Source organism: Columba livia, chromosome 1 (genome assembly GCF_036013475.1).
Source record: "Columba livia isolate bColLiv1 breed racing homer chromosome 1, bColLiv1.pat.W.v2, whole genome shotgun sequence".
Classification (NCBI taxonomy): Eukaryota; Metazoa; Chordata; class Aves; order Columbiformes; family Columbidae; genus Columba; species Columba livia.
This window is the reverse complement of record NC_088602.1, coordinates 3,713,893-3,784,764: the sequence shown is the minus strand read 5'-3', so window position 1 is coordinate 3,784,764 and position 70,872 is coordinate 3,713,893. Positions and strand designations below refer to the sequence as shown.

At 45.8% G+C, this 70,872-nt stretch overlaps 1 protein-coding gene and 1 long non-coding RNA gene across 4 annotated transcripts; one reads left to right on the top strand and one right to left on the bottom strand.

Annotated features, from left to right (window-relative positions):
* Positions 1 to 5,995: 5,995 nt before the first annotated feature.
* Positions 5,996 to 11,600, bottom strand: LOC135578325 (uncharacterized). Its single transcript, XR_010469826.1, has 2 exons — positions 11,489 to 11,600; positions 5,996 to 6,098 (listed from the first exon to the last, which is right to left on the bottom strand). It is a non-coding gene; the product is annotated as an uncharacterized LOC135578325 (long non-coding RNA).
* Positions 11,601 to 16,362: 4,762 nt separating this feature from the next.
* Positions 16,363 to 49,369, top strand: WNT11 (Wnt family member 11). 3 transcript variants are annotated; one of them, XM_065072143.1, is made up of 7 exons: positions 16,363 to 16,617; positions 19,943 to 20,160; positions 29,414 to 29,649; positions 30,919 to 31,032; positions 31,117 to 31,196; positions 32,644 to 32,936; positions 44,784 to 49,369. In XM_065072143.1, the coding sequence occupies exons 1-7, from the start codon at positions 16,378 to 16,380 to the stop codon at positions 44,956 to 44,958; spliced, it is 1,356 nt and encodes a 451-aa protein (XP_064928215.1). In that variant the 5' UTR covers positions 16,363 to 16,377; the 3' UTR covers positions 44,959 to 49,369. The 3 variants fall into 3 exon arrangements, with proteins under 3 accessions (XP_064928215.1, XP_021140770.2, XP_064928280.1); XM_021285095.2 differs by having other exon boundaries at positions 30,919 to 31,196; XM_065072208.1 differs by having other exon boundaries at positions 16,557 to 16,699; positions 30,919 to 31,196.
* Positions 49,370 to 70,872: the final 21,503 nt, after the last annotated feature.

Here is a 70,872-nt window from a genome sequence, read left to right as displayed (position 1 = left end):
AGTAGACCTGCCTGTAGGCTACCATTCATTTTTAATATTAGTCCTAAAAACATTCCAGGTAGAGTTCTAGATGCTGGAGGGATTTCAGAAATGCTTTTGTGCTGCAAGCCAAAATGCTAAAAGCAGAGCTAGGTTGTGTCATCAGTTTTCAATCAAGCCTCTCTGTGCCTCTTTTTTGTGAGTTGCTAAAAAAGTTGCATATAAAATGGTGAGCAAAGACTTTCCATAGGACCTAAAAAACGAGGTTCCTCATCACAACTGCTGTAGGTGGTTTGGGGTGTTCTGCTGAAGGACCTGGTGCTGTTTGGGTTCATATGGCCATAGCAAGGGAATATTTTTGCTTGGCTTAGTTTGCACATTTGCTTTGTTTTGCACTAAATTTGTTAATCTTTTTTTTTTTTTTTTTTTACAATTCCACCTCAAGCAGGAAATCTAGACTATGGATCAGTGGCTGCCCTAATTTTTATTGGCAAGTCATGATCTTTATTGGTGGAATTATGAGCTAGCTGGACTTTACAGTCTTTGTGTAATGAAGCCAATATATTACTACCAGCCTGATGTTTTAAATTTAATGTAGCAAAGAACAAAGGTAGCTTTATTCTTGCTTTCCTTCTCCCTTTCTCTTTCCTTCCTTCTCTCTCTTTCCTTCTTTTCTTTTTTCCTTCTCTCTTGTTCTTTTCCCTTCTTTCCTTCTTGCCTTCTTGGTTGGAAAAGACCCTTAATATCATCAAGTCCAACCATCAACCAAACACTGCCAAGTCCACCACTAAACCTTGTCCCTTCTGTATTGACAGTAGGTCAGTCACTCCAATGTGGGCACAGTTATTTTAAAAGCTGTTAGACGAAGAGAAGAGCCAGTACTAGTAAGATGAAGTGTTTTTTGCTGGTGTAGCTGTGGTGAGAACTGCATCTCTACTCGGTCCCACTGATGTGTGAGGTTGAGCCCTAAATCCAGAGATCACAGATACAAAAGTCACTCTGGACTTTTCCGTTCTGTTTTTTGCCAAACCAGAGATCCAAAGTCCCAAAAGCATCCTGCAGCACTGGTGATCATGCTGGTCCAAGATGGGACAGGCTTATTCAAACCCCTGGCAGAGCAGTTTTTGGTAGGAATGGCACCATCCATCACCTTTGGAGGAAGCAGAGCCAGCTGGATTAGACACCCAGCTTCAGTGAAGCTGCAGAAGAGCAAGACAAATCATAACTTCTGTGGGTATGGTTTTGTGGTCGTGGTTGGATGGTACCAATCATCACATGGAATAAAGCAGCTCCCAAACCAGCTCTGACCTCAGCTCCAAATTGCCCTTTGGAGAATCCCCTCTCCCTCCACTGAATATGGAAGATCCAAAGGATCTCAGACAATCACTCTAAATGCTTAAAATTATCTGCCATTAGCAACTCCTGTTGCTTTACCTTCTCCCAGTCTCTGCCCTGAAGAGCTGAAATCAGGATGGGAAGGTCAAGGGGAGGAATAGGGACATGGGGCGAAATCATGGGCTTTGCAACACCTCCAGGTCATTGCTAGAGCGGGGAACGCAGCCCCAGCATCTCCATTTATAAACCAGTAACAAACCCACCAAATTGCTCGGCAGTGATAAACTAGAAGGATTCTGTGTTTAACTTCCAAAAAGTTAAAAAAAAAACCCAAACAAACAACAAAACAACCAACCAAAACCAACACCAAACCAAACCATCCCTTTTCATTTTTGATGGGGGGGTGGAGGTGAGAAGGACGTGAAGGATCTGGTCCCCAGTGCTGCCAGATGTGATGCTGGAGCCAGAGGAGCACATCTGGTTTCTCAGGTCCTGGGATGGGTTGGCAGCACGAGCAGCAAGGAAGAGCCACGCTTTATTTGTAAACCGTGCGAAGTTACAATGGTGTCACCACCACAATAAGCATCGAGTCCCATGATGCCAGTTTTACAGGCTCCATCCAGATCCAACCCTTGCTTTAATATTGCGTGCACGTAATCTTCAGTCTGTAACATTTACTTAATTCCTTTTTGTTAAAAACCCCAGAGGAAGAATAGGCTAGTCCTAACCTCTTCTGGACCGCAGTTCTGAACTATTAATCTGTCATGTCAGCATATTTTATTAATACTGTTTTCCTGCAGACGATAGGTGGAATACATCATAAGTCACTTACCATCTGCTGTGTAAGTGTGTTGTAAAGTATCTTTCTTCCATAGATTATTGCTTTGATAGATTAAGGGTTTGTACAACCATGATACCTCATCCCATCACTTTTAAGCTCCCACGAGAGCCTTCATGGCTGAAGTATCTGATCAATGTGAAAGTGTTTAACGGCATCTTGCTGTGCCCCCCTGGCTAGGAAAGTGCTATTACACCCACTTGCCAGGTGAGGACACGGTGTCCTGATTTCATAGAATCATAAAATCATAGAATAGTTTGGGTTGGAAGGGACCTCCAAAGCTCATCCAGTGCCACCCCTGCCATGAGCAGGGACATCTTCACCAGCTCAGGTTGCTCAGAGCCCCGTCCAGCCTGGCCTGGGATGTCTCCAGGGATGGTTCATCCACCACCTCTCTGGCCAACGTGGGCCAGGCTCTCGCCACCCTCAGGGCAACAATTTCTTCCTCATGTCTGGCCTGAATCTCCCTCCCTTAGTTTAAAACCATCACCCCTTGTCCTATAGCAACAGGCCCTGTTTTGTGCTTCATTGCTTTGATAAAAAGCTTTTTCTCCTTCTCCATCCCTAGCCAATGGGAAGAGATAAGCATATCTAGAGAGGAACAACATTTTCTCCAGACTGAACTGGGGATGAATCAGGGGCTGGAAGCTTTCCTAGAGGTGCCTAATAGAATCTCAGCCACTGAACCATCTATTCTGCTCTTTGGAGCTCCAGCACATCTACACCACCAGTTTTTATGACCAGAGCTGCATCAGTGCAATGGGTGACCTACAGACCATCTCAGAGCAGCAGCATCCATGGGAGCAAAGCTCACCCACTTCTGCCAGAATCCACCTCACACTCGTTTAGCTGTATTTAAAAGCCGGGTGCTTAAGGATAAAGAATTATGTAGAGATAAAAAAGGAGAAAGAAGGAGGCACCACAGCATAAAAGTGTTTGGTTTTTTTTTGGTTTTGTTTTGCTTTGTTTTGTTCCAGCCTAGAGAAGGTATCTAAAGAAGGTAGACTGAACCAGAGGTGTGCTTGCTCCATCCCACCGTAACTGCAAGATGGTGTCACTCCCTTTCATTGCACTTTTTTTCCCCATATTTACAGAGATGGGGAATCCGTGGGCAGCTGATACATCAGCAGTTCCCTTTCTGCCTTCCCTGATGCAATGTATCCTGCTACTGGCTATTTTTGCCCCCAGAATATCCGTGTCTGTGCTGTGCTTTACTCTCTTGAGTCCTCACCTTGGTTTCTCCTTGAGAAGATGACTGAAGAGCTCTCCGAGCTGGTGGTACATCTGAGCCATTGAACGGGTGGGTTTGGTCCCAAGAGCCAGTGGTTTCTGGTGGGCTGGAGCTGCTTCCAAACCTGAAACTCACCTGAACTTAAGTGGGGAAAATTCAGCCTTTCTGGAGGAGGGCTTGGAAGACAAGGGTTGGTCAAAGGTCTGACTGAGCAAGATGTAGAGCAAGGGGGACAAGGTGCTTTTGAGTGACATATGTCGGGTAAAACTTCACAAGTGTGGGGTTTTGTGTAAAGCTATGCATTAAATGGATTACGAAATTCAGTGTGGAGAGCTTAGGAATAGGTCAAACATGAGACACCCGTGAGGATGGGAAATAAAGGTGTCGGTCAAAGGAATAAGGCATATCAACTACAATCTGAAGAGATGCAGAGGAGACAAGGCCAGATGGGATGTGGTATTGACCAGCTGGATTTTCCCTGTACCTCAGTCCCAAAATACCCCAAATTAAAGTGGACCACCCCTCCTTGCTACCCTTAAGGACTTGTGTCCCACATCTTGGCATGCTCAGCACCACAAAGCCCTCATCTACCTGAAAGCAGTTCAGCATCCTCAGGGTTAAATCAGATTTGATATCCAACCAAGACCTGGCAGCTGAATTTCAGCCCAGCATGAGTTTTTACGATCAAATTATAGATCCCAGAAAAAGAAAAAAAAATAAATAAATTTTTAAAATCCAGTCTGAGGTTTATAATGGAAATCATGACAGAGCCATGATTGTAGTAGCAGGGACAGCATCACTGTTATACAGTCGTAAACTGGTACCGTCCTGCCGGGTATTATAAAAGGAAAAAAAGGCATCTAAACAGCACTTGGTACCCCCAAAACAGTCTGAGGAGGTGGGTGCTGCAACTGGATGGGAATAGGGCATCTTGCCAAGATGAACTTTAAAAGGATTAAATCTCCTCCCCAGTGCAAAATGGCATCCACTGTGTCTCTGTGGCCTCGTGTTGAGGGAGGTGAAATGTTGAACCAGCCCCTCTGTGGGGTTCCTGCCAGTTCTTTGCACCCCTGAGAAGGGGAAAATTAAATATATCAATTTCCAGGATGGATAGCTGTGGGTAAACTCAAATTATATTGTGTAAAGCAATGCTGGATTGCAGTGATTTTTCACGATGTGGGTCTAAGAAGGTGGAGGCGCAGCCTTTTCCAACATTTAAGTAGGAAAAAAAAGAGTAATAAAGCTTCTGGATCTCGTCTTTGTCATTATTTGGCCATAAAGGGATGCAAAGTATTTGTGAGCTGCTTGCAAATCCCAGCCTCTGAATTCCTCCTCTAGGTCCTGGGTTTGCAATGAGTTTGGTCCATCTTCTCCAGGACCTCTTAAAAAGATGGAGCAGAAATGACGCTTGGCTCCAGCAGAAACTGAAAGCCGAGAATGATACAATAAAGAAACAATGGTCACGTTTTATTGCCTTACTCACCCATGGTTTCTTGAGTATGACTTATGGAAGCTTTGATTTACACTGGTGCGAGCTTTATCTGCTGCTGTCTTGGCCAGCTCATTCTTAATACTGAGACCTATGGGCCTCTGCTGACTTTCTCGGTTAAATAAATTAAAGCAAATATAAACGTTAATGGAAGCCACTTTATTTATGGCTAGAGTGGAGCAGTGTCTCTTACACCGTGGGTCCAATCCAAAACCCATTAATTCGAAGCCTACTGACATCCCTGCATCGGGCCCTATCATTGGGCTTTTCCTTCTCACTATGAGAGGGGCAGCTAAAGAGATAATTTTAAATGGGATTACATTATCCTGTGAAAGCCATTCTGCACGAAACTTCCAACCCTTGGCACCTCTGGGGATGCAGAGCATTCAGGATATTTTAGTGGCTGTTGTTTGAAGGCTAAAGATATTCTTCCCGCAGCGATGCCTCTCCCCATTTTCCTCTCCATGCCAACCATCCCACCCTCTAAATATCTCCTTGTGAAGCATTTTGCAATGCATCACGTGCTGTTTGTGGCCAAACACATTTTTGGCTCTTCTGTATGATACGGAACCTACTTCCAGCTCTTCAGACACTTTCTCAGATTGTGCCTTGCCAAACCTTTATTTTTTTGGCCTGGTTGGATGGAGAGAGCTTTCTGCTGCTTTTGTTATTATTATTATTGTTATTTTAGTATTATTGTTTATTCAGAGATGCTTTCTGTTGCACATACTTGAATAACTGCTGGCTTGCTATTCCAATGTCTGCCATAACATATTCTGCTATGCTCCTTCCCCTTGCCCCTATATTCCACCTTTTCCAGTTCAAAAACCCCACAAGCCACAACAAAAGCAAGAAAACAACACCCCAACGACTGAAGAACAGTTGCGTGCTCTTTTTGAGCTAAAGAGAAGAAGATCAGAAGAAAGGGACAGCAGAAAATTGTAAGAAAAGTAGAAAAATAGAGTTGTCCCGCAGAGTATTAGGATGAGTCAGGAATTGAAGCTGTTGTGTTTTCACATGGAAGCAACAAGTTTTGGGTTATTCTCATGGCATAAAGTCTTACTGTTATCACAGCTGTGGAAAGCTAAAAGGAGCAGTGAGGAGGAGGATCAGCTCCGCAGTGAATATGAATTATTATAGTTTATTGAGGCTGTAGCCTTTCACATCTGATTGTGTCCTGTTAATAGAGCTTTTCCACCAAGTCGAGTGAGCACTGGATTCAGGAGCTGAAAGGCAAGAAGAAAGTGTTTGGTCAGACCTCCAGCATGGAGAGAGATGGGGAATCTCCCCAAAATGGTTATGGCATCAAGTCCCCAACCTCTGTGAGCACAAGCGCATCCTTTGGGATGGCATCCAGATGTGTTGGGTTTATAGACACCTTGGTCCTTCACAACCTTCAGGCCAGACATGAGGAAGAAATTGTTGGCCCTGAGGGTGGTGAGAGCCTGTCCCAGGTTGGCCAGAGAGGTGGTGGATGAACCATCCCTGGAGACATCCCAGGCCAGGCTGGACGGGGCTCTGAGCAACCTGAGCTGGTGAAGATGTCCCTTTCAACCCAAACTATTCTATAGTTCTATGAACTGTGACTGTTAAAACACATGCAAACCCAGACGTGGTATTTGTGGCTCTGCAGGGTTAGGAAACTGCCAATCTGACAAATAGGGATAACTCATGATGCCTCATGCCTTTGTATCCATGTTTAAAAATAAAGAATACTATTTATACTGCAGCAGCGGTGTTTGGGAGCCCTGACTTGCTTTGTGCAGGGCGACTTGTATGCATGTAGTAGGAGGGATTTTGTCCCCATGACAGCCCACTGTCCCCAGGAGAAGGATGGGAGAGGAAGCAAAAGCAATGAAACTGTGCCCTTGTGGCCAGGAAGGCCAATGGTACCTGGGGTGGGTTAGAAGGGGGTGGTCAGTAGGTCAGAGAGGTTCTCCTTCCCCTCTACTCTGCCCTGGGGAGACCACACCTGGAATATTGTGTCCAGTTGTGGCCCCTCAGTTCCAGCAGGACAGGGAACTGCTGGAGAGAGTCCAGTGCAGCCACCAAGATGCTGAAGGGAGTGGAGCATCTCCCGTGCGAGGAAAGGCTGAGGGAGCTGGGGCTCTGGAGCTTGGAGAAGAGGAGACTGAGGGGTGACCTCATTAATGTTTACAGATATATAAAGGGTGAGTGTCAGAAGGATGGAGCCAGGCTCTTCTCGGTGACAACCAGTGATAGGACAAGGGGTAATGGGTTCAAACTGGAACACAAGAGGTTCCACTTAAATTTGAGAAGAAACTTCTTTGCAGTGAGGGTGACAGACACTGGAACAGGCTGCCCAGGGAGGTTGTGGAGTCTCCTGCTCTGGAGGCATTCAAGACCTGCCTGGATGCCTCCCTGTGTAACCTCATCTGGGTGTTCCTGCTCTGGCAGGGGTTTTGGACTGGATGAGCTTTCAAGGTCCCTTCCAGTCCCTGACATTGTGTGATTCTGTGCGATTCTGCTCACAAATGAGTCGGGAATTACGGAAGACCTAAATTACCCCACCCGTTTCTCTCTGACATCTGCCATCCCAAACATTTTGGAGACAACATGCCAATACTGACCCTCAGCACCTCCACATGCCTCCAGCAGCTGAAATGGCAGCAGCTTGGCGAACCTCATGGGTTATGGAAGAGAGTTCTGCCAAGCTGGTGTGCCACGGTCCTATAGCTGCTGGGGTGTGCCCAGGTAAGCCTGGCTTAAACAAGACCCCATTTCTCTTCCGCATTACCTCACCTTGATGAAGTCCCTGTAATCACCCTGCCAACCCCTCGACTCTTTGAGCAAGGTGACAAAATGGCTTTCAAACCTGCCTTGCATTTTGCTGGGGAGAGAATGGAGCTTTGTGAATATTTACCCTGCAGATTTCCTCAATTAAAATAGCTTTGTGAATATTTGTTCTGCAGATTCCATGCAATTAAGTGAATAAGCGATACGTAACAGCCTGTGTTTTCCAAGAGCAGGATGGTGTCCAAGCGATAGTGCAGCAATGCTTTGAGGAGGCAAAAGGAACAAATGCCTGCCTGTGTTTTTATGCCATCCTGTAATTAACCCCTGGAACACTCTGGAATAAAATTAAAGTAACTCCGTGCTAAGTCAGGCCATGAATTCATACTACAACCTCAAAAATGCTGTACTTTGCTCAGTGCCTAATTCACAAAGTTTTACAATGGACAAACTCTATCATGGAGTAGGAACCAAAGCCCATAATCAGGTGTTTTTAGGTAAACAGAAAGTCTAACTGAACCATCAAGGTGGAATCAGAAAGAAATCGCATCAGGGTCAGAAATAAACCACTCAGGAAAAAAAAAAAATCACTGCTGTCAACAAAAAGGATTAATCTCCAATGTTTTCCTGGCAGTTTTAGATAAGAACAAAACAATCAAGCCTGAGTGTTTCTGGGAAAGGATGAAGGGTTTTCATAGCAAGCCCTTGAAGATTGTTCTTTAATAAAACCAACAGCAAAAAGTCCACCTTCTTTTCTGCAAGTCAGTCTTGCCTAAAAGCCTCTCCAAAAGCCCTTTGGATAGCCTGGCCCTAACGCTGCCTTCGCATGAGATGGTCCCAAGACCCGTTGAGTCAGAGCAAAACCTGGCACAGCTCTGTCCTGGTCCCTGCTTCCCTGGGTGTTGGGATCAGGGTCGAGGTTAAAAACGGGCAGAAACAGGGATGTCTAACAAATATCTTGCTCACAGATGAGGTGTTTTTACTCTCAGCCAGCATTTGCAAAGCTGGGGCCATAATGGCAGATGCATCCCCTGAACATTTTACGTTATTCCTCCTATTCCAAGAAGGCTCTTCAGGCATTTTTGTCCTTTCCAGTTGGTCTCCATCTCTCCACTTTTGTAAATCACTATTATTAATTATGGGCCCATTGCTAATCCCCCCTGCAAGGAGGGCTCCAGCACCACGGCAAAGAGAGGGTTACTGGGCCTCTTCATAGGGAAAATAAAGTTCTACCCCACCCTGAAGGGATTGTTCAGCTTTGGAGAGAGGAGCTGACAGCTGGTTTTTATTAGGATGGAGGCCTTTAAAAGGCAGTGTTGGGGCAGGGGTGGGACCTTTGGTCTGGAGGAGAAGCGTGTTCTGCTCAGTCCCTGGGCTGGAAGGTCAGGCTTGGATGGTCTCCGGCCAAATGGCACAAGAGTTGAGAGGCTCTGGTTTGATGTTTTTCCTTTGGCTGGTGGTGATGGAAGCTGGGCTGGTCCAGTAAGACAGGAGTTGGCCTCTGCTATGCCTTGGACTGGGCACGGACTGGGCGATCCTACAGCATAAGTGATGAGTGATGGTATTAAAGAAAAGGTGAGGGAGACAAACGCCACGGAAATTTAGGGAAAATGAGCTGTGGCTACAGCTCTGAATCCTGCCCCTTTTCAGGCAGGTAAGCGGGATGTCAGTGCACAAAAATCTCTGTTATTTGAGGGCAGGGTGAGGAGAGGGAAGAAGCAGAATTAGGCAGAGCTGTGAGGCTCCTGGCTTGTATTTTCCCCAGGAAAATGCTCTAATCTTTCTGCAAGATGTCTGGTGGGGGAGAAGTCTCAGTTTGCTGCAATCTCGCTGTTTTGCAGGGATGACAGAGGAGGGACAAACAGTGGCCTCATCCCCTTTTAAACCTGTCCATGCCATAGGTACGAAGGAGTTTGCATACATCCTCTGTATGATCTGGCTGCTGCTGCCAGGGTTTGGACACTACAAGGAGAAACCACTGAGCTTTTGCTTCCCTCTGGCTGCACTTTCCCGGGACAAAAATGTCTTTTCTGTTATTTGCCTTATAGCTGCCACTCACCACTGAGGCATTACCAGAGCTGGCACAGCCTAGAGAAAACACTCCTGTAGTATATGCCCCATTCTTGATTTAATTTGGAGGAATCTGATTTACTGGGTCCTTACTTTTTAATATATCCCTGTTCTTCAGCATTTTGCAGGAGTTTTTAGCATCAAATGGTCCTTGTTTGTTCCCTCATCGGAAGAAAAAGTATGTGGGTGAATATTCAAAACTCATAAGATAATAATCTGGCTTTTTTTTTTAAAAATAAAAAAAAAAAAAGTAGGTGAAGAAGCATTAAAACCAGTTCCTATCAATGCTTGAAATTGCAACTCGAAGAACCAGTGGAAAACTTTCATATGCTTATCACAGAATCACAGGATCGACTGGGTTGGAAAAGACCTCAGAGATCATCAAGTCCAACCCTTGGTCCAACCCCAGTCCATTGACTAGATCATGGCACTAAGTGCCATGTCCAATCTCAGTTTGAGAACCTTCAGGGCCGGTGAGTCCAGCACCTCCCTGGGCAGCCATTCCAATGCCTGACCACTCTCTCTGCAAAGAATTGCTTTCTAATCTCCAGCCTCAATTTCCCCTGGCAGAGTTGAAGCCCATGGCCCCTTGTCCTATTGGTGACTGCCTGGGAGAAGAGCCCAATCCCCACCTGGCTAGAACTGCCCTTCAGGTAGTTCTAGAGAGTGCTGAGCTCACCTCTAAGCCTCCTCTTCTCCAGACTAAACAAGCCCAGCTCCCTCAGTCTCTCCCCATAGTAAATAAATAGGGTCAAGGGCACAAACCTGAGCACAGACTTAAAATTATTATTAATTAAAAAAAACATCTTACCAAAGCCTGGGCAAGGCTTGGGGGATTTAAGACCCATGTGGCCACCCTGCTTTGAGTGAGGGAGCTTGATTTTACATTCACAAGTTGTGCTGAGCCAGTTGTGCATCAGGCCAGTAAATGGTCACTAGCCCAAAGTTGTTTATGCCCATGTCTGAAGATGGCCAGAATACTCATTTAAAGCAGAGGAATGGCATCCCATTGCAGGGTGTGCTGTCACATACCCTGGCACCTTCCAGCCACTGGTCCCAACTCAGTAATTTAAAAAAAAACCCTCCAGAACATTTATAAATGGCTCCTTTGACTGTCACATGCAGAACACACACTAATGCTGGGTGAAGTGCTATCCTAACCCCTCTGCGGGTGTGATGGCTTTCATAGCTCATTCATAGCACAGAACATCTCGAAACTCACTGATAAAACCGTAATACCACACCCCACAGTATACATAACTATGTCATATTAATAAATATTTGCAAAGTGCCACGGCTTGGCACAGCACTTTAGAGATATTTTTTAAGTAAAGGAGCATGGCCCCCTGCTTCAGGAGAGTTTACACTTGGGTCCTGGTTCTGCACATGTTTAATGTTATCCTGAGACATCCACGGAGGGTCTTCTCCTCTTTGTGGGGGTGATGGAAGAAAAGAGGGTGAGGAGACACAATATAAAAATGGATGATAAATGATGCTACTGAAGGCTGCATGGGTGGGCCAAGGGCATTAGTAACAGAATATTCTTTTTTTCTAATTTTTCTTTTGTTTTTGCATCTGTGTGGTTGGTTGAAATCCAGATGAGCTCCTCAGCACCTGAGTGGTTTCCCTCTCTCAACAGCAGTGTTATGGTTTATGTAGCACGAGTCTGGTGAGGTCTGCAACAGCATTAGGGCTTTTGCAAGGGGTTGTAGGACTCACCCCCCGCCTTGCTCTGAGTTATGTGTGAGGCCAGGGACAGATGTAGCTGTGGTCTGGGTGAAGGGAGTCTCACCTGTCTATGGTTGCTTTGAAGACTGATCTCTCATCACTGTACGTGCTCCTGGTAAATCCTGCAAGGACTTGCTGGTAGATTGAAGGAGGGTTTCAGGTTCCTGAGGTTACCACACCTGCTGCGACAGATGGCAACAAAGCCTTATTTTCCAGCCCAATGTTTTTCTGATATGCTAAAAGATTTATTTATACTGTCTCAAAGACTTCTCTAAAGATTAACAAGAACATGATTTTCCAAACATTTATTTGAGTCTAGTAATTAGGTCAATTAGGAATCCAGAAAATATTGTTCCACTGTCTCTACTTCTACATATCATAGAATCACAGAATGGTTTGTGATGGAATAGACCTTCCCAGCTCCCCCAGTGCCACCCCTGCCATGAGCAGGGACATCTTCACCAGCTCAGGTTGCTCAGAGCCCCGTCCAGTCTGGCCTGGGATGTCTCCAGGGATGGTTCATCCACCACCTCTCTGGCCAACGTGGGCCAGGCTCTCACCACCCTCAGGGCCAACAATTTCTTCCTCATCTCCAACCTGAATGCATGGATACATCCATATCCTACGTAAAGTCTGTCTTTGCAGGCTGCAGTGCTGAAGAGGGTTGTTTGCTCAACCACCACTTGCTTCCCATGGGGCTTAAATGCTTTTGGAAAGTTGTAGATCTGGTTTATTTTTTATCACACTGGTGTGTCCAGTTTTACAAGAAAAAAAAACATAGAAAATGATGAACCAGTTTGTCTTCAGCTGATGCAAATGTTGATAGCTTTGATGCACAAAGACAATACGAAAGCAAATGATTGCTAAACTTTTAGATTTAGGCCCCTGGTTCAGCACTCAGATCCCGTGATATAAAATCCCATAAGTACACTGCTTCCCAGGTGCCCAAAAACCATCTGTGCTTTGCCACCAGACCCACAGGCCAACATGTGCATGAGAAGCAGGAGACGAAGACCTGCAACATTGCAGCAATGGACATCTCTGATTCAGAAAAGCGCTTCGGGCACGATGTGTCACACAGAGATTAAGAGGATTTAAACACATGCTGAAATATTTTGGCGTATCAGAGCCTAGGGGCTTCTCTGCGCATGAAATTGTCTCAAATTAAAGGTTTGGGGTGGTTTTAAAGTTCTTCAAGCTCTTCCTGAATAACTCCCTATATACATGTGGTTAGTCTGGAGCGTATTTATCCTATGTTCTTTATGTATGCATCCTTTTTCACTACCCTTCTGGTTTCTTAGTTGTTATCTCGCCTTTTGACCTCTGTCTCCCATGTCCTTCCATCCTGAGGAACACAGTGGACAAGCATCTCTCATGAACTCGCCAAGGAGTATCTATTAATAGATACTAGTATTAATAAATACTTATGCTACCAGTGGCATTTTTTAATGCTTCTCCAGCATGTCGCCCTGTTTAAGAAACCTTAATGAACCTTTAAGACAACCATGCAGACTGGAACCATCTCCCTTCCATATTCCTCCTCTGTGCCATCATTTCTGGCCATTCAACTCTCATCATCGATATTTAGACTGTGAAGGTCCGGTTGTAGGACTTTGCCTTGCTGTGTTGTGTTCGCACAGCTCCAAGCACAGCAGGTGCCTGCTGCGAAATCACGAGTATTACAGCTACTGCTACTTAGTACTTCTTCTCCAATTGATGAATAACAACTCCATTTTCCCAACGGCCCTTTAAAAATTAAGGTAATTTGGAAAAAAGCTATTAATTCAGAAATCAGGGCATTTGCACAGCAAGCTGGACTGCAGTAGATATTCCAGGCAATGTAAATAAGTCCTCCTTGGAGATCCCTGACAAAAACTCTTCCTCGTAGGGACACGTTTCAGGGGGCAGTGGGATGGGGAAATGGGAGTCTCAAGCAGTTTGAGCACTTATGGGCGACTGTCACACAAAGAAAAATGGGCATACTGTGCAAAGCTGCTGGCAAAACCAGGTCTTAAACAAATCATATAGTGGCTTTGGGAATTTGGGATTGTGTATACAGGGTTCTTTGCAGTTCACATAGGAAAGCCCATTAGCGACCTGTGTATATGAATGCAATCTTTCCGGCACAGGGACATAAAATATATATAAAAATATTATCCTGTTCCGAAAATAGACCTTTAGGAAATATTTTCTGAGGCACCTGGCCCTAAGACTAAAGCATTTATTCTCTTCTTTCTTTTCACCTGAAACCCATGATTAAACTCAGTGAGCAAAATGACACAGGTACTTTTGCAACCAGCCACCATTTGTTCGCAAGTGTCTTAATTTCAGACTTGTGAGGCCTCAGTTTGAGAGACCAGTTGTGTTTTATTCTTAAGTTCTTTTTCTTTTTCTTTTTCTTTTTCTTTTTCTTTTTCATTTTCTTTTTCTTTTTCTTTTTCTTTTTCTTTTTCTTTTTCTTTATTTTTCTTTCTTTTAATTTTATTTTTTTTATTATTTTTTTTTTTTAATTTTTCTTTTCCTCTTTCTTTTTGTCTTTCTTCTTTTTCTTTTCCTCTTTCTTTTTCTTTTTCTCTTTCCTCTTTCTTTTTATTTTTCTTTATTTTTATTTTTCTTTCTTTTAATTTTATTTTTTTATTATTATTTTTTTTTTAATTTTTCTTTTCCTCTTTCTTTTCGTCTTTCTTCTTTTTCTTTTCCTCTTTCTTTTTCTTTTTCTCTTTCCTCTTTCTTTTTCTTCTTCTTCCTCTTTTCTTCTTTTTTTTGTTTTTCTTCTTTCTTTTCTTTCTTCTTCTTTCTTCTTTCTTCCTTCTTCTTTCTTCTTTCTTCTTTCTTCTTTCTTCTTTCTTCTTTCTTCTTTCTTCTTTCTTCTTTCTTCTTTATCTTTCTTCTTTCCTTCTTTCTCCTTCCTTCTTTATCTTTCTTCTCCTTTCTCCTTTCTTCTTTTTCTTCTTTTTTTTCTCCCTTTTTCCGGTTTATTTTTCCTCTCTCCTTTTTTCCTTTTCTCTTTCCCTTTTTCTTTCTCTTTTTCTAGCAGATAGCCATCAAGCCTCCATCCCAAATACTGACGTGAAAGCAAAAAAAAAAAAGTCAGACCTCACCATCTGAACTTTCCACGGATTAAAGCCAGATCAAAGAAAAGGAGGTGGTGAAACCTGAGGGCTGACAGCAGGACTCAATCGGGCAGGACATGTGCTCGCAGCCGGCCCTAGGACTGCTGTGCAGTGATTTCTGAGCCTCGCAGGAGAAGAAAAATCCACCTGACAGCCCCGTGCATGAAAAGTATCTTTGTCCTTTAATTGGGAAGCCGGTCGTGCAGCCCAGCGAGCGCTAATCACCCTCTGGAGAAGGAGAGTTTAAAAGTTTCCGGTGAAAAGGTGGACTAGCTATTTTTGTTGCTAATCATTAACCGCTCATTAGAATAATGCCGTTAATGGTTGCAGCACCGAATCCAACCAACCCCAGGGACCAACACCGGGCATCCCCCACCCTCCCCACAGCTCTGCAAGGGGGGTGTCCTGAGGAAGTGTGTGTGTGGATGGATCATAGAATCATAGAATGCCCTGAGTTGGAAAGAACCCACAAGGATCATCGAGTCCAACTCCTGTCCCTGCACAGGACAACCCCACAGTTCACACCATGTGTCTCAGAACATCGTCCAGTCTCTTCTTGAACACTGTCAGGTTGGGGCCGTGACACCTCCCTGGGGAGCCTGTTCAGCGTCCAGCACCCTCTAGGTGAAGAACCTTTTCCTCATGTCCAACCTAAACCTCCCCTGGCACATCTTCCTGCCATTCCCTTGGGTTCTGTCATTGGTCACTAAAGAGAAGAGTTCAGCGCCTGCTCTTCCTCCTCACCTTGTGAGGAAGCTGTAAACCTGTGATGTCCCAGGCAAGGAGGAACGAATGCCCCGGGGAAGAGATGGGGATGCACCGGGAAAGAGGGGGAGATTTCCCGGGGAAGTGGGGCGAGATGCCCCAGAGAAGGAGAGAGGGGTGTTTCGGAAAACAAGGGAGTGAATGTCACGGGGAAGGACGGGGATGTGTCCCGGGGAGGGAGAGGCAGATGTCCCAGGGAAAGAGGGGAATGATGTCCCAGGGAAGGGGGGGCGGATTGAGGATGTCCCAGTGAAGGAGGGGGAGGGATGACGCGGGGAAGAAGCGGGGGATGCCCCGGGAAAGGAGGGGAAGATGTCCCGGGGAAGGAGGGGGGGATGTCCCCGGGAAACGGGGAGATGTCCTGGAGAAGGATAGACAGATGTCCCGTTGAAGGAACGGGGAATACCCTGGCGAAGGAGCAGAGGATGTCCCTGGGAAGGGGACGCGATACACCGGGGAAAGTGGGGGTGATGTCCCAGGGACGGGTGGCGGGGAGATGTCCCGGGGAAAGAGGGTGAGATGCCCCGGTGAAGGGGGGGTGGATGTTCCGGAGAAGGAGGGGGAGATGTCCCGAAGAAGCAGGGGCAGATGTCCCGGGGAAGCAGGGGGAGATGTCCTGGGGAAAAAGAGGCAGTTGTCCCGGGGAAGGGGTGGGGATGCACCGGGGAAAGTGGGGGTGATGTCCCACGGACAGAGCGGGGGAATGTTCCGGGGAAAGAGGGTGGGATGTCCCGGGCAAGGGAGGGGGGATGTCCCAGGGAAGACAGGGGAGAATGTTCCGGGGACGGAGGGGGTGATGTCCCGCGGATGGAGGGGGTGATGTCCCGGGGAAGACAGGGAGGAATGTCCCGGAGACGGAGGGGGTGATGTCCCGGGGAAGACAGGGGGCATGTCCCGGGGAAGACAGGGTGGAATGTCCCGGGGACGGAGGGGGTGGTGTTCCCGGGAAAGAGGAGGTGATGTCCCGGGGACGGAGGGTGTGATGTTCCGGGGAATACAGGGGGGAACGTCCCGGGGACGGAGCGGGTGATGTCCCGGGGACGGAGGGGGTGATGTCCCGGGGACGGAGGGGGTGATGCTGCCGGGGCGAGGGTACCACCCCGTGCGCGGAGCCCCAGCCCTGCCCGCGGGGGGATCCGCGGGGCGCGGAGCTCTCCTCGCGGAGCCCTTTGTTATGCTAATCCGGGCTGACATCACGCCGCATATCAAAGCCGAGGAGGCCGCATATAAGGCGGCTCCGCGGGCCGCCCCGCCAGAGCAGCCCCGGCCCCCGCGCAGCCCCCGGCCCCTCCGCGCCCTCGCAGCCCGGGCGGAGGTAAGCGGGGACCGACACCCGGGATGGGGGGGGGGTTATAAACCGCTGCCGAGAGCTGCCGGAGCCCCTCGAAATGCCGAAGGTGCGAGGGAGAATGTGGCCAGAAGCAGGAGAGGGAAGACCTGGGAGGCTGCAGGGGAGAGAGGGAGACCGAAGGGGATTGTGGAGGGAGGGGAGACTGGGCGGGTGGGTGTAGAGAGAGGAGGCTGGGAGGCTGCTAGGGAGAGGGGAGACTGGAGGGATGCAGGGAGAGAGGAGACCGGGGTAGATGCAAGGAGAGAGGAGGCTTGAAGGCTGCAAGAGAGAGGGGAGACCCGGGGGCATACAGGGAGAGCAGAGGAGACACCAGGAGATTGCGGGGAGAGGGAAGACCCAGGGGGTGCAGGGAGATGGGAGACTTGAATCCTACAAGAGAGAGGATGCAGCGATACCCGAGACCCGGTGAGGTGCAGGAGAGAGGGTAGACTCGGAGGCTCCAAGGGAGGGAGGAGACTCGAGGGCTGCAAGGGAGGCAAATCAGGGCGTCTAGAAAGACTTGAGACCCAGGTGCTGCAGGGCAGAGGAGAGACCCAAGAGCTGCAAGGGAAACCAGACACCTGGGGGATGAAATGAGAGGGGAAACATGGGGGCTAAAAGTGAGAGGGGAGATGGAGGAGGATATAGGGACATGTGAAATCTGAGGGTTGTAAGAGAGAGGGGAGACTCGGGGCTGCAAGCGTGAAGGGAGATACAGGGAGCTGTAAAGAAGAGACCGGGAGACCGCAGGGTAGCGGGGACACCCAGGGGTTGCAATGGGGAGGAGAGGTGCAGAGGGCTGCAAAGGAGAGAAGAGACCCAGGAGCTGCAAGGGAGAGGGGGAGACCTGGGGTCTGCAAGCAGCCCCACCATTCCCCATTCCCTGTCCCTGCTCCCCATCCTCACCCCAGGTCATTTGGGGATGCGCCACCCCTAAAACAGGCAAATGCACTCTCGGTGAGAGCCGCAGGCTGGCAGGGGGGTCAGGTGGATGTCTGTCCTTTTTGGGTGAGAAAGTTGGAAAAATGTGAGATGGATACTCACACCTTATATATAGTTAATATTGCTTGTTCTCATCCCTGGGATGAGGCTCTCGGAGGCGTCAGATGGGACTATTTTCTGTGTGTAAGGCTGGGGCTGTCTGCGAACAGCCCCAGGGTGAAGAGAAAAGGGAGCTTTTGAGTTAAAAACGGCTCCGTTTTTTAGGAGTCCACAGGCCACTTGCTGCTGGTTTGATCAGTGACCCAGAGCTCTCCAGAGCTGTAAACATCACGTCTGCCCCAAAGAGTCTCCCTCCTCTCCCCTCCCCTTGCAAATTCCTCTTGCAAACGTAACCTGTGCCGGACTGAGTGGAAAAAGGCATTATTACCTCCCCCAATAACAGGGGTGCGATTGCAGGCCAAGCTTGCAGCTCTCGGGGTGGGGATGGGGGTCTTAGATAATTTCTATTCCTTCCTATGGGGGGGGTGGAAACCCCAAATTGTGATTTTGTTTTTTTTTTTTTTTTAAAGGTAGGGTGAGAGCAGAGGATGATGTTGTCTGGTCAGGGTTAGCAAGAGGGGTTTTAGACCATCTGAGACATTTTACACCCAACTCTTGTGTCGTTCAGCAGTTCTCAGGAGGGAGATAAGGAGTCTGAAATATCTAAATGGACACTAAAAGGCATGGGCAGGATTAAGGGCTGAAGGTTTCCAGTGTGCTTGTGGAGGGCTGGGGCAGGGGGGGAAGCAAAGAGCTTCCAGAGATGAAAAGATAGAGAAATACCCTGAAACAAGAAGTGTAGCTGGATGCTCATGGGAGCGCTGCCTTCAAGGGACACATCAAACCCAAATCTGAGCAGGCATTAAAGAAAAACAACCCGTGGCGATGAAATCCTGCCTCCCTTGTAGTCAGTTGGAGTTTTGTCTCGGACTTCAAGGGAGCCGGGAACTCGCCCCTAGAGGTTATTAAAATCCTTTGTAATAACAGCACTTCTCTAGTAACCCTTTGCACCAGGTTGTGACAGCCAAAAAAACAGCCTGGATGGAAAAATATGCTGTAGAAGGCAGAGAAAACACCTAGAAATATTCCTGCCCCCCCTGTAACTCAGTTGCTCCCCAAATGGGGGTATCGAGGCAGAAAGCTGCAGCTGGGACATATCCAGAGCTGGGGGTGAGGAGGGATGTGCTTTTTATGGGGTAAAGGGTCCCCCAAAGTGAATCTGACCACTCCAGTGATTCCCAGTCCCATCCCAAACCCCTTTGAGGGGGTGACACATGGGGGGATGCACAGTCACAACGTGGGGCTGTGAGACTCCAGAAGTGCAATGTGGCAGGCAGGTTTTTCTGTTTATTTTATTATTGGCTTTCTGGTGGGGTGGGAAACCACCACAAAGACCACAAGAAGCAGCCCGGAGCGGCATTTGAAGTGAATAACTGAAGGGAAACCCATTTACTGCTATTAATACCGCTGCTAAAATAAGCAAGCCGTGCCCCGGAGACAGAGAGAACCCCTCTAAGAATTTAAGTCCTGCACCTGGTTTGTTTATTTGTTTGGACTGAAGAAGAGGAAAAACAACAACAAAATAACCCCTAAGGAGGTTTGGGGGAATCCTTGAGAGCTTTTGTCTCCTCTTGGCTGCTCCCCTGAAGTCAGAAATGTGATTTTATGTTTACGAAGTTGCAGCCCTTTTCCGTAAGCTCCAGGTGCCCGAGGACTTGGAAGAAGTGAGAGGCAGAGTTAATGAGGTGAGAAGGAAAGCAGAAGGGAAAGAGCAAAACACATTTGTTGCAACAGATCAGACCGAAACATCTGCAGGGCACGGGCACCTGCATTAAGCTGGGAAATGCAGCTTTTATAATTCATCCTTTCTGCAGAAAAAAAAAAGAGGAGAAATAGAAGAAATCTGGAGGCAAGGGAGAGATGAATAGCTGAAGATTTGGGCTCGTCTAAAGATTTATCTTTTTTATTTTTTTTTTTTTTTTTATTTTTTCCTTCTTCTCAAGCAGTTACACAAACCTTTTGGATAAGGGAGGAAAAAAAGCGAAGCAGCGAATGAAGTCTTGCCATGTGCAGGGTTAAATGGAAACACACAATCAGACCATAACTCAGGGTGTAATTCAAGCCATACGGTTTGTCTGTCTGTTGACTCGAAAGGTTGTATCACGGCTTGGCGAGGGAGGGGACTGAGAGGGGATAATCCAAACCTCTCTTTTTTTTTTCGTGATTCATAAACCACTCCTATGCAATTTGGATAATAGATCTTTCTCGCGACGACTCGCTAAACTTCAGAGTTAACTGTAGCTCGTGCTCTTTCCTTCTCTCCTTTCAGGTAGTTCATCTCCAAGGAGGAGCAAACCCCCGAACTGCAGGGAAATACATCGTGCAGAAAATTAGGAAAGCTTATTTTTATTATTATTTTTTTTTTTTTTTCGGAGAAGCCGATTTCCTTCAGCAAGTGGAGAAAATGAAGCCAAGTCTGCAATTTTTCTTAGCTGGTTTTCTGTCTTTGATTCTGCAGACGAGGCTTTGCTATGGGATAAAATGGATGTAAGTACCTGGCTATCTCTCTCTGCATTTTTAAAGTCTTTTGTAGGCATTGCTGGTCTCTTATTTTTGCAACTGCTATTTGAAGCACACTGTAAAGCCATTTAAAGAGCAGCAAGCGCTGTGTTTCTCTGGGCGTTCATTGATTTCAAGTGTGTGTACTAGGGGCTTGTGCTAACAATATGTCTCCATCTTCTTTTCCAAAATATGCATGATTTAGGCTCGCTTTTTTCTTCCCCTCATTGATACCGAAGGAAAGGCACACACTTGAGCACTCACATGAGCCACTTAATGAAGTTTCTAGCGTTAGCTCCTGCCACGCTAGGAAATTCTCCCACCGGGACCGCTGGTTGTGCTGAGTAGGAGCTGAGAGCAGGAGGGACGGCAACTAAGATAATGCCGCCAATCTCCAACCACAGGGGATGCTTGACAGATAACATGTTTTTTCTGTGGACCTTTTAACCTTTGGATTTTGTGAAGGGTGTTAAAAATGAGCCGGGGTGGGGGGGAAGAAGTGGGAGAGGAGGGTGAAGGAATATCAGGGAGTGTGGTCAAGTCGGGATCGAGTTTCCTCGGAGGTAATGTCACTGCAAACAAAGTGAAAACATCGCTATCTCATTTCTTTGCTTAAGCAAGCAATCAATTAGCTGCTTACTGCAAAATAAACAAACAAGCCCCTCCAACACCCATCTGTTTTCACATCCTTGATGAGTGATCTGAAGGATGAGTTTTCTGAAGCGGTGCGCAAAATAAATAAGGGGATGTGGGCTGGCCTCAAATGAGCATCTTCTGTAGAAGAAAAGGCACAATAAAATGCAGTGCCATGGAGAGTGTGTTGTAGAGGGTATAGTGTGTCAAAGTGAGGATTTTGGGGCTAGGTGAGGAAATTGAGATGAGAGGTTCTTTTTTTTGTTCCTTCTTCTGTACTATGTCCAATTCCCATTCCACTGTTCTGATCGTTGTCACTTGAGGCTCTCTCCATGCCACCTTTTGTAAAGGCTTTCTTGACTTTGGGCATCTTCAAGTCAGATGTCTGCTTGGAGCCAGTGTTTTCATTGCCCTGCATGCAGTCATGGGAAGGAGGACCTTCTAGGTGGGGATTCACCTGCTCTGAAGAGAGACATCCAACAGAAATGTCAAGAGGTGTTGTTTGGAGATGACATTACTGCAGGGAGCTGGTAGAGACCACACATCCACCTTTTATATGCATAAAGTGAAGCAGGGGGAATCCCTCCATAGGATGCTTAAATATACGTGGTCAGGGAGGAATAGTCACCTACTTTAGACCATCTTTCGTTTGCTGTCTCCATACTCCAAGGACCACCTTGAAGATAGAGAAGAGTCATGATTTGATTTGCTCTTCACCGTCTTGGCTTTAGACCTTTTAATAGTCACTACAACTAAATTGCATAGCCAAGCTATTTCTTTCTGCCAGCTTTCTCGAGTATTTAGGTGCTCAGCTTTGCATACATCCGGCATCTTGCACAGGGTGGACATCTCCTCTCTGTAAGATATTTAGCAACATGCCCATGGGCTGGCAGAACCTGGACTCATTTGTGACCTTTATTTCTATGCAGCACAGAAATAAAGCTGGTTTGTGGCACCCTGGTTCAGCATCTTATAAGACGCTGACTTATATACTTGGTTTTAGGGTCCCACTTAAGCAAGTCCTAAATCATGAGTGAAGGGCTTGACTTCCTTCAAAGGACAGGGGCGAGATGAGCTTCAGAGGGAAACTGATAGTGCGGTGACAAGCTGTAGACAGGAAAAAAAGCTGGAAGGCAAGGCAAGGTCTCTAATAGCTTGGCTGGAAAAGCAGCTGTTTGGTTGGTAAGTGGTTAAGCTGGTTGTTTTGGGGTGGGGGGCAGAAACAGCTGGGGGAAAGACACTTTGGTTGCCGCTCCTCCCCTTCCCAGCAGACATATCCCCCCTATCGAAAAGCGAGTGGGGAAGATGAAAGCTGGGATTAAAATGGCATTTGAAGCATGAACTGCAGCCAGATGCACTGCTGGGGCTCCTCTCACACCTGTTTAAAACCTGATGGAGACCTGCACTCCTTGTCCCAGGGTGCTTGGTGCAACTGGGATGCTGCCAGGCGGGATTTCTAAAAATTACATGGTTTTTTAATTGTTTTAATTTGCTGTTTCCCCTCCCTTCCACACCCTTGTTTTTCTATGGAAACATGGGTCAGTTTCCCCCCCCCTCCTCATCACTCTCTTTTCCCCACTGCAGCGATGCTGCCATCGTTGGTTCTAGGGGATCATCCTTGGAAATTGCATGAGTAAACTCTTGGTGAATTGGAAATTGCATGAGTAAGCTCTTGGTGAACAGAAATCGATGGTACTGAATGCCGAGTAATACCTCAGAGCTGCAATCTCAGCCCTGGACTCACACCCTGGGTTTTGTACACCCAAACCCTCCTGTGCTAGTGGACGGAGAGGGGGAAAAAAGAGGATGGGATGAAGAGGGAGGAAAGTGCTGTGAGATGTTTTCGGTTGTTGTAGGCACGATGCCAGAGGCGAGCTTCAAAGAGGATTTGGGAGGGGAGAGCAGGAGATAAGGAGGTGGGTTTTGCCAGCCTGGCGTGCTGGGTTTGCAAGCTTGAGGAACAGGGAGCAACTGATATGAAAGGTGATAGGAAATTCAATTTTGATTCAGCGTGTGATGTAATTATGGGGGAAGGGGGGAAGAAAAACACGCTTTTCGGCCATTTAGGACTTCCGTGTAATACGAATAACATCTGTAAATTAGGAAAAGTGGGGAGAAGGTAAAAGGGAACTATTTTTCTTATTTTATTTGGCTTATTTTTACAAGCTCTGTGGTCCAGATCCCAGATGTTGTAAATCGGCACCCTGCCCTTCCCTGCCATGGAAGTGTTGATCGCTGATCATCCAGTGCGGTGCAGGGATGATCTACATCTCAAAAACTTGCTCTTTCTGCTGTAGAAACTTCTTATTCTGGCCTCTTCCATCCAAATTCTAGCAAGCTGCTCAGGTGTAAAGCCAGGGTATGGACAGATCTTTACAGGATCAGGGCTGCCATGGGGAAGCAGCCTTTCCATTCAATGCATATGAGCCCCTGAGTCTTATTTTTGCATGCTATTTCTTGCAAACACTCGCCTATCCTTAGAGCAGGGTTTGCTGTGTGTGTGTGTTTGTTTGTTTTATTTTTCATTGCTTTGTGGTTCTCAGTGCTTGTCTTGCATCACAGTGGCTGGAAAGTCAAGGCAGCTATTGGTTTAAGTGGGAGATGTCTTAGGGCCAATGCATGTAGGAACTCTATCACCTTACCCTTCTCCTTTTGTACCCCCTTTAGCTTTCCTAGGGGCAGCTTGGGTTTGGCCAAGCAGGTTGCTGAAGCAACTTGTTTGAGTGGAGCTGAAAGCCAGATGAGCACTAGAGGGAGCTGCAGCCAGATGTGCATGCTGCAGATGTCTGCAGATGTTGGGATGTGGCTTCCAAGGCACTTCTGCCTCGCTGGGTGTTGGCATCTCCTCTGCCCAGGTGACAAGATACAAGTTGGACTGTTCCTCTGTGTTGTCACCATCAATGTGAGTGGTTGCAAAGAGGCCAAATACAGCAAGTGGGTTGTTTTTTTTTTTGCATGGCTTGCAGGACCAGCCCATGATAGCAAGTGGTGGCATTAGGAATCCCATCATTTTTAAGTGGAGCTTGATCACTTTGGTAAGTCCCTGCCTGTCCCTGTTGTGTTGGCCTGGACATGCCCCATGGCCCTCTGGAGCCATCCCCAGCTGAGCACCATTCCCAGCTTACAAGGTCAGCTTTGCTGCACGATTCCCACGGTTAAATCACAGCCTTTTGGGAACAAAAGGTGGCTCAGCCATGCGTTTTGGTGAACCTGGGGTGTCCCCCAGCTTGCCAACCCCAAGCAGCACCACAGCCTTTCTGCAGCCAGCAGAAAGCGGGGGAGAAAATGGAAAGAGTTTGTGCTTCCCAGCAGCTTCTGCTTCTCTCCTTCAGCTAGGGAAGGGGGAGATGTGACACGGGGGCACGGGCGCCTGTGAGGAGACCGTCTGCCTGGCAAGGGGGCTGCTAGATGAGCTGCTGTGAAAAGGCTGCAGGACGGGGACGGTGGGGGCGAGGAGAAGCCGGGGGGGACACAAGGGCTTTGAAGCATTTTCTCTTCGCTCCGTAGGCAGCTCGGGAAAACTTGACAAAGCTCCATGGCCTTCCCCGGTGCTTGGCGAGCCAACTCGCCGCTGGCATCGACTTCAGTCGGGCTTGGGCTGGAAGTCAATGGCCTGGTGCCCACTACTGCCAGCGCTGGATTTGGCACCGTATCTGAAGGCAGCTCTTATTTTAAGCTTTTACTTCAGGGTTGTTTTATTTCCCCTCCCCCCCACCCCGACTCCTCTCCCTCTTTCTCCTCTTTATTTTGTTTTAAATCCCTCTTCTCTGTTTTGAAAAGGCTTTGCAGAACCACTGAACGCGTTTACCAGGGGATGTGGTGGCTTTCCCAGTGTTTGTGGTCCCCAGGCCAGGGCTAATGCAGGGTAGGGTGGCAAGGACATGGGCTGCCTCTGACTACCAGGAACTTACACAAGGTTATTATAACAATCCTGTGAGCCTCTTCCGGTTGAAAACCTGGGAAAATGAGGCTCCCGAAGATAAAAAAACCTTCAACGAGATCGAATGCAAAAAGCCCCCAATCGCTGCCTCTCTTTAGTAAAGTTTACCGCACACTTCACTCTCCACAGCCATATAATTTCATCTAAATCTTGTTTCACCCAAATCCCTGGAAGATTAAGGGGTTTAAAAACAGGCATAAAAACAAGGGTGCCTTCATGAAAAAACAAGCAGACGATTTGGAGCAGAAGTTCACGATTTCACCAACAGTCCCTCTGTGAGACCTTCTTGGGTAACACCACACACGGGATGATGGGGAGATACCTTCAAGAGAGCCCACATCAGACAGAGAGGAGAACATTCTACCCTCCAAGGCTGTTTTACAGGGCACCAATGCTGAAACACTCAATTCAATGAGTTTTTCTCCTTTTGGCTTGACCAGGAGTGGTGTCCAATGCACAGTGCTCCTTGTAAACCAAACCATGTCTGCTCAGATCTGAAGGTAATTCTTCCAAGCTGTTGCTCCTATGAATAGTCTTCTCACAGAGCCGAGATCTGCAGGAATGAGCCCATACCTCTCAAAGGACCTAACACTGTGGAGCATTCATGTTTTCAAATGAATTTATTAACTGCCTGAGATAATTAAAAGAGTAAACGAAAGTCATGATCCATCTGTGCATCATATTTCCTCTGTAATTACGTTTATGGTTTTCTGTCAGTATCCATAACTCCAATTGAAAGCGCTGCTATGCTATATATAAAGCAGGAGATGTTTGGTTTGGGGCCTGTTTATTTAAAGGGATGGGTCAAATTTGTATGCTAAGAAAAAAAAACAAACCCAAAAACAAACAAAAAACCCAAACAAACAAAAAAAGAAACCCACCTCTCAGTTGTCCCCAGATTTTTGGGGAATGAAGGATGGGGCAAGAGAGTCAAGGGAGGAGAGCACAATGTTAGCAGGAGGAAACATTGAAAAGCAGCACTTATGGGATGGCAGTAGGTAAAATCCCCACATGCTGCTTCTTGGATGAAGGGCGTGAGTGCAAAGAAAGATGTTTATCAGGGTTTTTTTACCAGACTGAGGACTGAAGGTTGTTCTTCCCTGAGGGCTGCTTTGTTCAGGCTGGCTGTTTCCCCTCCCATTGCTGGTGGTCAATGGAGACTGGGTAGAGATGGGATAGAGACCCACCACCAAATCCCACCATAGACAAGAGTCTTCTGGGGAAGGTTATTTCCTTTCCACTGCGCTATGAATGGACTTTGTTCCCCAACAATGTCCTTTGCAGGTGGTGGGCATCCCTCCCTGGTCCTGCCAGAATTTGGGGAACAGGGAGGGTTGGTGCCTTTCCATGGGGAGGGTTTGAAGCAACTTGTGGAGAAGGCATTTCTGAATGTAGGACAGAGACTGAGCAAACCTAGGCTGTCAGGGCATGGACTAAATGACCTAATAGGCCTCTCACATTCCTGATCTGTGATTTATAAATGCACTTTTCGGTCTCGGCAAGCAACTCCAGTAACTGTGAGTTTTCTTTTCCATCCCCATTACCCTTTACTTTTTCCTCCCGACACTTGGAGATGTTTCCAATTATAGGTTCTCACCAGCAAAGGCATGAAGTTCAGGCCTGGGAGATGTTCAGAAAACACCTTCCTGCGTCTTGCATTTTTATTCTTGGCGGGTTCCCTGATGCTCGGCTCATTCAATGAGAAACAGCCATTGCTGCCATTTACTGAGTTTGCCTCCCCAACAGGGCCATGGTCCTTTCTCTCTTGACCGTCTGGCAGATACTTTCCCCTCTTGTTGCGTTATAGATCTGCTTCTCTAATGGAGATCATTTCAGGCTATCTGTAATAATATGATCTCATTGTATCACATCCCCTGTTTTTCACAGTGGGGATAAGTTTCAGTCTGAATTCAGCTCTCATCCCAACTTGTAGGTGGTTATTTCTGCTGTTTCTGACTTATCTGTAATGATGAGATGCAGATGTTTCAGTGTAGGCTTCCAAGTCCTTGAAAGATGATGAAGGCCTCTGTAGAGGATTAGAAAATGTGGTACAGGATGTAGGAGATACGTGCATCATTCTGGAGGGCCAGGTGAAACATCCCAAGCTCTCTAAAGTGTCACTTGGCACCTCTGATTAGAAAATTGAGCTGGTGCCTCGTAGTATAGCATCTCTCAAAGATGAAGTATTCCTCATTTGCCTGAAGCTCAGGCTATGGAGGTCTCTCATGTCATCTGCCTCACCCTTTCTCCTTATCTTGCTGCTGTGACATACTGTGCTGGAGTATTTATCATTTTTACTCTATTGGTGATGAGCTGCTTTGGCATCTTGCCCGATTTGCACTTCAACCCATTCCTGAGAGTTGCTGATAGGCTTTCTGGGATAAGTTTTCATAGGTTTCTGGTGCCAGGTGCTAGGGGTTGGACTCATCTCACCCAACTCTGTGCTTATACAGTCAAGATGCCTGCATCTGAGCTCAGTACCTGGGTTACCTCTATAGCCAGAGCAGAAAATGAGAACTAGGGCACGAATCACCTTATCCTGCTGTAGATCTTAAAAACACATGAGGTTAATTACTCTCTAGACATGGCTTTTTCTTTCCATGGGCTGAGGAGGGACCACCATGAGGTCCGCACTGTAGAGGGTTGCAGTCAGGTGGCATTCGTAGCGTCTCAAGACTCATTCTTCTGCCTTCAAGGATATAATATATCTGAGACACGTGTGCACCCAGAATATCTCCAACAGGTTTTGTCTCCATCAACTCAGGTCCAGTGCTGGTTCACATCTAAAGCAGGGTACGTTGCCTTCTGGAGATGCCCCTCTCCAGACAAGGACAACAAGCCTGACCGTGTTCAAGAAGAGACTGGACAACGTCCTCAGAAACATGGCATGAACTATGGGGTTGTCCTGTGCAGGGACAGGAGTTGGACTCAATGACCCTTGCAGGTCCCTTCCAACTCAGGACATTCTATGATTCTATGAACAGTGTACAAGGGACAGAGATGAACAACAGGGCAGAGTTTTAGACCATTAAATACTCCACGTTTTCCTTTCCCTTGAAATTAATTGGCCGAAATTTCTGTTCGCTGTATATTTAATGGACCTCTTTAAATATATGTATGATGTATATATTTATATAGCTAGCAGAGTGGTGGTTTCCCTTCCAAGTTTGCCACTGATTATCTGGTGTCAGAAATGCCAAACTCCAGCAGCTCGGGAATTTGTCAGTGCAGACCCACTCAGGCCTAGCAAGGATGGTAGCTTTTCCCTGCTGGAAGACAAGTTGGGCTTAGCAGTTATGAAGAACCCAGAGAGAGCTCCAACATACACAGCAGCTGGTTCAAGCCAACCCAGAGGGAGCTGGTGGAACATAGATGTGTTTTCCTGAAAGTCAGAGATCAGAGCTAATACCCCCCCTCCATCTTGGTTAGGGCTCAATTTTAGCTCCATTTCCATCCCATTTAACTTCTGAAGGACGTGGATGTTACAGTAATAAAGTGAAATGCGCCCAGAAATGTGTCTGCTAATAAGCCAAACTAACCAAGATGGCTTAGGATGAAACTGAAAGGCAACACATTTAACAAGGAGAGAAGGAAATATGTGTTAAGGCAGTTGTGGTGCCAGGATCAGATGCCAGTTACTGATGCAGCCAGCTAGAAAGTTGTTTTATGGGAATGAATAACATTTATGACTGCCCTAAGCAGGTCATAAAGATACAAAGAGAGTTACACACCAGGCTTCTGCTGATCGCTGTGGGTGCTTAAGAAAGAAGAGCACAGCCCTGTGTGATGCATGGCAGCATCTGCCTTTTTCTTTTTTACCTGGAAACGTTGACAATTGCACACTAGAAAAATCAATGAGGTTTTTAGGGTGGTGTTGGTTTCTTCTGTGGTTACAAATGTGCTGGTGCTAGCGGATCCCTTCTCAGTTCTGACCACGGTATTCTCTTTGCGTATACTCTCACTGTGCTTCTGCTCTACGTTTTTGGAAACTGGAGAAACAGACTTATCTATGTGCAACAGTGATGGAACTGGTGGAGGCCCTTGGCGTTAACTCTAAGGGAAAGCATCTGTTTTGCAAGCTTGGTGGCTTTTTCCTAGGCTTTGCAGGGGATATTTTTTCCATAATTGATTACATGACATTTAGCATAATCCCTAGAGAGTGTGTGAGACAGATGCTGAATGCAAAACACTGATAACAGCAACTTTACTCTTTTTTTATTTTTTTTTTTTCCTGAATACCACAGTCTTGGAAAATCCAGCTTTCTGTTATCGTGGAACTGATGGGTCATTTTTCACTCTGTTGGGATGTCCATCCTCTTCATTCTTCAGCAAAAATAACCCCTCTCCATAAGGATTTACACATTCAGTCAACTTGGCACGGGCCCCAGGAGCTTTGTCCAGGCTCCCCGAGATGATGGAGAGAAACAGGCACTTCTAGAGGGTGTTTCTTCCCACATACCTTAAACACCTACTTTAGATGAGATAAATCACTCTTAAAAGTTGACCATATCTCTCACCAGCTTAAAGTAAGCTCTTATTTTCAGGTAGCTAAAATTAAGATGAACATGTGCCAAAGTACTGGAGGTAGTGAAGGAATTAAGACTGACCTGAAGACTAGCTTTTTTTTTGCTGGTTTTAATGCCTTTTTGCATGTGCTTGTCTCCTCAGAGCTCTGTCCAAGACTCCTTCAGCTTTGGCCCTGAATCAAACCCAGCACTGCAAGCAGCTTGAAGGCTTGGTGGTTTCCCAGGTGCAGCTGTGCCGCAGCAACCTGGAGCTAATGCAGACCATCATCCAGGCAGCACGGGAAGTGATAAAGACCTGTCGTAAAACTTTCTCAGACATGCGGTGGAACTGCTCTTCCATTGAGCTGGCTCCTAACTACCTGCTGGACTTAGAGAGAGGTAAACAGCACTTCTGGCTCAGCCGGGGACATGAGTGAGTAGAGTCAGTGGGGTGGGTGTGTGTGTGTGTGTGTGTGTGTGTGTGTCCTGGGGCTGGGAAGGGTTGTGCTGCCAGGAGTCTCATGAAGGGACTGCATAGAATCATAGAATACTTTGGGTTGGAAGAGACCTTCCCAGCTCCCCCAGTGCCACCCCTGCCATGAGCAGGGACATCTTCACCAGATCAGGTTGCTCAGAGCCCCGTTCAGCCTGGCCTGGGATGTCTCCAGGGATGGTTCTTCCACCACCTCTCTGGCCAACCTGGGACAGGCTTTCACCACCCTCAGGGTACAACATTTCTTCCTCATGTCTAACCTGAATCTTCCCTCCTTTAGTTTAAAACCATCACCCATTGTCCTATCGCAACAGGCCCAGCTCTAAAGTCTGTCCCAATCTTTCTTATCAGCCCCTTTTCAGCTCGGAAATGCCACACTAAGGTCTCCTTGGAGCTTCTCTTCTCCAGCTGAACACCCCAGCTCTCTCAGCCTGTCCTCCCAGCAGAGCTGTTCCAGCCCCGCATCATTCCTGTGGCTCCTCTGGCCCCTCTCCAGCAGGTCCATGTGTGTCCTGTGCTGAGGACCCAGAGCTGGACCAGCACTGCAGGGGGGTCTCACCAGAGCGGAGCAGAGGGGCAGAATCCCCTCCCTCCACCTGCTGCTCACGCTGCTGGGGATGCAGCCCAGGACACGGGTGGATTTCTGGGCTACAAACACACATTGCTGGCTCATGTCTAATCTTTCACCCACCAGCATCTCTAAGTCCTTCTCCGGGGGGCTGCTCTCCATCCCTTCATCTCCCAGCCTGACACATAGTCTAGTTTTTCTGTTCTCTGAGACCATGTTCATCATTATGGTGCTGCAGCACTATGGCCACCACTTCCCCCATCTCCATGACTGCCAGCTCCATGACCTGCTGGCAAGCAGCATTCAGCACAAGGGTAAAAGGAGATAGAACAGTCCATGGGGGTATTTATTCATGTGCTCCAAGAGCTGATCACACCACAATGGGCAAGTTGTGTAAATCTGGTGTGTGTCTTTGCCCTGTTGGGATGTTGTATCAAGTCAAAGAGCTCACTTAGGAAATGTATCGCAAGCTGGTGATGCCATGGGAGGTCTCAGCTGCAGTGAGTTGGTGTGTTTGCTGTTCTGTGAGGTACAGATTATGTGGGTCTCTGTTTGGGGAGCATTCAGCTGTCCTAGGAGGTTGAGCTCGAGTTCTTGTCTCTTCCAGGCACAAGGGAGTCAGCATTTGTGTATGCCCTTTCTGCTGCTGCCATCAGCCACACCATTGCCAGGGCCTGCACCACCGGGGACCTCCCTGGCTGTTCCTGTGGTCCCATCCCAGGTGAGACACCTGGACCTGGGTATCGATGGGGAGGATGTGCAGACAACCTCAACTATGGTCTTATCATGGGGTCCAAATTTTCAGATGCTCCCATGAAGATGAAAAAATCAGGATCACAAGCCAATAAACTGATGCATCTACACAACAGTGAAGTAGGGAGACAGGTAACAAATCCACTAGAGTTATTGTACTTATACAATCATCTGTAGTGGTTGGTCGCTCTGTGAGGTTCAGTGTCTCTATCAGCTAGTGAAAGGGGCAGGTTTCTCCCAGATTGCTCTGAACTCCTTTGGCCTGCTGAAGACTGTGGCTCTATAACTCATGCTGGGACTCGAGAGGTCCTGAACACTGTTATCACCCCTATATAACCATGGGTGGGATGTCTCTGACACCCTTTCCACAGCCAAGGATGGCTCTGGCTTGCATACCCCAGGAGCTGTGGTGGGGATGGGTCCCGTCGTGCTCTGCCAAGGGCGTTGCACAGACCAAATGCTGTGCGAGCGTGGAGCAATTATCATCTGCCAGATGTGTCCATCAGCAGCTGTCTCCCAGCCATCCCTGCAGCCAGGAGGGCTGATTTTTCCTTTTCGAACTACTTTTCTAGTGATGATTCCCATATCTGGCAGAAGCTGCTTTTAACAGCTTGCATCTAATGGAGGGTTAATACGTACCATGTGCTGTGCTTGGGGCACACAGAGGTGCAAATCCCCATTGCAGCTGGAGAAATGGGTGGGAGACTGTAAAGCTGAGCCCTGCGCCCATCTCTGGGACTGCAGGGGTTCCCTAGGCTGGTCCTACCACCCAGCTTAGTCCTTCCAGGGCTGTCTGTGCTTGGGCGTGAGAGCAGATACAACTTGGAGCATGTTGAGCAAATTGGCAGCTGACTGTGTAGCTATGGGCTGAACTCACCTTTGCAGAGCACAGCCACATTGAACTTGCCTCTCCTGGGTGTTTTTCTCCACCATTCCCACTCTATTTTTTTTTTTTTTTAATTATTGTTAATATTTTCGTAATGTCCTTAGTTTTTATTTTAATTGCAACAGGCAAAATTTTGTTTGGGATGTAGCATTGCCACAGCTGGTGCATTCACCCCTTTCTGGCAGCATCCTGCCACATCCTACAGAAATCAGGGTAGTGCAGAACCAAAGTAAAATGCTCTTTTGCACCCATGGCCAACAGAAAGGCAAGGTGAGGGTGCCCTGAGTTTGTCAGCGCCTTGACATCCCTGTTACCTAAAGCCCAAAGCTGATAGAGACAGACATGGATGTTAATTACGTATTTATGGATTGCTTTGATTTTCAGCTCCTTAGGAATTTAGGGGGTCGAAATGGAGCCCTGTGTAGACATCTGATCGAAATTCAAAATACTCTTTTGTCTGCTGACTTCAAAGATGCCTTGGTGAAAGTAGTCCTGGGCTGATAGTGATCACCAAGGAGCTGTGGGATTTCATTCCCTTTGCACAGCAGCTACTCTAGAGTGACTGAGCAGAAATCAGAGCAGCAGTCTTTTTCTGTAGCAGCCTCTGCTAAAAAAGTGCCTCCTTTAGCAAGTTTGTGGAATGTTTGAAGGAAAGAGAAGGGCATTTCCTAACTCCTGCATTCCTTTTTGCAGGTCTTGAAAGCCTCTCTTGAAATGAAATGTAAGTGCCATGGAGTTTCTGGGTCATGCTCTATCAAGACCTGTTGGAAAGGCCTTCAAGAGCTGCGAGACATTGCATTGGACCTCAAAAACAAGTATTTATCAGCCACCAAGGTCGTTCACCGGCCCATGGGCACACGCAAATACCTCGTGCCAAAGGATATTGATATCAGGCCGGTTAAAGAGACAGAGCTGATTTACCTGCAGAGCTCGCCCGATTTCTGCATGAAGAACGAGAAAGTGGGGTCACACGGGACACAGGACAGGTGAGGGTTTCTGCAGCGAGTGCTGACTACACTCAGAGCTCTAAAGAGAGAAAGGGAAGGTAGGAACACGTATGAATAAGAGATAAATAATTCATGAGGTAGCACATGCAGGTTAAGAATGTCTCTAATATGCGGTATGGTCCATGGATGCTCAAGTCTGTTAGTGGTGGTTGTGTCCAAGACAAGGCTTCAGGCACTTTTTGCATTGCGTAGGCAGGACCAAGATACCTTTTGAATTTCCCTAGGCAACTCACCTCTTCAGGAACTTGTAGTGATCAAGCAGCTGCTTTTTACTGTCTTGAGTCTCTCTAAGTCACTTCTTGCAGTCACTGCTGATGTGATGAGTTGTTATTCTACTTTAAGACTCCTCTAAGTAGACAAGTGTTAACCCAATTAGGGCCAGTGCTCCCAGGCAGCCTTAAGAAAGCCCTGTAAACTACAAAGGTAAATTTTTAGAATTTTTCTTCCACTGCATTTTAAAAATCCAGGTGTGTTTGTCTTGCTCATGTCTCTGCAGAGGAATTTCTTCATTCCATTAATATTCATGATTTGAGGTCATCACACCCAAACCTCCACTGGGCACAGCGCTGTCTCTTTCAGAGGCAACAGACATGTCACTCCCCAGGACCTGTTTAATTCCCTCCAAGACAAACCAATTCCATGTTTCAGCAGTCTGAGCATCTCTAGGTGGGCAGCAGACCCTTCAACAGACAAATAATTGTATATTTCCAGAATTTTGCTTCATTTCCAGATTTTTTGTCAGGTGGTTACAAAGGCTGGATTTTTCCAGCTGTTTCATTAGGTGCTATGCTTGGCTTTTTTCAGATAGTTCTCGTAATTCTTCTTTCCTCTTTGTGTTATTTTGTGGTGGAGACTCAATCAAGTTGCAAGATGCATGCACCTACACTATTGTGGAATGTCTCCATTTTATCTCTTGTTGGATGTAGTGGTCTTCCCATTGTGTATTGAAAAGTTCGATGAGTGAAGGTTTTACTGTGACAGAAACAAAGTAAATGATCCAAATGCAGAAAAGGTACATCCTTTTTGGATTCCTTTGATTCATAGTAAGTGTTTAATGAGGGGACTTTAGAAAATATCCTTTGGCAGTGGCCATTTAATCTGTAACCTCAACTCTGTAGACAATACATTCATATTTAACTGGTGGAGATGATCAGGAGATGACGACAGTTGAGTGAGGCAAGTGTGTCCTTTTTGTCCTCTGATATTTTGTGGCAGTTACAGTTTTGTATCCTCCATTAGGACCAAAACCAGTGGTTGGACTGCTCTACAACAGCTCTGTGGTGGGAACACTAGGTTGATGTTCGTTGCTTGCCCAGCAGTGGAGCAGTAATTAGCAAGTGAAGATGTTTATGGATCACTGAGGACTGTAGGGAAAAAAGGATGCATTGAAACTGGTTTCTGAGGGAAAATGTCATTTGAGTGGAAGCGAAGTTTTTGTGGGTTTTTATGGATTTTGACAAATTTGTGTCCTGAAAAAGATCTCTTTGTTTTTGTCATTCTGCTTTGCAATGAAAAAATTGTGGAGGTTATTTGAAGATTAGTTTTATAGGAATTGCGTGAAATTAACAGGATGTGTCAAAACCACACTGAATTCATTACAGATTTGCCAAGCAAAACATTTTCCATGTGCTGAAATCCTTTTAAGGAGGAGGGAGGCGTGTCTTCTTCTTCATCTAATTTCATTTTGCAGCAGATTTGGCCTTTTTATCCCGGCAAAGGATGAAAAATATGTCAAGGTCTTAAATGATCTTATTTTTTTTTCTACCGAGAATAGGAAAATGTGTATTGCAGGTGTCGGTTTATCCCGATCTGTGTGACAGTGATGATTGTGAGCGTGCCAGGCGAGGGTCCAGGGGAAGTAAGATTGAGTGAGGATTTAGAGAACCGAGATATTAAGGCAGGAGGGGATGAGTTTCAAAATACACCTGTAAAGAAAAACTCCTTATTCTCAGATGTGAGAGACAGTGATGGCCGTGGGAGGGGAGGATGGTGAGATAGTCCCATGTTGAGCTGCAGGCACCTCTTAGGACAAGTTTTAAGGTCATGTGTAGTTACACTCATGTTCATCAAAATCCATCTGCCAGCTCTTGAGCCTGGTGTAATTTGCAGGTGTAACACAATTTGCAGGTGTAACACTAGCCATAGGATCCCCTTTTCTGCATTAAATTAACAGAGGAAATAAGTGTAAAATGCACATAATGTGTCTGCAGATTGGTCGGTTCTTCCTGGTGGGATCCTCCTCCCATGGATGCTTTTTTCCCTTCTCAATTTTTCTCTCCCGGAGAGGACATCTAAATGTATTTTAAATGTGGTGGCTCTGTTCCAGCTGGCCGCAGGGCTGCAGAGATAGCGGCTAATGACAGGGATGAGGGAGAAGGAACACAAAAGGGATGCTGTTAGAGAGAGCAGGGAAAAATGTGGTTCTGTAAAGATGTAAAAACACTCTCATGAAAATAGCCCAAACAGGTTTTTATTTTACAAGTCAAGTCCCGGAGGCATCTTAACATTTTATCCTTATGCACATCAAAATCTTCTGGGGGGAGATACCATTGTTTCCTATTAAGCTAATTTTTAGGGTCTTTTATGGCAAATGCAATCAAAAAGGGATTTTTCTTGGTGGTCCCTTGGTTCATTGTTTTCTCTTCTCCCACCACCTGCCTATTCCCTTTTTGGCTTTTTTATAGCCATGATGATGGGTGCAGGGATCAGCCCATGAAATGTTACAGCGCAGACCTCTCTCACTATGCTCTAGAAGACCTTGATCTGGGCATCTTCAACAGCTTTCCAGACCACTTTATACCTCCAAAGGCGGGCAGACAGAACAGGACCCCATTAACAACACCTTTTATCATAGAGTCATAGAATAGTATGTGTTGGAAGGGATCTTCAGAGCTCATCCAGTGCCACCCCTGCCATGAGCAGGGACATCTTCACCAGCTCAGGTTGCTCAGAGCCCCGTCCAGCCTGGCCTGAGATGTCTCCAGGGATGGTTCACCCACCACCTCTCTGGCCAGCCCGGGGCAAGGTCTCATCACACTCAATGTAAAAAATTTCTTCCTTATGTCCAGCCCAAATCTTCCCTCCTTTAGTTTAAAACCATCACCCCTTATCCTATTGCAACAGGCCCTGCTCAAAAGTGTGTCCCCATCTTTCTTCTCAGCCCCTTTTAAGTCTGGAAAGGTGTACTAAGGTCTCCCCAGAGCTTCTCTCCTCCAGCTGAACACCCCAACTCTCTCAGCCTGTCCTCCCAGCAGAGCTGTTCCAGCCTCGCATCATTTCTGTGGCTCCTCTGGCCCATGTCCCACAGATCCATGTCTTTTCCTGTTACTGGATTAAAAAGTTCTGCTGTGTTTTTCTTACAACAAATGAGTGGTTCTGCATCATATGGAGAAAAAGTCCTTTTCTCCCTCTCTCTGACCCAGGTCTGATGCTCACTCAGAGCATGTTGGAAGCAGGACAGAGGTTGATGGCTCGGTTGCAACACCTTGGACATACTGAATTTCAGTGTATGCTGTAGGGAACAATCCTGCACCAGCAGGTGGGTGGAAGGGATAATCTAATCGGTGGCTTCCATCTCTCTAATTAACCCTCACATTATGCGGACTTACTGTGTGTTTTTCAGGCAGGAAAGGGAATTAAATTACCTTGTAGTGGAACTGCATGAAAATCCACTTGTAAAATGTACAGTCCGTTAAACAAATGCCTTTTAGAGCTCTTATGTGAAAGGATTTCAAAGCCTTGTTTTGCACAAGCCTGAAATGTTTTCTGAGAAACCTCAGCCTTTCTCATTTTCATGTTGAAATTAGAAATTGTTTGGAAATTTTCATGCCTCCAAGAGCTTGGGGTGTATCCTGATTTCAAAGCCAGGGAGGTGAACCTGAACCTGAGATTTGAAGCCTCTTTGAAGTGCTCAAAATCTGATTAAGGAGCTGAGTTTTGCAACCATTATCCAAACCTCCAGCAAACAGGTTTGTTGCAGGCACAGCCTTTATTGACTGCAGCCAAACTCCATGTGCTTATATGTCACCATCACACTTCCACAGACAATAAAAAATGTCCTGGAGAAAAATCTGAAGAAGTTGATCCATGGAGCAGCAAGGGGATCGCGCAAATTTCAATACAACAAATTAACCACTGGGAAAAACTGCGCGTGTTCCCATTTCAGAGCTTTCTTGGACAGAAGCACTCTATAACTCATCCTTTAAAAAGGTAGTTCAGTTTCTTCTGCCTGAGAAATTTATTACAGCAGCTTTGAGTAAATGATAAATAGTAGCAGATTATAAAATTGAGATGTCTTTTGTGAGAAAAGAAGCATAAGCATTAACCTTCTTTATCAGTAGGGTGCAGTGTATCATATTTCAAAAGCTTTTTAAGGTCCCTTAAGGAATTCAAGGAAAGGGAAATTCTGCCATACATGCAAAAACCTCCAGTTCTTGAAGCCTCATAGAGATAATTGAGCTGTTTATTACTGACCTTTCCCAGAGCAGTCATGGAGCCAAGCAAAAGCTTCTCCCTCCTTGCTGAAGATGGGAAGGAGCTCTCTTAATGCTGTAGAAATCGGGTTGATCACCCACCGCTCCTTAGCTGACACACTTTGGCAAAGAACATGACCATTCTGTGGTGGTTGCTCATTGCTCACGTATTTGTTCTTTGTTTTGCAATAAAAAATATTAGTCTTAAGTGTCTCCCAAGGTGTCTTAGGCTGGTATGTTTTCTTGGATAGGAACATGTATGAAGTTATCCGAGCACGCATCTGCTTCTCAATGGTGACTGCAAAGACTTGGTGGCTAGTGGTTACTTCTTTTGGCATCTTGGTTGTCCAAACAGATGCATTGATCAAATTCTGAAAAAAAAAAAAAAGGATGGAGTGGTTTTCCATGTTCAGTGACAGCCTTTGTTTTTGGTAGCACTTGTCTCCTGCCACCCTGAAAATATGCCTTGCTTGCACGGTTATGTGGGCCATGACATTTCTTAATACTTGTACAGCGAAGAGGGGTAGTTATGGGTAGACAACAGCATTTGGTGGGTTTTTTTGGTTATGTCTTGGTTTAGTTTCTGTTAGTGAGGGCGCAAGAAGCAACACGATGAACTCCGGCTTTCACTTGGTTATAATGGGTATTGTGATTTAGTAATTTTTGGAACTGTTATCAGATGTACCGCCCTTTTTTCATGGGATCCAACAAACAATGACTAACAAATAGTGAATGATTATTCTGTGAGTACACCAGAATTTCAAACTAAAGGAAAGTCAAGAAAATTGTTGCTTTCGGTTTCTCTCACCTGCAGTGGAGGAACTTTCCTAGGGCAACGTGCCTGTAGCTGGTGCCCATTTGGGCAGTTGGTCCAGCTGTGATTTCTTGGGCTTTTTCTCAGTTCATCCCTGGAGAAGTCTGAGAGACCTGGATTTGTCCATAAAGTTTCCTGACCAGATTTGTGAATAATACATTCATTGGTGGAAAGAGTAATTTCACTCAGTAAAATTGTAGCAGATATTGAATTCAGACAATAAAAATTATGTACTTAGTCCCTCTGCATCGAAACAGTCTTGGAGTTAGGGAACATCAGTGTTGGGAATGACATTCCATGGAGCCTGATCTTTTTAGGAGCGAGACTGAACTGAGACCACCTGGGCTGATCCTGAAGATGTTTGTCTACTCTGGTCTTACAAACAGTTGCCCTAAACAACATTTTCCAGGGCTTTCTTATGCTCAGAATTATGTTTATCTTAATCTAAATTCACTTTTTTTTCCCCAAATCAAACTGGTTGTTTCTTGTCCTCTTTTCTCTGCATATAAAGAACATTTATTCTCTCTCCCTTTTGCAATGATCTTTTATAGATGGGAAGACAGTTCTTACGAACTTCTCTAAGTTGGTTCCCTGAAGCTTTTCTATTTTCTGAACTGCTCCTCTGACCCTCCCAGGAACATTCCCACATGTATCTGGATCTTTCTCAAAGTGTGTTGCTTACTTTGCATTTTAATCCACTCTCACAAAATGCTCTCAGCTACTTTTGCTCCAGCGTTTTCCACGAATGTTTAGGCTCACTCTCTACTCGTTCTTAATGAAAATACAGGCTGATTCCAGGGTCTCCCTTGACATCTTCTTGCTGACATGTACTATTGATAACGCTCTTTCGTACAGTTGTTCAGTGTCAGTCTCTAGTTGTTCCTTGTGGATGAGAAAGCAATTTAAAAGTAGTTAAGATCCTGCCCTCAAAATCTTATATGAATTTGTGCACTTTGATGTATTTTTAGCCAATGTCCATTGTGTTACATACCTCCTGGGGGACCTGAGCTATTTTTTCTCTTCTTTTATATACTGCTGTAAAACGTGATGTTACTAGAGCAAGGGGCACTAAAGAAATGAATAGGAATTTTATTTAAAAGAGAAAAAATAAATTACTTCTTTACACAGCAGTACTGTCTTCTGGGACTTTTGGCTGCTGGAGTTCATGGAGGCAGATGGTTTCCCTGAGGTGAGAAAGAGATGAGACAAACCCATGGCCATGATGCCCACAAGGGGATCCTGAGATGCCTAGGCAGGAGCATACTTTCTGTTATCCCTAATGCAACATCTCAGGTGCTGGTGGTATATAGAATCATAGAATGGTTTGGGTTGGAAGGGACCTTCGAAGCTCATCCAGTTCAACCCTCTGCCTTGGGCAGAGCCATCTTCACCCAGATCAGATTGCTCAGAGCCCCATCCAGCCTGACCCGGGATGTCTCCAGGGATGGGGCATCTACTGTTAGGAAAAGGCTGACGAAAAGGATTACAGAAAGAGTCCATATTTGCATTTTCCTCCCTGAACAGCATGTCCCACAGCCAGTGGGAGATGTATGGAGCCAGGCAGGTGGCTGCTGTGACCCAGAACAACTTTTCTAATGTACTAATAAGCAGGTTCTGCTTATCAATAAGGCTGAGGGAGTGAGGTGCCAGTCAACATCTGGCCTGTCCCTGTCATCATATGTCATTATTGTGTGTGACACAGTACAGAGTTGGCCTCAGTTTGGCTCTCAGATGCCAGCTGTCATAGAATCTTAGAATGTCCTGAGCTGGGATCCCACAAGGATCATCGAGTCCAACTCCTGTCCCTGCACAGGACAACCCCACAGTTCACACCGTGTGTCTGAGGACATTGTCCAGTCTCTTCTTTGAACACTGTCGGGCCTGGGGCCATGACACCTCCCTGAGGAGCCTGTTCCAGTGTCCAGCACCCTCTGGGTGAAGAACCTTCTCCTCATGTCCAACCTAAACCTCCCCTGACACATCTTCCTGACATTCCCTCAGGTTCTGTTGTTGGTTGATAAAGAGAAGATAAAGATCAGCGCCTGCCCCTCCTCCTCCCCTTGTGAGGAAGCTGTAGCCATCATGAGCTCTCCCCTCAGTCTCCTCTTTTCCAAGATGAACAAACCAAGTGACTTTAGCCTCTCCTCATATGGTTTCCTTTCCAAACCCTTCACCAACTTTGTAGCCTCTTCTGGACACTCTCTAGTAGTTTTATATCCTTTTTATCCTGTGTTCCCAGCCCTGCACAGAGTGAATGCTCCAGGTGAGGCTGCACCAGCACAGAGCAGAGCAGGACAATCCCCTCCCTGCCCCACTGGCCATGCTGTGCTGGGTGCACCAGGACACGGGTCCCTCTTGGCTGCCAGTGACACTGCTGGCTCACGTCCAACTTGCCATCCACCAGAACCCCCAAATTCTTCTCTACAGAGCTGCTTTCTAACATCTCATCCCCCAGTCTGTATGTGCAGCCAGGGTTGTCGTGTCCCAGGTGCAAAATCCAGCACTTGCCCTTGTTTTCAATGAAAAAAATCTATCCTTATATCTGCTGATGGGACAGAAGTGAACTGGGATTCACAATGAAATTAAGTATGATGTCTTGCTATAGGTTTTAAAATGAAAATCCCCCAGGAGATAACTCTGAGATGGCTTAGCCTCTCCACCTGGGGGAAGACTCATGGAAGTGCTGAGATGTCCTTCATCATCTCTGCTGAGGAGCCACCCCCATGATGAAGCTGTTTGAGCTCTGGGAGCGATGTACTGCAGTGTTTCTGCAAGTGAGGACTGGAAGGGGGAGATTTTGGACAGGCATATTGAGTGGGATTTGTCCAGTCAGCAGGGCTGACCTTCTCCCTTCTTGTATAAAGAAGGAGAAAACACTGTGACAATGTGAAAGCCTGTCCCTGAGCCAGGACCTTGGCTGGAATTACGGCCGAAGCATCGTTTTTCACCGATCTTCCAAGTGCTTCTAGAGGTTATGGTGTTGTGTTAAGATGCAATCTCCTGCCTTCGTATTTTCTCTCTGAGGCTCAGGAGGAGGGCATTTCTCTGAGTTGCTGGAATCGTGCTGGACCAAGCCCAAAATAAATGAGATTGAACTTAACCCATCAGCAGGGAGCCTGGTGAGATCGCAGCCGTGGGCTCTGAAAGCAGATGCTCTGGGGCAGCTTCTGTGGGTAAACTCTGGTCTTTGGGTTCCTTTGTCTTCCCCCTCTTGCTTTTTCTATGTATAGACACAGCTGGTAAAGTACCTCTGTTTCAGCTTGTTTAAAGAAAAAGAAAGATAATTCATCCAAGCCTCTGCTTTAGAAAAGAAAACTAAGCCTCTGGTTTGTGGCATTGTCAGGAAAATTTTCTAGAAGCCCATTCAGTCTCAGGATGGGGTCAAAAGCTTTCTTTTGGCTATTCAGCTCATCCACCCAGAACATCCTTGTTCTTTTATCGAAAACTGAAGGAAGCTTGTGGACTTTTCAGTAAGGTTTTGTTTTTTTTCCTTTCTTTATTTCAGACTGGGTGGGATGGGGTCAGCTATGGAAAAATGTATCTCCTAGTAGATCCACTTTTTACAAACCACAGGAGTGGATGCAAGAAAAGGGAGATTCTCAGGTCTCAATACAGCAGGTAGAAGAGTTTTGAATGTGGTAAATGTGACTGTTGAGTGCCTTGTACATTTGACGAGTGAACATCCTCAGTGGTGAACTTGAGTCAGAGTGGACCTGTATTTTTTTTCTTGACTATTTTAATGATCTCTCAGCATGAGGTTGCACATCCATCACCGTGCTTCTGCAGGGTGTCCATCCTTCCTAGGTGAACCTCCAGGCAACAACCTTTCCATCCACCGGTAAAGCTGAGTGAAGTTGTCAAATACCCTCCCCTCTTCTAATGTCAACATGCCTACATTTGAACCTTTGCTCTGAATATTTAATGCATTTACTAATACATTTATAAGGAGTCATTTGGAGGTTTGGGGCCCCAGCTCACAGGGGCGGTAACAACGCCTTTGGTTCAGTGTTAGGTAAACATGCTCAGTGTGGTTGCAGACTTCGGCTTCGGTAGAGGTTTTCAAAGGTTTGTAAATATTTACACACACTCCTGAAAGAAGGAGAGCAGGGAGGGGGGTCTTTAAACACTGAACGTGGAGAGGAATGCGAGTCAGAAACAACAAACAGGAGACCCGCCTGATTCAGAAAAAAGTAAGGGAAGAACAAGAACAAGATCTCAACACTTCATTAATCCTGTAACTTCTCCTAAAACATTACTTCATGAGGGATTCCTATAAGTCTAATGGATTTGTTTTCCTCTATTAATGGAGTCAGTTCAAGAGTCCAACTCATGCTCCTGTCTCTTTTCCCTGCCCCAAACCAGCCTTAGAGTGTTTCTGTCCAAAATAGCCATGCAGGATGGAGCCAGGCTCTTCTCTGTGACAACCAGCAGTAGGACAAGGGGTAATGGGTTCAAATTGGAACACAAGAGGTTCCACTTAAATTTGAGAAGAAACTTCTTCTCAGTAAGGGTAACAGAACACTAGAACAGGCTGCCCAGGGGGGTTGTGGAGTCTCCTACTCTGGAGACATTCAAACCCACCTGGACACCTTCCTGTGTAGCCTCATTTAAGTGTTCCTGCTCCAGCAGGGGGATTGGACTAGATGATCTCTTGAGGTCCCTTCCAATCCCTAACATTCTCTGATTCTGTGAATAAGACTGTGGAGAGAAGTCAGCAATTCCCCCACTCTCCTGTCTTACAGTAGTTTCAAGGCTCAACATCAAGTTCACAGCCCCATGGTGCTGGGTGCATCATGAGATGTTACCCCATAGCACTAGTGTCCAGCCAAGCATCTGACCAAACATGAAGACTTCCACTCTGGGTATCTTTACAGCCAAGGGAGAAACAGCATCTCTATGACATGGTTAATATAATCTTAAAGTCAAGGCCTGTTGCTCTGTCATGTCCAGTGACTCAACGTGGAGTATTTTAGAAGGAGATAGCTGTTTTTTGAGAATGGCTGGGGATCCATGATCAATGGATCAGTGAAGAAGATTCCCAATTCATGACTTCTGAAAATCTCAAGCCAGCTGCTTGCAAGAGGACAAAGCTAGGGAACCCCACACAATGGCAGACTTATCCTAACAAGTCTGGCTTTAATTAAAAGCAGAAGCAAAACAAGCAGTGGAAGTCCGTGTGATATTTGGTGACTTGTCATCCTATACTGTGCTCCTGCCGTGCTGCCTGCTCCTGGGTCGGGACTTGGGGTGTTACAGGACCAGTTCCCCATCTGCTCGTGCCATGCAGAGAGACATTTAGAGGAGAAAGTGCAGAGTCCAGCTCTGCTAGTTTCGGTTGTGATATCCCTGATAATATCAGGACTGGATCATGGTTGTAACAACCTGCTCAGGAGCTTTCCCAGCCCAGGATCACTGGCACAGAGCCTGTGCAAATACTCTGTGGCTGCAGGGTTCCTCCTCCATCCTTTTCGGGTTATGTAGTGTTCAACAAACACCAGTGTTTGTTCTTTAGGGTATCATCTTCTTCCAGCTCCTTTCAGACAGCTTTGGGGCCTGCCTAGGAATACAGATTGCTAGGAACTATGAGTTTTCAGTTTGGTGGAGGTATCACAATAGCTTCGCTCCTCTGCCTGTACAGAAGCTGGGTCCTGGCTGACAGGCAGCCTGAATGCTGCTGAGCCCAAACTGAGGGTCAGAACAGGTGTTTAATGTAATTTTGGCTGTCAGAGCAGGTGATACAAGTGCAATCCTGGCCATCTCAGCAGGTGATGTGAGTGCTGCCCTAGGACTCTCCCTGCCTCCCTTGATGTGTGCAAGGTAGCTTGGCTGGATGCTTACCCCACCACGTGCTTGCTGTAGCTGAGATGCAACCACGCTGCCTTCACCTAGCTCCCTGCAGAGATATCAGCTCCCAGCACCACTGCAGCACACTGTTTTGGAAAGCTCTGCAAGGTTCTTAGGGTGCTTATGGTTGTGGCTTAGTGGTGGACTTGACAGTGTTAGGTTAATGGATTGGTTAGATGATCTTAAAGGTCTTTAGGTTTTTTCCAGCCTGACTCATCGAACCATAGAATAGTTTGGGTTGGAAGGGACCCTCAAAGCTCCCCCAGTGCCACCCCTGCCATGAGCAGGGACATCTTCACCAGCTCAGGTTGTTCTCTGAGCCCCATCCAGCCTGGCCTGGGATGTCTCCAGGGATGGTTCATCCACCACCTCTCTGGCCAACCTGGGACAGGCTCTCACCACCCTCAGGGGCAACAATTTCTCCCTCATATCTGGACTGAATCTCCCTCCTTTAGTTTGAAACTGTCACCCCTTGTCCTATCACAACAGGCCCTGCTCAAAGGTCTGTCCCCATCTTTCTTCTCAGCCACTTTTAAGTCCAGAAAGGCCACAATAAGGTCTCCCTGAAGCCTTCTCTTCTCCAGGCTGAACACCCCCATTCTCAGCCTGTCCTCCCAGCAGGGCTGTTCCAGCCTCAGATCATTTTTGCGCCCCTTCTACAATTTCCACTTGCTCACCACATTTTCTTTCTTCCAGGCAATGCAACAAGACCTCCAACGGGAGCGACAGCTGCGACCTGATGTGCTGCGGCAGAGGCTACAACCCCTACATGGACAAAGTGGTGGAGCGATGCCACTGCAAGTACCACTGGTGCTGCTACGTGACCTGTAAAAAGTGCGAGAGGACTGTCGAGAGATACGTGTGCAAGTGAAAACCCTCCTCTGTCCACCCGGGAGCTGAGAGGCCAGTGGCACCCCAGCACTATTCAGAGAAGAGAAAACATTTACCCGGCTAGACGTCATTTATCTTGTAAAGACATAGACTTGAAGAAAGATGGTAGGAGGGAAAAAAACCCAACCAGCCAATCAATCACACCAGTAAAACTAAGGCCCTTAAAAAAAAATAACAGCCCACAAGTGTTTCCCCCCATGAATAAAGTGCTCTCTGAGAAGACAAAAACTCATTTGGGATGCTATCTTATTCAAAAATATTTCCTATGGTTGCCGATGACGTCCAGCCATCAAGTCCCTTAGTATTTTGAGCAACAAAACTAGAAGCTTTCCCCGGGGAAGAAAAGCAACTGTTGTTTGAAAATAACTAAGGCTCACACCTGTCTGTGCCTTCCAGCAGAGGTACTGAGTCTGCATTAGGACCATCCTAGAATGGAAAACGCTGCAAGTTTTCAGCAATAACTGCTTTTATATTTTTGGTTTTTTTTGCCAAAGACTTAATTTTTAGCGTGGAAGCATCCACTCCAGATGATAAAGGTGGAAAGATTTCAGGTCAATCCCCTGAAATGAACCGCTCATTTTAACCTTTCTTTTACACAGGTTTGCAGCTTTGAAGTTACTGCTGCAGGAAAAGTTGTCCATGATTTTTCTGGGCTGGATGGGGTTTCAAATTCAGCTGTGCAAGAACCCCTGTGGATCCTGGAGGTGGTGAGAATAGGGTACCCCGAAAAAGGCTTTGTGGGATCCATGAGATTGTAGTGGAGGCGTTAGGATAAAGTAACAAAGTAAAGTCAAAATCCAGTGGGGAAAGTAAAAAACTAAATAAATAAAAATTAGCTCCTGCTCTCTTTCCCTCTTGCCCTTTGGGTTTGATGCCCTTAGTCACTGATGTTCTACCATGTCGGGCCATCAAGTCCTTAGGGAAATCTGCCACTGCCTTTTTTTTCCTGCAAAACTCTTGACCCAGCCCCAGGAAAGTGCAGAGAGCAGAGCAGGTCTGGTCCCGGCCGTAGGGAGAGCATCCATGCAGGGCAGCAAATTTCCCAGAACAAAATAAGAGTGTGAACATGTCAGCCCTTCACCTGGCCCTGGCACAGCAGAGAACCACTATCTGTGGCTGTACATATCTTCTTTTTTTATGCGGACATACAGAAATATTTATAAGATATATACCATGCTTTCGTCTACTCTACTTCCCCACATAAATATATCTATATATTATAAACAAGCATTAAAAATAGTATGAAATAAATGCTGAACTTACTGATGCAACAGCAAAATGTTAGATTATTATGTTTCACTCTCCTACTTGGAAAGCAGCCCTGCTTTCCCTCCCGAGGGCAGGAGGAGATCATGGCTCGAGGCACTCGCTGGTGTGGGATAGGTAAGTTCATTTATTCCCTGTCTCCCCAGCCTCTTCATTTTGAGCAGAATTAGCCAAGACTCAGTCAAGACAACAAAACAGAGCACTTGGAAGAAGGGAGAGTCACTGTTCTTGTTTTGCTTTTTAATATTAGTAATCACTCTCATCAGTAAAATATCCCACAGCCCCTAAGGAGCTTAATAACAAATGTGACTAATACCTCTTGTGGGTGGTTTGCTCCTCGCTCCTGCATGTTGTAGGAGTTGCTGTGCAGAGGATGTTTTGGCTTAGATTTAGGTCCTTTTCTTGCTCATTTTTTTTTTTGCAATAAGCACCCAGCTCTATGTCCCAGTTACGAAGGGTGATGCTGGAGAAGGATGTCTGCTCCAGGAGCAGAAGGCTGCAGATTCCATGAGGTCCTTCCGATAATTTCTGGGCACCCGGTTCCCCAAGCAAAGTTCTGCAAGCAGCCAGAAAATGACTCCTACACAAATGAGGTTTGACAGTGCCACTTTCCTAGAAGGAAATATGTCCATAACACTGCAGTCTTCCTCTAAATCCTTTTTTTATCCCCCCCCCCCGCCCTCCCCAGCTGCTCTTTTGGAGGCATTTGCTATGTCCCTGACCAGCCCTGGGGAGCTGGAGGAGAAAAGCATTGGGGACCATAGAGCAAAATTACAGATATTTTGTACTCCTCAGCCACTTTGCTTTGCTGTAACAGGTTCGGTCTCCTCGCCTCTTTCCCTCCCCCCTCCACGAGCAGGCAAAAAGAGGCCTTTGGTAGTTTGTCAGTGGTTTGTGTTATTGTCACCCCATAAAAGCTGGTGGACTGAAACTTCTCCGCAGTGCGGTGTGATGAGCGGTGGGTGTCTTTGGGCTGACATGCAGACAGGCTGGTGGCAGAAATCCCACTGCTCTCCAAAGCCAGCATTTGGCTCCGTTAGATATGTAGAGAAACGGTCTACTTTCATTCTTTTAAGGAATTTTATTTTTATTTCCAGTTTCTGATGAAGCCAACAACGCAGGGTTGTTCTGACCAAAGAAAAATTTGAACATTTCAATGCTATTCTGTAATGGCTCTTTTTCTTGCTCCCTTGCTGATGTCCTTCCTGAGCCTTTCTGCTTGGCAAAAAAATAGCGAGATGGAAGAAATGCTCTATGTGAACATTATTTTCAGCCGCCTTTCACTCCTTTGGTATCAGGCCCGTGTTCCTCACCTGCTTTTCCCACATCAGAAGAAATCATAGCTTTGCAGAGCATAAAAACATGTGTGTAAGCCTACCAGGCACCTGCGGGTCCATCAGGTGGGAAATGAACCCTCAGAAGACCTTTAGCCATAGTGGTACCTCATGCTTTGTGTCTGCCTCTGCCCACAGCTGTCTGTTACTGCAGATGTTGAACTGAAACAGCTGCAGTGTTTGGAGGTTTGCAGTTTGGGGCATCCAGGCTCAAAATCTCTGCTGATCATAGAGTCACAGATGATTTTGGTTGGAAAAGAACCTCAAGATCATCAAGTCAAGCATTAACCCAACACTGGCACTAACACATGTCCCTAAGAACCTCATCTCCACGTCTGTTCAACCCCTCCAGGGATGGTGACTCCACCACTGCCCTGGGCAGCCTGTTCCAATGCCTGACAACCCTTTGGGGAAGAAATTGTTCCAAAGGTCCGACTTCACCGCCCCTGGCACAACCTGAGGCTGTTTCCTCAGAGTTAGAGCAAAACTGCTGTAATGGTGTTAATTTATAAACCGATAGCCTAGGACATGGGCTGGGGCCACAGACACTCTTAGCTCAAAGAAGTAAAATTTGGAGGAAGCCCAGGGCAGTGACCATCCCCCAGAACTGGCACTGGGGAGGCCAAACCTCAAATCCTGGGGACAGCTTTGGGTCCCTCACGCCAAGAAAGGACTTGAGGTGCTGGAGCTAGTTGAGAGAAGGGAACGGAGCTGGTGAGGGGCTGGAGCACAAGTGTGATGGAGCGGCTGAGGGACCTGGGGGGTTCAGCTGGAGAACAGGAGCTGAGGAGAGACCTTCTGATCTCTGAACTGCCTGAAAGGCGCTTGGAGCCAGGGGGGGTTGGGCTCTGCTCCCAGGGAACAAGTGACAGGATGAGAGGTCTCAGGGTCCTTCTCCAGAGTGGCTGCACCCTGCATTAGCCACGCGCCCGGGGTGATGTGCCTCACCAAGATGAGACTCCTGCACAGGGCAAGGTGTGATAAAGTCCAGCATCCCTTGTTGCACAGCACTGCTTCATCCAGCAAATTAGCGTCATCTCCCTCCTGATGGTCTGACATTTTCTAATTTTTCAGGAAATGGCTTTCTATGAGAGGGATGCAGTGCTCTCTGTTTTCTTTTCATTTTAATGCAAACTAGGAATAAAAAGAGAATCTATAACATGGAACTGTACTGGTGGAACAGCTCACGGTGCATCTTTGCTCCTCACAGCCTGTCTCTGATTCTTTCCTCCTGGCATCAGCAGCAAATCACAGAGAGGCCAGAAAAGAGAAGTGTCATTACTCTCAATTTCAATGCTCAGTGAGACCAGCATCCAAGAAATAGCCGCCAAATGATTTTCTGTCCATGCGTAGCCTGAAAGGTATTTAGGAGAACATTTGTCAACAAACAGTTTTACAAGGAAAATACATCCCTAATGGCAGGGCAAGACCATCATGTACCAGTCTCCTTCCCTCCCCATCCCCTCTGCAACCAGTTTGCAAGGCTTTGCTATGAAACACTGAGGTCTTTCAGCTTCTGAATGAAATGGCTTTAATTATTTTGATGCTGCAGTTCTCTCATAACATGCCCTGCCAGATTCTAACAGCTGGTATAGTTTGGCCCAGCTCCATGTCCTACTACACAGCTCTCTTGATTTACACTAACTGGGAAAATACAATTGTTTGAAAATATTACAATATTACCCCTGAGGGAAAAGGGCAAGCTGTCTTTAAAAGTATTATGTTGGTGGCTTTGTAGCATTTATCTGTTTGAAAAAATACCCATGATTTAATAAAAGAGTTTGGACTTAACGCACTTTCCAAATGTGAGGATTTGGACTTCATGTGCATTCAGCTGGCTTCATATTTTTTTATTAATTCCCCTCCCATACCCACCCCTTTCCAGTTTTATATCATACAGGATTTTCCCCAAAGGAGGTAAATGACATTCAGTATAGAAAATTCCCATTTGACTGTTTGATTCAGTCTGCAAAATGGAAAGTGTCTTAATCATGTTAAAGCAGGCAACCCACAAGCATTTCATGTGCAGCGACAAAAGCCTTTGCTGAGGGGAAGTGGGGCAGGAAAGGAGGCAAAAATCTCAATGTAATTAACAGTGCCTTTGTCAGGGAAGTGATCAAAGAGCCCTTGAGGGACCATCCTTTTTCCTGCTAGAGGACAGATCCCTCTTGACAACCATTAGCATCCTCCAAGTGAGTTTGGCTTGTGCTGCCCAGCTCTGGGCTACCTGCGTGGGCAAGATGCTGGGATGAGGCTCTGGAGGTATTTGGGGATGTGGGGAGAAGAAAATTCAACCCTGGGGTCGCTTGTTCTAAACTCTCTCACCCCACCAATAAGGTTTTGTTTTCTCTGCATTGGGCAAGGGGCTAAGAAACACCATCGCTTCGCTCCCAAGAGCTGATCGGAGCCAGCACAGGAATGACTTTGTCCTCTGCACGTGGGAGACGAAGCAGAAAACAAGATTTGGGAGAAGGGGTGGGGGGAAAGAACAGGAAACTTAAAATCCACCTGAGATTAATGACTTTAACATGTACAACATGTTTTGTTTTGTTTTGTTTTCCCCTCAGGACCAGTTTCGTCAGTCAGACAGAGTTTGATTAAATATTTCAGCAGAGCTGTGGTTTATTCATCTAGAGCAAAAGTTATCCTCTGTTCAGGGCAGCAGCATTAGCTTTGCTTTCTAATTATAACAGCAACAATAATAATAAAAATAATAACAATGGTATGCAATGTCGATCCTTTTTATTTGCTTTTTGTTAAGAGTAAGTGGACTGTGCTTTGCCTGTATTGTAAAGATGAAATGAGTTATTTTAAAGATCCTTTCTGGCTTGTGTGCAGTGGTTTTTTTCTCTTTTAAGTGGAATTTTTCAAGGTATTCACCAGAACCACATGGCCTCGAAATTTTTCTTAAGAAAATAAAAAGACAGAAGAGGGTCTCGTGTAATCACACGAGTCCAGGAGCTGCGACGTGAAGGGAAATGCTGCAAAGGCTGCAGAACTTAGGAGAAAGCCACTGGATCTGAAACGCTGCTCTGGGTCTCTCGTGCTGCCACTTGCACAGGGACGAGCTTCAAGCCTAAAAACTGTCATGAGTTGAGTTACTTTGAGAGCCTGTCCTCTTGTACAACACAGCGACAACTCAAACAGAGGCAGCTCGCACGCTTAAGGCTAAACATGTGTATAAGTGTTTTTCTGGATCGGGGCCAAAGCACTGAATACCTTGGGGAACCGAATCCTGTAAATGCCAGTTATCGATATCTCAGATCTCTCTAAGTGGTGATTGCTGAAAAACATGGGCTTTTTTTTTTTTTTTTAAAATGGATACCCATATTTATTTCAGATTTTTTAATGCCAGGCCCCAAATTCTCTCAGTCTGCGATGGGGTCTGTTGCATTCCTTAGTGGTGATGAACAATGAACCTGGGCTGGAACAAATTGGGAATGTAAAATAAAACCAGGTAAAATTGGGTGCTCACAACACCACATTTGAAGATCTAGGGGTGTGTGCCAGTTCAACTTCAATATTCATACTGAACTCTAATTCATACTGAATTTCAGAGATTTTAAGTCCATCATTCTATGAGGCTTCCTTCCTTCCCTGTTGTTACTCACCCTAAACTTCAAGATATTTAGGATTATCCCAGATTATAGTATCTCATCCAAAATTTCAGGCTATTTAAGGTTATTCTAAATAACGTGGACTTAAAAATCTGTGTCTTCTCTGAAATTCAGCATGAATTTTGAGAAAGCAGCCGATCCTTGAGGAGGCTGAGGTTCAGCTGTCACACACCACTAGCACTTCAGATAATTAAGCTTATGCTAAATATACTGAAATTTAGGATGAGATGCTATAATCTGGGTTGTTATAAAAGACATCAGTAGCAGCAACTGCATCACCAAATAAAACCAACCTGTGGGCATTATCTCAAACCGAATTTCCCCCAGGTCTAGGAGGCTGATGGTGCAAAGAAGGATCCAGAAATTTCTTTGCTGCTTGCAGACACTGAAAATACGCAACTACCTGCAGCTGCTTTCCACTCCACTACCTGCTCAATATGCAATTAATTTTACAAAGTGCTGCACATATTGACCAGGGCCAGGCTTAAGACAGGAAAACTGTTTTATCTTCTAAACTCTCTGCTCTGTCCAGGGCTCCACTCCTCATCTGGTTAGGATAGATTAAAATACCACCTCGGTGCTCACCTCTGCAGGTGCTTCCTTCCCGGCTGCAGGCAGTGTGAAATCTGCAGGGGGGGTGAGCTGGAAGTCTCTTTGCATTTGGGGAAAGTGGGAAATGATGGCTAGCAACTCCCTATATATCCACACTTGAGGAGCAGCGCCCGGCGTGACATAAAAGTGTCGAGCTGACAGTTGCAATTTAAGGCTGATTTAAGGCAGGCACAACTCCCCTGCTCACCCTGACCCCCACACATAACTCTTGCTCTGCTGGATGTAGGGGTCCTCTCAGCAGTGAAGCATCTGGTGTCATTCGAGGATTTGGACAGACTTTGGAGTGATGTTCGGCTTGCAGGACTCACCTGCCCACCAGGGCTGGAAGAGGAACATCAAGGGGACACCCAAGGGCGTTTTAAATAGCATTGACATTTCATGGAATCATAGAATCACCCAGCTCAGGTTGCTCAGAGCCCTGTCCAGCCTGGCCTGGGATGTCTCCAGGGATGGTTCATCTGCCACCTCTCTGGCCAACGTGGGCCAGGCTATCACCACCCTCAGGGGCAACAATTTCTTCCTCATGTCTGGCCTGAATCTCCCTCCTTTAGTTTAAAACCATCACTCCTTGTCCTATCACAACAGGGTGATGCAAGATCTCAAAGACACTTTCTTTGCTCCACAGCACTTGTCCTAAGGGCTTTTCCTGGTCTGCCGTGAACGAACAAATGGGGTGATACAGAAGAATGAGCTCTCCAAAGCCACAGGACTGATCCTGCCTCATAATTGCCACTGACACACATAGGCTAGCTTGGACCTCCAGATCTGGTCCTTACAGTCCCCCAATTGCCAAGAGAAACTTCTGAGTTAAACAGGACCATAGCAAAAAGTTCCAAGCTATTGAATGAATTCCCCCTAGGAGGAATTCACCTACTCTGACATTACACAGGTTGTTGAGCAAGCTGTCCTCAGCTCCCTGCGCTGTCAATAAAGATATTTCTAGAGCGCTAGAAACCTGGCGTGCCTCCAAAGAGTGGATTGGGATAAGGCAAATTGTGTCCATTGGGAGCTAGCATGACCCTTTTCATGTAGACATCCATGCAACAGATGTCAGAAGTCAGATGAGATTTATCCTTAGCCTGATGCTTGGTGTAGAGGTCCTTCTGTTTCGACGTTTGGCCTTGTTATAAGCCAAGCTAATGAGTTGTTAAGCATAGCTGGACTATTAGCATCAGAGCATGATCTTGTAAAAGTCCTATACCCAAAATAATTACAGCTGGCACCTATTATTTTGCACTAATTGCTTAAAGATATTTCCAAATAAAACAACGAAACTCAATGGATTAAATCAAGCATTATAAACATGTAAATGTAGCTGCTTAGATTTACTTTTTCCTCTTCTCTCCATTAGAGGGAACATTTTCATTTTGGGATTTGCACATAATTCCAAGGAAACTAGAAAAGTTACTTTTTTTGTGGAGTTTATAAAGAAAATCAAACCATTCAAGTGCACTGGCCACTTTGTGGTTGCAATCAAATGTCAGACTCCAGTCCCCTGAACTTGACTCATATTGTTAATTGCTCTTGTACAAAATATCTTTTTTTTTTTTTTTTTTATTTTTTCAGCCATTAAAGAGGCTATTCAAGATAATAAAATGTAAACAAAGAAACTTCAAAGAACAAAACGAATGCCATGTAGTAGCTGTGTTTTACACTAACACTGAATTGCTGGTAGAGGATTTCTCCTTCCAAAATGTTTTCCATTACTCTGTCTAAACTGGTTAATAGCCTAAGCACCCTGGCTTACCTTTAGGAGACTTAGATAAGCTCAGAGATCTTCCTGCATAGAAACGCACTGATCATCCTTTCAACATCATCCTTTTTCTCCTTAGAGTGATCTTGGCCAGTCTAACGAGATTGACCTTCATTCTTGTTGCTGATATCCTGCTCATACTTTTGAACACTTCTCTCAATGGTGTGTACACTGGATGAAATACAGAATAAAGGAATCGTGGACTATAAGCTTATGTACTCCAAAGCAAAAAAAACCCAGCATTTAGAGGTAAGATGCTCTGAAGTTCCTTTTAGGCAGCTAAATTCAATAGTGAGAATTGAGTGCCTCAATGGCTGATACATTCCTGTATATTTTATCCTTTTTTAGTCCAGAGCTATTGTTCCTTCCCAGCTTTGCAACTAATGTGGGTTTATAAATAGGTTAGATATAAAGGAATGGGTCTGGGAATTCACCACAATTTTTGTTAAATAAAACTCCCACCCTCTTCTAACACAATCAAATACGACTCCACAGACCTCAAATCCCATCCAAGTTTTCCTTCTATACCATATCCCACATATTTTTCAGGTTCTGCCAGACAGACAAGCACCTAGGGTGAGAATCATCTCACACAGCTTCAGGTGATGGCAATGGAGATACCCCCATCTGAGCTAACCCTGCACCATCTTCACAATGGATGGATGGATGGACAGATGGATGGATGTGAGGAAGAGGTGAACTGGCTGCCTCTCATCTGCTATTCTGCTTTTTAGCGTGGTCTGTGGTAGGAACATATGATTTGTGTTTTACTTGGTTTGCTTCTGAGATCTGGCCAGCCTCACCTAATTCTGGATTTTAATTGAATCCAGGACTGGTTCTGCTGGGTTTCATGCTAGGGGACTTTTCACCTCTATAGCTGATGCTGGGTAATGGAGTTATATTATGTTAGAAATCCAGCAAAGGTGGGTTTATATTTATCATCACCCTGTAACTAGGACTGACACACAAAAAGATTAAAGCAATAAACCCCAAAATAGAACATCTTCTTGCAGGTTTTTTTTTTTTTGAAAGGTCCAAAGTTTTCAACTAGGATTTGCCTTGACAGGATGAAGCACATTTTCAGACTCAGCTTCTTAATGGGCTACATCTGCTTTATGTAATTTTGCATCTGAACTGTGTGTCTTGTCAGATGCAAACAGAGTCAGAGCTGCACTCAGCAGTACTCACTTTCCCTGGAATAAGATAAACTCAGCCCAATAAATTAGTTTTACTGCTCTTAGTATCACCCTGTTATCACTGTGAGTGATTTAGTCTGGGTTTCCCAAAATTCCCCATTCTTTCGCAATGAAAGGAATTGAACTCCCAAAATAAATAAATACTTAGTGTCTTTCTTTCTTCCTTCCTTTCTTCCCTTCTTTCTTTCTCATTTCCTTTTTTCCCTTTTTCTTTATTTTTCTTTCTTCTGCTTCTCTTGTTCTTCCTCTCTTTTTCTTGCTTTCTCACTTACTTTCTTGCTTTCTCTCTCTTTCCATCAATAAGCTACATAAAGTAATTCACAGTTACACTTTTAAAATGTGTAGCTTTCTGCTCAAAGAGAAGCTATTTAATTAGGCAATTGTGACCTAATTCTCAGCTGGTGTAAATCAGCAGCAATGATTTATACCAGCTGAACATATGAATTCTGGTGTTTGGTAGCAGCTTTTGGAGGCTCTGCCTTGTAAAGTGCATTGGGCTGTGTATTATATTAGCTACAAGAACATTTTGTAAAAATGCAGTTGTATTCTGTGCTGTCGTCTTTTTTTTTTTTTTTTTTCATATACTTTATATTCCCACACTGTTTGCATGATTAAACAAGAGGAAAGATGGACTTGTCATTGCAAAACAGACCAGGAGCTGGGTGATAATGGTCTAAGCTCCCTCTTACATCATGGGCAAGTGACTTGAAGCTGAGGTGCTGAATATCCCATACGAGGTATTGACAGCTCGCAAGCTCCACTGGAGCCCACAGTGCTTTCGAGGGATCTAAGGGGCCTCCAGAGGCATCTGGAGCTGTGATGGATGCAGCCCACAGGCTGGATGTTCAGCAGGGAAAGAGGTCGGAATAGGTGTCCACCACCGTGGTGATGGAAGTGCATTAAGAAGGCAAATAGGAATCAATATTTGTTGTTTGTTTGTTTGTTTGTTTGTTGTTATTGTATTTCATTTTCTCAGAAAGGGTGATGGATCTATTCCTGGGGCAAATGAACTCAAGGACTGACAGTTGATATATGGACCTCTGATTAGGGGCATCTGAGAACCCGGTGAACATCATTTTCTTCTCTCACAGGCTTAGCTTTGCCTGGCAGAGGGTTGAGAAAGGAATGAACACTTGGCAGTGGCAATGTCCTAAATCATCTAGAAAACTTGGCCAGAGTTAGTCTATCAGAGTTGAGAGCTGTGGGAGAGGTGGCCAGCTCTGGCAAGCTGAAGGGGTGGCAGTTTGAGCCCCGATTTTCTGAGGATATCAGCCTTTTGCAACATTCTTCTTCTGCCTTCACAAATGTCTGTATGTCCATCCTCTGTCCTTTCGGATACCTTCTGCTCTCAGTGATGAGTTCCAGCAAACTTTGGCATGATGTTGGAGTTTCAAGAGCATCAAAGGTGGGATGATATTCCACCTGCCTACTTAAGCCAAGTCTGTTGTTGAGCTTGTTCATCCTGGACTTTATAAGCAGTAATTGGAAAATGGCATGAAGTACTTGTTTCATCTTTGTGTAAAACAGCCCAGAACCTCTCTGATGTAGGCAGGACATTGCCAGGGTAGTTCAGGATTAGTCTCCTAAACGATCAATTATACTTGGTATACTTAGAGGGAAAAACAAAGTAACTGTACTCCATGTATAGCTAGATGAATTAATTTAGTGATAATAATCCCAAACTCTTGGTGCTCAGTTCCTGTCTCTGTTCTGGCTAAATTACCTTTGGAATATGCCAAATCTATGGGCATAATAAGTCAAAGAAAGGCATTTCTCTGTGAAACACAGATTCATTTTCCTGCTCTCCTTTGTGCTCGGTTATAAGCGGGATTTCATAAGAGTGTGCTTGAGAGTGGAAAAACATATTATCCTTTAAATATGGTGTCCCAGTTATGGCTAAACTTTCTGTTTGGATTTTGACTGAGCTGCTGGGCTTAAATCCCAACTCTGGAGCTACCAGATGGACCACATTATTCTCACTTGCAGAAACCCCATCAGACAAAGTGTTTCTACCACAACAGCTCTGCTGCTCATGGAAGGTGCGAGGTACTAATGGGACTTTGTGTTCCTGCCATAGGTGTCATGCTCCTTCTGGTAGCCCTCCCAGCTCACATTGTCCTTGTTTTTTAAGAATCCCTGGATCAGAGGAACAGGGAAAGGACTGGTTGAGACAAAGCCCTGCCAGTGGATGGGGCAAGGCCAGATGGACATGCCTAAATGAGGACCACTGGCATCTCAGCATCACAGCAGCCTGAAGTGCTTCACAGGGGAATGTCTCAGCCCAGCCAACAGGCGCTGCCAAAGAGAGAGACGTGTTGGAAATCACACTTCTTTCTTGGACTCAAGCGCCTGTGTGTAGCCCCGAGATACCTGCCATCTTTGGCTGCGTTTGACTAGTAAATAAACCGGGCTGGAGCCTGTTCGCTGGCTGCCCATGGCAAGTGGCACTGCAGAACTTGCAAACAGATGGTTTTTATTGCCTGAACAGATGACTTCACCCCTACTGAGTTTTGTCAGTGATCTTTGCCTCTGCTAGGATGACCATGCATGGGTGATGTCTGGACTCACTAGCTGGTGTGGACCTCAGACAAAATGGGAAGTAAGCTAAGATATAAGCAGTCTGGATGATCATGGAACAAAGCTGGAACCATTACTCTGGCTCTAGCTGTCTTTTTAATACAGACACAGCCTTGGAGGCTTAAAGCATTTTGTAACCCTTTGCTTTTCCTTTCCTGAAACTGTACATTCTCACCTTAAGCTACTCTCACTTTCTCATATCATAGCAGAGAGTCCTGCAGTTCACCTTGCTGTTGGCTGACAAGCTAATTCCCTTGTTTATCATGAACCTCTCCCCCAACAGCTTCATTTGATGTCCCCTGGTCCTCCTTCTACACTAGAAAGTTCTTATACTGAAAGAGATCCTTCTTCATCCCTCCCGTATATCTTCTCATTTTCATGTAACTATCACCCTCGTGATCCTCAGAGATGTGTAACACAGGCATAGAGGGTTATCCTGCTACCACTATAGTGGTAGCTCATAGTCCAGCAGCACATAGCATTTAGACCTCTCTTTTTATGCCTCCTTGCAGCTTTTTGACTGTGAGGAGCAGGAGTCACTGAAATGTCCATCCAGGCTTCACTGAGGGATAGCCAAGGTAGGGCTGGGTCACATTTACTTATTTTTCTTGTCCCAGTGCCTCCTAGAAGATTTCGTACCCCGAGAAGAGAGCTTAGATAGTGCTCCTTGGCCACAACATGGTGAATGGTGAGGAGAAAAGAAACAACATTTTGGAGTTTTTTCCAGGTAAAAAAACACAGGATAGGAACTATATTATCCTCATCGGTGGCACCGAGTCAGGTTTTACCTTCTTGCTTAATAAATTGGAGTCTGAGGCAGGAGTCAAGGAAGAATGAATGGGTCGCTTGGCTCTTCTGAGCTACTGTTTTTTCTCCAAAGCCCTTTGCAGACAGGTGGAGAGGATGGAGGTCCTGGCAAGCCCTGACCCCCCGTGGCAGGCTGGAAACACTGATCACACTTTGCCTGCATGTAGGTGTAGCTGGAAAGACTTCCCAGACAAATGTTCTGGAGTAAAACAAGCGTGTATCACCCTTGGAGGTACTAACAGAGGTCACAAAACCCACCTTCTTTCCATATCTCCCAATGGTACAGGAGAGTGAGAGAGCTAACCTGCGAGAACTAGTAGCAAACTCTTATTTTCCCCACCTCTCATGTGTGGCAGGAAATCTCTGTAACTCAGTTAAACTTGTTACCTCTGTATGAGATCCCTTAATATGCTGCTCAGAGAGAGGAGCACACAACAAGGACAAGAGATTGATCCCAAAATGTTTCAGAAGTGGGTAACTTCCCCCGTCTCGTCAGCTCAGCTAACTTTGGGCAATGGGAGTTCAAGAACAAACTCCTGAGGAGGTCATTGCATGTGGTTCACCTGGGTCACTGATGTCTGTGCCTCAGCTGGGGGCCTTAGCACCATCCCCAAGACCATGGAGACGTGTTCAGGTATCACAAAGTGAGGTCTGCAGGGGAAGCAGAGGCCTCCCTTTCTTGAGAAGCTGGGCAGGGGGCTGGAGAGCCAGCCCACAAGACCTTCATGGCACCACCAAACCTCAGCAGTAGCCTCTATTCCTGGTGCATGGATAAGAAGGTGAGGAGCTAAGCTCCACAAGTATCTATGAGACATGAAAAACCAACTGGCTTTTCTGGCTTCATGTCAAGATGGAAAGCAGATGTGATCCTTGTACTGTGGCTTTTTTCTTCCCTGGCAAGCAGATGTTGTAACCTCTTCTAGAGCGGGCTGGAGAAACGTGCCCTCTTCTCCAAGAGCCGACCAAAGCTCCCTGCCAGGAGAAGGAAGATTAAGAGATACAGACCTCTTCTTGGCCCAGCTCACAGCCTGCAAAGAGGGTGCAAAAGAGTGTGTATGGGGGCACTGACACCCACTTCATCATTGCTTTGGATCCGTGGGAAAGGATCTGCAAAGAGAATCAGGAGTGTTGGTTGGCTCACGGTGGAGTTACTTGTAAAGCTTGTGTGTGTTTTTTTCTTTAAGCATATGTAGTCAATTGTGGCCTAGTTGTAGCAATGAGTGGGAAGTCTGGGTCCTTTGTGTGCATGAAAGGGCAGGTAGTAGGTTTAAGGCTGGGCTGAAAGTCAGAGAGGGTCGGGAGCCATGGAGAAAAGAAAGCAGGACAATGAAGGAAAAGAAGGGAATGAAGTCACTGATTGCTTCTCAAGGCTGTATTTTAAAATGTCACCTGATTGGTTTTCAAGCCAGAAAGGTTTCAGGTCCAGTGGGTTTCCAGTAATGATGGCAAAATAAGGAGGAGTATTGAAAGGAATTTGTAAACTTTGTATTTCTTTCACAGTTATTTTAAAGTTTCATGAAAAGGACTTTTGTCCTTCCTGGCTTGAAATCAAACTTGGGACTAAAAACCAGTCTATGTTCACCAAGAGAAAAGGCTTTTTCTCAGCAAGATTTCCAGTACTTGGATTTGTGACATTGGAGGCTTTTTTTTTGGGAAGAAATGTTTCTCTATGTCTACATTTTGCAAAATTTCATATTGTAGTAATCTGTGTGGAAACAGCCTTTCTGTAGGCAAAGTCTTCAGAATCACAATTTTCCAGCCCATGGAGGGGATTGAGACATTTACAAGGAAAATATAATTATGCCACCTTGATCATTTGAAGATGTTGTTGTGAAGTGCATGGCTGTCTTCCAACTGATCTGTGCTCCATCAGCTGGAGAAGGGCAACCACAGGCCGAGGGCTCTTCTGGGTCTGCTCTTCCCCAGCAACATCTGGTGCCAGAGCAAAACACAAGATGTGCAGTAGTGAGTTTCTGGAGCCCCCATTAAATCATATCATTATAACAGATTATGGGCAATTCATTGCAGCCTTTACACCACTTCACAGAGTGAAGTCGACTAGAAAACAAGAGGATGAGATGATGATTGGACTTTGGCCACTAGTCACTCTTTTTCACAGATCACAGAATCAGAGGATGGTTGCAGTTGGAAGGAACCTATGGAGATCATCCAGTCCAACCCACCTGCTAACGCAGGGTCACCAGAGCAGATCACACAGGAATGTGTCCAGGTGGGTTTGAATGTCTCCAGAGAAGGAGACTCCACAACCTCTCTGGGCAGCCTGTTCCAGGCTCTGGCACCTCACAGTAAAGAAGTTTCTCCTCATGTTCAGATGAAAACTCCTGTGTTTCAGTTTGTGCCTGTTGCCCCTCACCCTGGTGTTGGGCACCACTGAAAAGAGTCTGGTCCATCCTCTCAGCAACCACGTTGAGATATTTGTCAGCATAAATGAGGTCCCCTCTCAGCTTCTCTTTTCCAGGCTGAACAGACCCAGCTCCCACAGTCTTTCCTCATCAGAAAGATGCTCCAGACCCCTCATCTTTGTAGCTCTCTGCTGAACTCTCTTCAGTAATTAATAGAATCATGGAACCATTTTGGTTGGAAGAGACCCTCAAGATCATTGAGTCCAACGATAACCTAACTCTGGCACTAAGCCATGTTCCTAAGAACCTCAAATTCCTTGTCCTTCTTAAACTAGGGAGCTCAGAAGTGGACACAGTACTCCAGATACTGCCCCACCAGGACAGAGTAGACTTAGCGTAAGTCAGTAGGTATCTCAGCTCATAGATACGTGGGGAGCACACAGTCCCTACTAGCACCACAACAAACACTGGGACTGTCTCTTGACCTAAACTGTTTGTTAAATAACTTTTAGTCAAACCTGAGGTTTCTACAAAGGTTTATTTTCAAGAGAAGAAAATATGACTTCGTCATGCTAGCAAGTATCAGAGAAGGAATCAGACACAGGGTCCCAGAGGGATGAAGGAATCCAAAACATGCAGAGCCAGAGTCAGGGACAAGATTGCTGGAACAGGGAAAATTGCATAACTCCGGGCTGGCAACTGACCCAACATTAGTCCTGGAGACTCACCTGCAAACCAAGCTGACCCTAAAACAGAGGGAGTCAGCTCTTATGTGCTTAGTGTGGAATGACCTGCAAGGGATTTGGTGAACCCAGCTCAATTTCCATGTGTCTCCTGATGAAATCTGTATTGAAGGCATTATGATAGTGTGGGCTTTTCCAGATGTGACAGTCGATGTCTGCAGGCACACTTTTTAGCAGTCTGCAGGGTTAGGAAGACATTTTATGATCTAGGTGGATGAGGCTGTTTAATGTCTGAGCAAAAAAGAAATAATAATGGCAAAGAGCTGCCTAACAAGCCTTTTTCTGAGCGATTGCTAGCCAGGCTAATGTGTATTTGGTCATAAAGCAGCTGCAACATTTGGGATGTATTAGCCAGCTTTTGCATAACATATGTAGGAAGATGCTGAGAAGATATAACGGGTATGTTATGATGTTGTACAAATCTATTGAGTTACACAGTATAAAATTTGAGTTTCTTTAACAAAGTAACCTTTGTCATTGATGTGGACATGGTTCACATGAAAGGCACAGATTTTTGGTGTGAGATTTTCTTATGATATTTCATCTGTATTTCCCCTTCTCCTCCCCATATCTGCAAGATAATGTTTTAGCTTTCCTATCAGCTTGAGGATCATTCAGATACAAGAGTAATGAGAAACAGGCACCTCCAAGAAAGTGGACCCACTTTATTTTATCGACAGGAGACTATTGACAGGCCTCACTACCTGGGGCGTGCTGAGTCTGTCAGTCCCTTATGAAATTACCCATTTTAATAATAGTTTTTTTTTGGGAATGGTGTTGCCTGTGTGAATGGCCTGTGAAAAGGGCAACCAGAAGATGTGGGGGTCTTCTCTTCTGGGGTGTCCTTGCACTTGAAGGTGGGCAGTGCTGCTCATGTTGTGTTTGATGAAGGAAAGCTGGGCAACGATTTAAATTTCAGATCCTATTATAAAATACAATCTGAAGTCCTTAGCAGTCCTCGTAAGAAGGTCTTTGCTGCTTCTAAACCATAGAGGAGCTGGTTTAAAGATTCCTGAAATCACCCCTGTAATCCCAGGGAATATCTTCACTGCTCAATAAGAGAGGTCAGGTCTTGGATGACCGGTTGTCCATGCTTCTTCACCGTTAGCTCACTCCCAAACCCTGCTCTCAGGCATAGGAGAGCTGAGGTGTTTGGACACAAGCCATGCTGTGACACTTGGCCTCAGGGCCAGCAAATTGGCCCTGACCGGCTTCATTTAGCAGAGTAGGTGTTGCTGATGAGACTGGACCGCTTTTGGCTCCCTCTGCCCTGCGCAGTCCTTCAGCACTGTCCCGGCAGGCTTTGCACCTTCAAACACCCCCACAAGTCTTTATGCCACATCTCAGAGCTTGTAACACCTACCCTCGGTTTCGTGCTATAAAAACATTACTCTGGCAGGCTGCAGCACAGCCCACTTAATATTTCAGACACTTTGAGCAGAACCCCTCCATCCCTCCTCCAATAATTACTGTGAACTAGGGCCACGGGGCATCACACGGGACCCAGAGGAGGCTGAAGGCCAAATGCCATGTGGTGTGGACCAGGCAGTCTGCTGGCAGCCCTGAGCTGTGTGTGGTGATACAAACCAGGCTGTATGACTGGACTTCAAGGCTAAATGGGAGCACAACCCCCTTTGCTTTATGACTACAGAGGAAAATGTTGTGGATTTAGAGGACCCATGTCCTTAGAAGGCAAGAAAGACAATTGGAAATTGCAGACATTGGAAACAGTTTGTGAGATGTTCATTCATTCGGCTGACTTCCCAGATCACCTTCATGGGATGAAAATTGTGGCTCAGATAAATCTTCCTTTGGTAAGACATGTGGCAACATGCAAAACCCAGCAAGTCTCTATAACTTCCCCTGGTTAAGTCTGCAGTACAACAGAGTCATTTAATAGGGTTGTCAAATGCAAGGTAAGCCATGGCAGCCAAATGTGAGGTCATTCACATCAACTCAACTTACCATGCACAAGTGTCCAACTTCTGCTTGCCTTGCATGGAGAATATGCACTGGGATAGTTACTACATCCCAGCCAACTTATGGCAATGATGTGTTCAGCTGACACAACTGGGTTGTGTGTTTGAACCCCGGCATCCAGCTGTTCACAGATGATGGGTTGCATCTCCATAAAGGGGTGGCAGATGTGGACTGCTCTGTGAGAAAGAAAGCCCAGCTTGTCTTTAATCAAGGTTGCATGGGTTTGACATTCCAGTCATATCTTGACATCACTGCAGACATAAGAGCAAACCTCTAGGTCCCCATGCAGGGAGTACAGGTATGTTCTTATATGTACAAAAGGGTGCCAAAATGCCTGTGATTTAAATCTGTTCAATAGACTGGATGTGTTCTACAGGAATATCACAGAATCACAGAATCACAGACTGGTTGAGGTTGGAAGGGACCTTTGGAAATCATCCAGCCCAACCCACCTGCTAACGCAGGGTCACCAGAGCAGATCACACAGGAATGTATCCAGGCGGGTTTTGAATGTCGCCAGAGAAGGAGACTCCACAACCTCTCTGGGCAGCCTGGGCCAGGCTCTGGCACCTCAAAGGAAAGAAGTTTCTCCTCATATGCAGATGGAACCTCCTGTGTTTCAGTCTGTGCCTGTTGCCCCTCATCCTGTCATTGGGCGCCACTGAACAGAGTCTGGTCCATCCTCTTCACATCCACCCTGGAGATAATTATCAGCATAAGGTCACCTTTCAGGTTCTCTTCTCCAGGCTGAACAGACCCAGTTCCCGCAGTCTTTCTTCTTAAGAAAGATGCTCCAGACCTTTGATCATCTTCATAGCCCTCTGCTGGATTCTCTCCATTAATTCCTTGTTCTTCTTAAACTGGAGGGCCCGGAACTGGACACAGTGATTCTGTGATTCTGAGGAATTTGCATTTCTTCACACAATGAGCTGTTTGCCTGGAAGTGCCAGCCTATGTAAGTGTGAAAGCCAGCAGCTCACCTCCCAACCACTCAACCTCATGACCCTCTTCCTTCATCCCTGAGTGTACAGGGACACTGCTATCCCCTTTGCACCTCAAACCTTTCACCTGACCCACCTCAAAGGAGATAGCTGTCACCATATTTTGCCTTCAGTCATCATTGCGTGAAGTTGCTCTGGAGATCCCAGGTCAGGTAAAGCAAACAAGGCAGGCTTGCCAGCTGAGATATCAGTTTATCTGCCAGAGTAGAAATGGTGTTCCTTGATTAAACAATATGAGAGGCTGGGTATATTTTCAGAGATGATGTGAAAGAGAAACCATTCCTCTTGCAGTGATGCTGGAGGAAGAAGCGACTCCTTCAGCACCCATCTCTCTGCTGACAAGGAGATCACAGGGGACATCTGTGTCTTTTATAAGATAGACATATTACTATTTACTGACTCCAGGCAGTGAGGAGATAGTAGGTTTTCACCACTATCAAACCAGGATGGTTTTGAACTAACACCCCAAATATATCTCAGCAGGCTTACAAGGCCCTGAATATCTCCCTTCTGTGCAGCATTCAGGTCTCATAGGCCATGGGTGTTATTACTACAATAAACATTGATGTTAGCTCTGTATCTGCCAGGTATGCTGCACTTTAGAAATGCTACACGTATTCCCAGACTTTAGGAATTTCCCCAAATCCTACCTATTCAAAACATATCCCTCAGCTGCAAAAATCCAGATACATCTTCTATTGTGTCTTTACAGTGATTATCAGAAGATTTTCCTCCAGTTTAGTGGAGCTGCATCTTATACAATCTTGACCTCTGAAGCACAAAGAGAAAGAAGAAAATAACAGGGCACAGTGTCTCCTTTAGCTATTATTCCACCAGGGCCGGCCAAGCTACTGAAAGGGAAATCCCTGCACAAATTAAGGAAATTCAGATATTTCTTTTGTTCTAAGAGGCATTCCCGACAGAGATAGGGCTTGTTTCCAAAAACGTGGCTGCATTTCAGGATTAGAGAAACTTTATTATGCAAATATTGACCTGTGTTGAAGGAAACAGCAATAAAAAGCTGTCAAAGGTGACAAAGGCTATTGTACTTGGGTTGTAAGATCTGAAGCTAAATTTTGAGAGCATTGTTTCACTGATGAGATGGGTTTCACAAGTAGAGGGTAGCAGTGGGTGATTTGTGCGTTTCTTTTGTTTTTATTTTCTTCTCATATTCATTTTAATTGGGGAAATTTCTGTCCTGGAAATGATGACGGAAACACTAGCGAATGCACAGAATCCTGTTATTGTCCAGGACTTAGTCATGCAACGATCCAAACAATGATCCAACATGTAGGCCAAAACTAATAAAGACCTACCTGGCAGGAACATGAAGAGGAACATTATGCATTATGGACAGGCCCCAGGAATGAAAGCACCGGGTGGAAGAATATTGGAAAAAGATGGGAACTCCACCTCCAGTGAAGCTGATGGAAAAGACTGAGAGAGGCCCAGCAACAATGGGGCAGGAACTCGGTAATGATATACAAGTTGTAAGGTTTGAGGCAAAAGTCAGGGGTCGCACAGATGCGGATTTAAGTTACGGGTTGGAGAGGGAGAGCCAAGAAGTCTAAATATTTGCAGCTTATGTGCAAAGGGGCTGGAGAAGAGAAGAGGATACGGCACAACCCTGCAGGCTGTGTAGGTGTGAGCTGGAGCAACACCTTGCCCTTAAAATGATTTCATCTGCCTCCACAGCAGAATTGAATTAAATCTTCACAAACTGGGGAGAGATGCTATAAAAAGTCATCTCTACTCATTTCTTGTCCTTACAAAAGAATAGAAGAATGACTACATCAGACCAGGTCACAGAGAGTGTCCCCTACCCAGATGTAGTCAGAAACAAATGTTTTTAAAAGTATTTAATGACTCCTCTTTCCTTTGCAATGCCCTCCTAGCTTCTGACATGGGTTTGTCTAGGGTCCAGTTTTATTGCATTCAAATGTAAATATACCAGACTCACATTTCAATCTCAGGAGCACTCGCTGAAGCTAAAGGAGGATTTGGCCCTGAGACAGGGGCTACTTTAAAAAGATATTGTTTTTCTGATACTTATCTCCTTCTGTTAGACATGTCAGCTCTAAGCTATCTATGCTCACCTTGGCAGTATATAGGCATTTCCCAATGGCTCTGTAGGATATCCTCATTTATTCAGAAAAGACCTCTTCTTTTTCCCGTCATCTCCCCTCATCATATATATATTGTCAGCATCATGGGCAGCATGAAAAATAGAGTTTATACCCCATCCCTGAGGTGGCATATGAATCAGAAGCCAAGGGAGGATGTTGGTTCTAAGTGCTAGCATCTAGACAAAATTTCTTGTCCACATTCCTTCAATATCCCATCCTCAATATCTGACCATGGTGAATAAACTGTTCTTTTGCATTACTTGTCTCTTTCCATTGACTAAAGAGACAGTGCAGTTGGTGTCGCACCAAATGCTAATTTATCATGACAATTAGCAAATTAGTCCAAAAGTTCACAGAGGTCATGAGCTTTCCATGACCCCACTACTCTTTGTGTGAACATGGAATCATGCCATCTTGATCTAGATATGATATTGCTTTTGTGGGTTGACATCTAGGAGTGGTTTCAGTGCAAAATGTTAATTGCGACCTTTGGGATTGTCACAGGTCCTTCAAAAGCAGCCTGGTGTTCATGGAGTCTGACTGAGCATCGCAAAACCTGTGTCATGGTTTAATCCTAACTGGCAACTAAGCACTACGCAGCTGCTCACTCACTCACTCTCTCCATGGGATGGGGGAGAGAATCGGAAGAGCAAAAGCGAGAAAACTTGTGGATTGAGATAAAGACAGTTTAATAGGCAAAGCGAAAGCTGTGTGGGCAAGCAAAGGAAAATAAGGAATTAATTAATTGCTTCTCATCGACAGACAGATTTTAAGACCCATCTCCATTACATGCAATTGTTACTTGGAAAGACAAATATTACCACTCCAAATGTCACAGAGCTGTAGAATCATAGAACAGTTTGGGTTGGAAGGGACCTTCAAAGCTCATCCAGTGCCACCCCTGACATGATCAGGGACATCTTCACCAGATCAGGTTGCTCAGAGCCCCGTCCAGCCTGGCCTGGGATGTCTCCAGGGATGGTTCATCCACCACCTCTCTGGCCAACCTGGGACAGGCTCTCACTACCCTCAGGGGCAACAATTTCTTCCTCGTGTCCAGCCTGAATCTCCCTCCTTTGGTTTAAAACCATCAACTCTTGTCCTATCACAACAGGCCCTCCTCAAAAGTCTGTTCCCATCTTTCTTATCAGCCCTTTTTAAGTACAGAAAGGCCACAATAAGGTCTCCCTGGAGCTTCTCTTCTCCAGGTGAACAATCCCAACTTTCTCAGCCTGTCCTCCCAGCAGAGCTGTTCCAGCCCTCTCACCATTTCCATGACCCTCCTGAATCCTCTCCATCCTTCTTCTCTCACCAGCTTTATACGCTGTGCATGATGCCATATGATGTGGGACATCCCTTTGTTCAGTTGAGGTCATCTGTCCCAGCTGTGTCCTTTCCCAGCCCCTCATGCATCTCCAGCCCACTTGCTGGCGGGGTCGTCTGAGAATCAGGAAAGTCTTTGACTGTGTACACACTGCTCAGCAGTAACCAAAACATCCCTGTATTATCAACACTATTTTCAGCACAAATCCAAAACATTGCCCCATGCTAGCTACTAGGAAGAAAATTAACTCTACCCCAGTCAAACCCAGCACAACATGGCACCAAATATTGTGTACCTGCCCAAAAGCCCTATTAAGATGCTAACTGGGAGTTTATACCCGGAAAATCCTAGTCTAGGGCTATGCTGCTGCTATGTGTTCAATTCACCTACTAAAGAAAATGTTGCTCTATCTGAGCTGGTGCTGGTCACTGTGTCCCTGCACAAATGACATCTGTTAGTTGCAGCACTGGTTACCTCATAGTTCAGCAAAATGGGGTGAAAAGGTCTAACATTGAGTGTCTGCAAGTGCAGTGGAAGTAAATAGATGCTGGAGCTTCTTTTGCGACTTTTTTCCTTCCTCCTATGTACCAGGCACAATGTGGTCCAGGGAGTTTTAACACTATGAATAACCACATACACACACCAAAAAAAGATGCAGGGGAGTCTAGACTTGTTAAAGCCTTTTCCTTGCTGTCTCTGTCTGGCAGACCCTGAGTTTTAAAATACCAATGCCTTTTCTTGTCACTCTCAGCTTTAATTTATTATTTTTTTAAATCAATAAATATCCTTCCACTCCTCCATCTGGAGGATTCCTCTGTCATCCTACCACTGCCAAGCTGATCAGAGCCACCTAGGCAATGCCATTTGATCCAGAACATATTTCAATCTTGGCCCATTCTCAGCCTCATAAATTCCTGACATGATTTGGGAGGCGTTTCTGTTGGAAATAACTCTCTGCTCCTCTGTCGTATTTATAGAGATTGCTGCTGCCTCTGATCTGAGGCCAAACATTAGGAGTAATTGCAGCAGGAAGCAGGGCAGTGCTCAACATATTGTTTGTCTGGATTGTTTTAATTTCAGCATTGTGGAAGTGCCCCCACTTGCTGATGTTAGGAGAAAAAAGAAAGAAATGAATGGAGGAGAGGAGAGGAGAGGAGAGGAGAGGAGAGGAGAGGAGAGGAGAGGAGAGGAGAGGAGAGGAGAGGAGAGGAGAGGAGAGGAGAGGAGAGGAGAGGAGAGGAGAGGAGAGGAGAGGAGAGGAGAGGAGAGGAGAGGAGAGGAGAGGAGAGGAGAGGAGAAGAGAAGAGAAGAGAAGAGAAGAGAAGAGAAGAGAAGAGAAGAGAAGAGAAGAGAAGAGAAGAGAAGAGAAGAGAAGAGAAGAGAAGAGAAGAGAAGAGAAGAGAAGAGAAGAGAAGAGAAGAGAAGAGAAGAGAAGAGAAGAGAAGAGAAGAGAAGAGAAGAGAAGAGAGAAGAGAGAAAAGAAAAGAAAAGAAAAGAAAAGAAAAGAAAAGAAAAGAAAAGAAAAGAAAAGAAAAGAAAAGAAAAGAAAAGAAAAGAAAAGAAAGGAAAGGAAATAAAAGAAAAAAGAAAGGAAAAAAAGAAAAGGATTGTTCAGGATTTTTATTATTATTATTATTATTATTATTATTATTATTATTATTATTATTATTATTATTATTATTATTAATTATTTTTGTTGCTTTTATTAGAGGTAAAGAAGGAATCATTACACTTTCTGCTGAGGACAGGGAGGTGAATTAGATGTCGGTGACTTACTAATTCAGGAATCCTGTCCCTGTGCAGATTCGACCAGAGCTTCCCACTTTTCTTTTTTTTTTTTTTTTTTTTTAAATATTCTGCTTGCTGAAACAAAGCCAGGAAATGCACATGGCTCTGCATACACATATGCATGTCTTTGTGTGCATGATGGGAGCGGGGAGGATGCAGAGCTGTAGGTGGGCCCCCAGAAACATCAGTCACACCACTGCATCAGTCAGGGCTGAAGCTGCACATGGACAAGGCGCTAACACTGGCAATTTGGAAGGAGCCACACGTCCCGCCAGGCGATGGCCTGTACTCAAGGTGTGAAGTCCTTGGCCATGTGGCTCAGAAAGCTGCAGGAGGTGGATGCCAGGAGCCTTCAGACATGCCGTGTCTGCACTGGGGTAGCCGTGCTTGGAAATGAGAGACACATGCACATGCTGGGAGCCTGAGCTGAAGCCCATTGAAGTTGGCAGAAAAGCATTTTTCACTTCAATAAGCTTTGGACAACACTGGAGGTGCAGCTGAGAGGGAGGATGGGGAAAACGACAGAGTAAGTTCTCCCTGGTACAGGGATGTCAGGCAGTCTATGAGGCTGAACCACAGGGCTCTTGATGCTCAGAAACCCCATTGTAAACATCTCCAACCCCTGTCTGACTGTTGATAAAACTGCCAGGTTGTCTGGGATATCACTGAAGCACGGAGTGAGCTTATCACAGAATCCTTTTGGTTGGAAGAGACCCTCAGGATCATTGAGTCCAAACATAACCTAATTCTAGCACTAACCCACGTCCCTAAGAACCTCGTCTAAACACCTTTTAAACCCCTCCAGGGATGGTGACTCCACCACTGCCCTGGGCAGCCTGTTCCAATGCCCGACAACTCTTTCCGTGAAGAATTTTTCCTAATATCCAATCTAAACCTCGTCTAGCACAACTTGAGGCCATTTCCTCTTGTCCTATCACTTGTTCCTTGGGAGAAGAGACCAACACCCTCCATGCTACAACCTCCTTTCAAGTAGTTGTAGACAGCAATAAGGTCTCCCCTCAGCCTCCTCTTCTTCAGGCTAAACAACCCCAGTTCCATCAAATGCTCCTCATCAGACTTGTGCTCCAAGTGATGTGATGAAGTGGGACATCACTGCAGAAAGGCAAAGGGTTGTCTTCTCTTCCCACTGCCATGCTTGCTTTTTTTTTTCACTCTGATACAACAGGGATGTAGCCTTGCCCCAATCCTACTGCCTTCCGAAGACAGTAATTAGACTTGCTTAAGCACCTATTTTTTTTGGTAAAACCCTTAGAGCTGTTTTTAGGTATTTGTTGAACTACACTTCTTAGTCAGAATCCCAAATTTGAGCTATTTTCCTCTTGAGAAGGAAACCTGACTGTGATTTCATTGCTGGGTAATAGCTTTGGGAAAACAAAACAAAACAAG

What these genes read in the sequence shown, in the direction of transcription:
- WNT11 (XM_021285095.2), top strand. Translation starts at nt 16,378, where the DNA reads ATGCTGCCGGGGCGAGGGTACCACCCCGTGCGCGGAGCCCCAGCCCTG. An exon ending in CCCTCGCAGCCCGGGCGGAG is followed by an intron (nt 16,618 to 19,942) that starts GTAAGCGGGGAC and finishes CTCTCCTTTCAG; the next exon opens with GTAGTTCATCTCCAAGGAGG. An exon ending in TCACACGGGACACAGGACAG is followed by an intron (nt 32,937 to 44,783) that starts GTGAGGGTTTCT and finishes TCTTTCTTCCAG; the next exon opens with GCAATGCAACAAGACCTCCA.